We start from the raw sequence: 72,089 nt of genomic DNA, 5'->3' as shown, positions 1-72,089 counted from the left end.
TAAAGCCACAGATCAATAATACGTAATCATCCATCTTTGGTAAGAACATATCCCTCTTGTGTTGTATGAATCATATTAGAAACGTCTACCGACATACCCATAACTTTATTGAGACAGGTTCTCAGAGCGCTAAGTTGGGCTCAGATATGCGCATCCGGCTTAAGGCTGTCTACACTCTTGTAGAACAGCTATATACTAGTGCCCAACGAACCATTGCTGCGACAATGCATAAGAAGACTCCATCAACACTTATCCAAGACACTCTGAATCAATTTTCAGTTCTTCCCAGAAGAATTGAGGACCTTAAACGGGGAGCTGCTAGAGCTGGTGCCTTAACTGCTTTAAGCCGGGCCAAAGCATGGCAAGCCGATCTTGACCCGGAGGATTTGGCCAATGGCTGCCCCACTGTGAAATAGGACGGATCAGACTTCTGTGCTGATGACTTCGTAGAAATTGCAAGAGCTATGCGTCCTTTAGCAAGCAAACTAGCTGATGAAACCAGCTTATCCACATATCTGGCGGCTTATGATGCCGACAACAAGAAGATTGGCGCGCCGGTTCATGAGCCAACGGATCTTATTCCTCCAATTCATAAACACACCTTTGCTCCCGACATTGATCCATCCAATCTTATTGATGATGAGGTTGTGTTTAGAGCGTTGACCGGTATCAACTGGGCTACGCCTGACTTCCAGCCAATGGATAAGCAAGGAGTTAAGGACGAAGAATAGGTGCAACAAGATCCTGAAGCTTCAACCTGCCAACAAGCATAAGATGGTGTACTTATCAGAATACTTTTCTGTACTAATAACTTTGATGAACGCTTTGGGCCATCAGATGCCTTGTAAGGGCTAGCTTAAACTCTTAATCTGCTATGCCATCGTACATATTTTGCTTTGTATGATACTATGGATCTGCCAATTTAAAATCCTCCACTTTGTGCTTATGATATTAGAAATTTGAGTATGTTCCTGCATACAAACAAATTGCAAGTATCATGGTGGTTTACCGCTGGACGGGTCATAACGCCCAATATAAAACCACTGGTGACCAAAACAGTTCATAACCAGGGCCAATTTAACCATGGACACGCAATGTTCTTTCTCAATTGTAATATATTGCCGGCTTATAATGTCATAAGCTGGAAGGGGTAATATCCCAAACCTTAGAGCACAATGCTTCTAAGTAATTTAATACCATTATGTACTGGCAAATTATAGTCCAAAGCCAGGCCGGGTTAATAAACACCGGATATTTTCTTATCATATACTAGCGACTTATAGTCCAAAACCAGGCCGGGTGAATGAACACAGGATTTTTAACATGTCAAAAAAGGTAATCCTCAAAAACTTTCCAATAGAAAAAACACAAGATAACAAGGCGTTTCATAGGCTACCGGGCCAAAAACTCATGTGCTTTCAAGGGCCGCACAACCACTGAGTTAAACCTTCATACAAATCTTATAAGTCGGACCTCAGATAACCAATCGTCGTTTTAACTCTGACAAGTTCAGGGTCTGTATAAGATTGACTTGTCAAAGTACGCTGGGTCATTCTAGGATTACCTGGGCGAAGTGGCAGACTTAAAAAGACGGGATAACCCGGATTTTTAGATGAATACACATGGCTTGCAAGCCTGGCTTTTAAGCCTATTACGAGGGTCATAAAAACTCTTGTCCGTTGAACAAAGAGCCACCAAGTAACATTTTTGAGCTGTGCTCAATGTGCACCTATGTTTGAGTTGTGCTTTACAGCAGACTCTCTTTGGGCCTTTTACCCTGGGTGGCAAGCCCCCAAGTATTTTATAAACATGGAATATAAGCCGGATCAAAGGGTAATCATAGCTTCGCTTAATAAGCCGGAAGCCCCCATGTGACCATATGAAATTTTCATAGACTCATTATTATTAGAGATAAAACGACAGAGGCCCTGCTTTATAAGGGATGCGGACTTTATTATTTTTATCATAACATATACATTGTCAAAATATGTACATCAGAAGAGCCTGTGGCTTAGGTATAGTAAGGCCGAAGATGAGCAATATTCCACGGCCGGCGGGTCTCCTCCTCCGACGTGCGTGAGTCTTTTTGTCTCGAACATCGATAAGGTAGTATGACCCATTGTTCAGATTCTTGCTGAACACAAAGGGTCCTTCCCAAGGCGGGGATAGCTTGTGCATATCAGTTTGATCCTGGATAAGCCGTAACACTAAATCACCTTCCTGAAAGTTTCTGGTTTTAACCTGTGGCTGTGATAGCGGCGCAGATCTTGCTGGTAAATCGCCGAATGAGCCATCACAAGGTCACTCTCCTCATCCAACAGGTCAAGTGCCGCCACGCGAGTTGAGTCGTGACAGATGTCACTGGGGAGAACTGCTTCTGCTCCATAAACCATGAAGAAAGGCATATAACCCATAGATCTGTTGGGGGTAGTATTGATACTCCATATGACTAATGGTAACTCTTCCACCCAACATCCTGGTGTTCTCTGCAAAGGAACCATAAGCCGGGGCTTGATGCCTCTCAAAATTTCTTGATTGGCTCTCTCAGCTTGACCATTAGATTGGGGGTGTGCCACTGATGACACGTCAAGACGGATATGCTCACCTTGACAAAATTCTTTCATAGCACCCTCGGATAGATTAGTGCCATTATCATTTATGATACTGTGGGGAAAACCAAAATAGAAAATCACCTTTTTAATGAATTGAACCGCCATTGCCGCGTCACATTTACTGACCGGCTCTGCCTCAACCCACTTTGTAAATTTGTCAACTGCTACCAAAAGGTGCGTTTTTTATCCTTGGACCTTTTGAAAGGTCCAACCATATCAAGCTCCAGACTACAAACGGCCAAGTAATTGGAATCATCCTCAATTCTTGAGCCAACACGTGGGCTCGTCGTCAAAATTTCTGGCATCCATCACACCTACTGACTAGGTCTTCAGCGTCAGCATGAGCCGTCAGCCAATAAAATCCATGACGAAAAGCCTAAGCTACAAGAGATTTAGAACCAGCATGATGACCACAATCTCCTTCATGAATCTCTCGCAGAATCTCAGGGCCTTCTTCAGGTGAAACACAACATTGAAACGCCCCTGTGACGCTGCAATGATGTAGCTCTCCATTGACAATGGTCATTGATTTGGACCGTCGGGTTATCGGCCTGGCCAAGGTTTCATCCTCAGGTAACTCTCCCCGGGTCATATACGCCAAATATGGAACCGTCCAATCAGGAATTTCAAGAAGAGACGCCACCAATTGCGCTTTTGGATCAGGAATAGCCAGATCTTCCTCTAAAGGCAACTTGACTGAAGGGTTATGTAGAATATCTAAGAAAGTATTAGGTGGCACCGGCTTACGCTGAGAGCCTAGTCGGCTTAAAGCATCAGCCGCCTCGTTCTTCCTTTGATCAATATGCTCAACCTGATAACCCTTGAAGTGACCCACAATAGCATCAACCTCTCGACGATAAGCCACCATGAGTGGATCCTTAGAATCCCAAGTACCGAAAACTTGTTGAGCAACCAAATCTGAGTCGCCAAAGCACCTCACCCAGCTTAAGTTCATTTCCTTAGACGTTCGAAGACTATGGAGTAAGGCCTCATATTTAGCTGCATTATTAGTGCAAGGAAACATCAACCGGAGAACATAACAAAATTTATGACCTCGAGGGGAAGCCACCACAACTCCAGCCCCCAAGCCCTCCAATTGCCTGGACCAGTCAAAGTGAATAGTCCAATATGTGTTATCCGGCTTTTCTTCAGGCATCTGCAACTCTATCCAGTCATTGATGAAATCTACCATTGCTTGAGACTTGATGGTTGTGCGAGGCATATACTTCAAACCATGAAGTCCAAGCTCAATGGCCCACTTGGCTATCCGACCCGTGGCTTCTCTGTTTTGAATAATATCCCCTAAGGGAGCAGAACTAACCAAAGTGATGGGTTGACCCAAAAAATATTTCTTGAGCTTATGGCTAGCCATGAACACCCCATATACAAGCTTCTCCTAGTGCAGATACCTCTGCTTGGACTCAATAAGTACCTCACTGATGTAGTAAACCGGCCTTTGAACCGGATATTCCTTGCCTGCCTCCTTCTGTTCCACTACGACAGCTACGCTAACAGCTCGGGCATTAGCAGCCACATACAATAACAACGGCTCCTTATCAACAGGGGCAACAAGAATGGGCGGCTCAGCCAGCTACTTCTTCAAGTCCTCAAATGCTGCATTAGCAGCATCACTCCAGATAAAGTTATCTATCTTTTTCATCATCGGATATAAAGGGATAGCCTTCTCTTCCAACCAGCTTATGAACTGGCTTAAAGAAGCTATATGACCCGCTAGACGTTGAACATCATTGACACACGCTGGCTTAGCCAAAGAAGTAATGGCTTTGATCTTATCTGGATTAGCTTCAATGCCTCTGTTAGAAACCAGAAAACCCGAGAGCTTGCCTACCAGCACACCAAAAACGCATTTGTCCGGGTTAAGTATCATCTTATAAACCCGGAGGTTATCAAAGGTCTCCTTCAAATCGTCTATCAATGTATCCTTTCTTCTGGATTTCACCACTATATCATCCACATAAGCATGAACATTGCGCCTAATTTCATTATGAAGACAATTCTGCACACATCGCTAGTAAGTCGCCTGGGCACTTTTGAGCCCAAAAGGCATAGACACATAACAGAAGGCTCCAAAGGGAGTGATAAAAGTTATCTTTTCCTGGTCCTTAACTGCCATCTTGATCTGATGATAACTAGAACAAGCATCGAAAAAACTCAAACGCTGACAACCCGCCATAGCATGAATAATTTGATCAATACGAGGGAGAGCAAAAGGATCAACCGGACAAGCCTTGTTTAAATCCGTGTAATCCACACGCATACGCCATGTGCCATTCTTCTTAAGTACCAGCACCGGGTTAGCCAACCATTCAGGATGAAAAACTTCAATAATGAATCTGGCCGCCAAGAGCCGGGTCACTTCTTCACCAATGGCCTTTTGCCTCTCTTCATTAAAACGACGGAGAAATTGCTTCACCGGCTTAAACTTCGGATCAATATTAAGACTGGGCTCAGCGAGTTCCCTCGGTACACCTGGCATGTCAGAAGGCTTCCATGCAAAAATGTCCCTGTTCTCAGGGATGAACTCGATGAGTGCGCTTTCCTATTTCAGATCCAGATTAGCACTGATGCTGAACTACTTAGATCAATTGCTAGGAACGAAGTCAACTAACTTGGTGTCATTCGCCGATTTAAACTTCAACACCGGGTCATGCTCTATAGTTGGCTTTTTTAGAGACGTCATGTCAGCCGGGTCAACATTGTCCTTATAGAACTTCAATTCCTTTGTGGCCCAAACGGACTCAACATAAGCTGCGTCCCCTTCTTAACATTCCAGGGCTATCTTCTGGCGTCCATGCCCTATGATAGTTCCCTTGTCACCCGACATCTTGAGCTGCAGATAAACATAACAAGGCCGTGCCATGAACTTGGCATAAGCCGGCCGTCCAAACAGAGCATGATAGGTGCTTTGAATCTTGACCACCTCAAAGGTTAATGTCCCAGCCCAAGAATTATATTCATCCCCAAAGGAGACCTCCAAAGCAATCTTGCCTACAGGATATGCCCACTTACCAGGCACCACCCCATGGAATACAATACTGGACGGTTTAAGATTTTTATCAGCCAACCCCATCCGACGGAAAGTATCATAATAAAGGATATTGATGCTGCTACCTCCATCCATGAGTACTTTAGTGAACTTGTACCCTCCAACCTGAGGTGCCACAACCAAAGCCAGATGACCCGGATTATCAACCCGGGGTGGGTGATCCTCTCGACTCCACACAATGGGTTGCTCAGACCATCATCGTCTCAATTGCATTCACAGCCCTTTTATGGAGCTTCTAATACTTCTTGCATAAACTTGGGGTGAAGATGTGGTACTGCCCACTATTCAGCTTCTTCGGGTTATTCTGATAACCGAACTGATGTTGCTGTTGGTTGCCCTGATTGCCATGACCAGACTGTTGATGAAAACCGCCCTGATTGCCATTATTTCCTTGATTACCTTGAAATCCAGAGTTAGAACCGCCACCACCATAACCCGGACCATGAGAGCCAGATCCTGAGCCGCCACCTGGCCCATTATTGTCTCGAAAAAGATTTGATTTTTTATACTCCTTCATGATGAAGCAATCCTTCCAAAGGTGAGTGGACGGCCTTTCACGTGTACCATGCCTCGGGGAGGGCTGATTCAGCATCTGCTCAAGATTGAAACCTGATCCCCCAAGCCGTGGGGGCGGCTTACCCTTTCGACATTGGGCATTATTCTGCGCATTGGTATTAGCCACAAAGTCTAAATTGTTATCAGCTTTGCACTTACTATTGCCTCCCTGACTTGCTGGGTTATGCTGCTGCCCTCTGGTGTTGCTGCTCTTCTTTCCCTTTCCCGGCTTTTCATCATCAGACTCGGGGTCCTTGGTACCATCTGAGTTAGCATACTTAACCAGAGCCACCATGAGTGTCCCCATGTCACTGCAATGACGTTTGAGCCACCCTAATTTCTCCTTCAGGGGCGTGAAATGACAATTGTTCTCCAACATTAAGACTGCCGAATCGGCATTGATGCGATCCGACGAGTGCAGTATTGCTGAGACACGGTGCACCCAATGGGTTGTTGACTCACCTTCTTCTTGGACATGGGAAGCTAAATCCACAATTGACATAGGATGCTTGGACGTGTCTTTGAAATTCTGGATAAACCGAGCTTTTAACTTGGCCCATGACACAATGGAGTTGGGCGGCAACCCTTTCAACCAAGTACGAGCTGTTCCTTCCAACATCATGGTGAAGTACTTAGCACATGCAGCATCGTCAACATCCAGTAGTTCCATCGCCATCTCATAACTCTCAACCCATGTTTCAGGGGGTAAGTCGGCTATGTAGTTGGGCAAATGTACGTTACGTAGAGCCGGCACCAAACACAGCACACCCAAAGTCCTAGACGTCACACCTGTCTCCACTGAAGTTGTCGGATGAACCGGGGAATGCTGACAAGACGCATTCTGAGCCACCAGCTCAGCCTCCTGACGTGATCTTCCTTGATCCACTGTGTTCTGGGCATTAGCCCCACCACCTGTCGGGTTATGTCCATGGGGCTGGTTGTGGTTCCGCGCACGGCTTGACACAGCCGGTTCATCAATATGCCTGCTATAACTCTGACTTGGGCGAGGGGTTGAATGGATCCTCTTACGACTGTGAGAATAAGCTGCCTGTTATGCCAAAGCTCTCTGAAGTAGTTCTCCGGCCCGTCGGATCTCCATTGCCGCCGGCGACTCACCCTCAATTGGTAGAGCCGCCAGTCGCATCGGCACAAGTTGAGGTAGAGTCGTATTCAGACGTGGTGGCTCGGTCGTACGCGGCTGAACCGGTGCCCCCATCCCAGGCGCTTCACCCCGGTTTACCTCTGGCGGTTTACTGGGCCCTGCTCCTGGTGTGTTAAAGATATTTCTTGCCTCGTACACCGATGGTAGACGGGTCTAATGCCTCCTCCTCATGACTTCGTTTGAAGCATTCTGGTCCAGCATGAGCCGGAAAGACTCCGACTGAATCCGCTGTGCATGAGCATCTAAAGCGGCCCGCTCCGCAGCCATCCTAGTATTCTCTGCGTTCAGCTCCTCCTTGGCATGTGCTATCTCATCACGTAGTTTCGCAACTTCCACATTATGCTGATCCTGATCTGTTGGGTTAACCACCGCTGCTAACAATGTTGCCAGCTTATCCAGCAGGTCGGTTATGATTTGAGCTGGCAGGCGCACAGGGTCTCCTGCGCCGACAGCTGTTGCTGCCGCTAACCTGGAGATCATTACTGCCAGAGTCGAAGAGTTCTGCACTAGTTGCGTACCGGCCATAAAGATTGCAACTCTGTTCGGCGGCTCATAGGGGTCCAGAATACTGTCGCCATCGGAATAGTCCCCAGGCCGGCCATCTTCTAGTTGGTACAGCGATTCAGTTACACTAGTGGATGACTCGCCATTCGAGTAAATGGCCGTCTCACCTTCAGATATAGATCTATCCTCAGGTTCCGCTCCATGGATGAATACCATGAAGGCATGCTTCACGGTGGGCTGAACTTGTGCGGGTCGCGCACACTGAGCCGTCTCGATGATGTCGGTGTAGGTGTCCAGCTCAAGGCCCATTTCGCCCATCTTGTTGATGAAGACATGGATTCGATCAAAGGGGACCCGGTACCCATACTCGATTGAGCCGGCCTCGGGGCCCCATCCTGCATTGTCGATGTAGAGCTTGCCGCGACAACTCTTCGTCATCCGACCCACAGCATATCCCTTGATCCCTTCAAAGTTGCCCTTCAAGAACTCGAAACCACCGTGCGCTGGCCCCACGGTGGGCGCCAACTGTTGTGGGATTGTCACGGCAGATGTCCTAGTGTGAGGACTAAGTGGTGGAGCCATCTCACTAGGTTATCTTAAAGGGGTTAAACGGGACAAACGACATGGAGGTTTTATACTGGTTCAGCCCCTTGCGGTGAAGGTAAAGGCCTAATCCAGTTGTAGGTGGTATTGCTCGATTTCGATTACCAGGGAGCGAATACAATTGAGCTAGTTCTCGATTTGTTGTCTGTCCCAAACTCGCCGCCGGGTCATCCCCTTATATACACAGGTTGACGCCCAGTGGCTTACAGAGTCTCGGTCGGCTTATAAACGTATCCGGCTCGATGACCTAATTAAAACTGCCTTATAGCATAAGTCACATACATATGGCGGTTTACACCTACGGGCCTTAAGCCGCCTTTGGGCCTTTGGGCTCTTCATAAGTCATCCTCATGAACCGCCGTCTTCAACTCCTTCCTGGGCTTTGTCGTATGAGTCGCCAGGTGTATAGCCCGGCCCCTCCTGTATGGGTTAACTCAGTAGCTATATCCCCAACAGTAACTGTGATGGTCTCTTTTCGACGAGGTTTGGGAAGAGAACGCTGTGGGGTTATGTTTGAAGGTAAGTAGTTGAGGATCGCTTCTAGTTTACGACCATTGCGTAGTTTATCATGTTACTCTTGTACGCATATGTTAGCCACCATATTTGCTTAGTGCTTGTTGTAGCTCCACCTCATAACCACATCCTACCCATAAGCTTAAATAGTCTTGATCTCGTGGGTTTTGAGATTGCCTAGTCCTCATGACTCACAGATACTACCAAAACAGTTGCAAGTGCCGATGATACCATTGCAGGTGATGCAACCAAGCTCAAGTGGGAGTTCAACGAGGACCTTGGTCGTTACTACGTGTATTTTCCGGATGATCAGTAGTGGTGCCCAATTGGGACGATCAAGATTTAGCATTTGGGGTTGTCTTCTTTTCATTTGGATCTATCCGAGTCGGACTATGTGTGTACCCTGAATGATGTATTAATTTATTTTGATAATTGTGTGATGTGGCGATTGTAAGCCAACTACTTATTTATCCTTGTCCTTGTACATGGGATTGTGTGAAGATGACCCTTCTTGCAACAAAACCAAAATGCGGTTATGCCTCTAAGTCGTGCCTCGACACATGGGAGATATAACCGCATCTTGGGCGTTACAAGTTGGTATTAGAGCCATCCCCACTTAGGAGCCCCCTGCTTGATCGAATCGCTGACGTTGTTGACTCTAGAACAAACATGTTTTGAGTCTTAGGATTATATATATCGGAGAGTAGGATTCTTTTTACTCCTCAGCTCCCTCCATCGCTCTGGTGAGGTCTCCTGGCGTGGATGTTTTGACTTTCCTCTTCTCAATTTCACTAAAAAAAATTAGGGTCACACGGGTATCTTGTGATCGTTCCGATATTCTTGTGACAAGAACATTGTTCTTGGTGCCTCCTGACATTTAGGGGTTGTGGCAGTGTCTCGGGGAGTTGAGCTCCGAGGTGTTGTCGTCACAATTCTATCGTTGCAGTTCTGGAATACTTGAGTTCGCTGACATTGAAAATCTCTTTTATCCAGCAAGTGGTGAGATAACCTCGACGCCACCCAGTACTGGGGAGGGAGTTTGGGAGTATTGCCACAACTCATATAACGGATGCTTTTCGAAGGTTGAGGTACACAATTTCCAGAGTTTTCTTTTTGACTATAAACAGTAGGGTAAACACCCCACTCCATGTTTTATACATAGCAAAGAGCAGAAAGGTTCGAAGGAGGTACAAAGTAAGGCAGGGGCTTGAGAGAAGGCCCCTAATAGAAAGAAAAAAGATAAGAAAGATCTAAAAAAACTACAACAGAAAAACTAAGACTAAGAAAGAAAGAAGAGCTAAAAAAACTACAACAGAAAAACTAAGACTAGGAAAGAAAGGAAAAGAAAAAAGCTATCATTGGAGGTCTAGCCAAGAGAGGAATTGATTGGCATGCTTATGCTTATTCTGTGCTTGAGTAACTTCAGCTCCATCAAGTAAATGTGCTTCCAACCATGAAATGTCGGTTCAATATGCTCAAATATCTTATTGTTTCTTGAGATCCAGATAGCCCAAGAGCTGAGAATTATTATGTCCATGAAAAAGTGGAGTCTCAGTTTTTCTTTAATATCCTGGAAGGCCCCTAAGATAGATAAGTTTGGTGTTCTAGTTGGGCAAATGTGATTCCAACATCTCTTAGCAAATGGGCATCCCCAAAACAAATGGTATAGAATTTCCTTCCCTGGGCATCCCCTGAGAGCACAGTTAGAGTCTTGTAGCACAAAAGTTTTCCTTCTCAGCAGATTTCTTGTATTGAGTCTGTCATGTAAGAGCATCCAGAAGAACATTTTATGCTTAGGTTGGCAGGAGGAGTTCCAAATCCAGTTGAAGTGTGGTGGGGTTTGTTGGATACCAATCATGACATTATAGGCCTTTGCTGAAGAAAATTGTTCATTACCCCAAATATAGCTCCATGTGTCTGTGCAATTCTGGTACTGTGATTGTCTCATGATATAGCAAATCTCTTCAAGATGTAAAAATTGCTCATGAGCGTCCATTGGCAAAGGTAGGTGAAATAGATCTTCCAAATATTCTGTTGCAAGAACCTGCTACATTGTTAATCTATGATTAATCACAAAAGAGAAAAGATGAGGGAACTTATGATGCATAAGCCCCTCAGCCCATAAGTCATTCCAAAAATAAGCACTTCTGCCATCACCAAGGTTGCACCTTGCTAAAGCTTCATACTGTTCAATTAGTTGCAAGTTTTCCCTCCACCAGAAAGATCCCACTAACTCATCTCCTGGCAATTTGTTTTCAGAGTAATGAGTTTCCCAAAGCAATTGTACCTAGGGAATTTCATCTCGGTTGTAGAATTTGTGCAAGTTTTTCAAAAGTAGTGCCTTGTTATGTGTGAAAATATCCATAACTCCTAACCCTCCTTGGTTCTTGGGCCTACAAACAGTTGTCCATTTTACTAGTGCTGGTTTGTGATCTTCCATATCTGGACCTCTCCATAAGCAGTGTCGGAAATATTTTAAGATCAACTGCTTAATTGTAACTGGTACATCCATGCAGCTCATGAAGAATATTGTGAGTGATGCCAGAACAGCCTTAACCATTAGAAATCTTCCTACATAGGTCATAAATGTGGCAATACCAGCCAGTCTTTTTGCAACCCTTTCAACCAGTGGGAGACATTGCTCTACTATTGGTTTTTGAAGTCCTAAAGGAAGCCCATGGTATGTGAATGGAAAATGTCCCATCTTACAATTTAAAGTACCTGCAAAAATTTGTGCCCTCTCCTCTTGAATATTAATAGGTACCATAATTGACTTCTGATAATTTACTTTGAGGCTAGTGGCAGATGCAAAGGTGTTCAGTAGGGCCTGAAGACAGATCAGTTGTCTAGAGTCAGCTTGCATTACTAACAAGGTGTCATCTGCATACTGAACAACGGGAAAATCAGGGCAGGAGTGAATTTGCAGGGGTGCATGGAGTGGGCCTACACCCATAGCTTTATTGATAACTGATTGTAGAAGATCTGCAGCTATGACAAACAGTAGAGGAGAAAGTGGATCTCCTTGTGGAACTTCAGAGTTTTCTTGGTTATGTGTTGACGGATGGCTACAGGTGGAGTGTAGGGCCTGTTAGTTGTGTGATATATATTGTGCCTCCCTGTATCCCCAACACCAGATTGCATAACCAGAAAGTTTCGGGAGTTTACAGGTGGGAATTCAAGTAGCTCTTAGTTATTCTTCTGACAGATAATTGGTACAGGATTGGGTAATCCTTACCACTTATTTTTTCCAGTCATACCTTGTTGTTTCTTTCATCAGCCTTTGTCTAAGTGGCTTCTCACCTTAATGGTCGTGTAATGTTAACTTTGGAATTCATTCGTTCAATCTCTGTTCGAATGTTTATTGTGAAGATGTAACACCCACGATGCGGCTATATCTCCCACGTGTCGGAGCACGACTTAGAGGCATAACCGCATAGTAGGCATGTCGCAAGAGGGGTAATCTTTACACATCCCATGTACTGAATAAGAAAGAGATACAGAGTTGGCTTACAATCACCACTTCACACAATACATAAATATAGCATTACACTACTAGGGAAAACCTTATACACAGAAATTTAGCAGTAGCGCATGTCAAAAAAGGGCGCTAGTGCTAAATAGCAGTAGCGCGTGTCTGTAAACCGCACTACAGATACAATAGTAGCAGTAGCGCGTGCACATGAAAATGCGCAACCGCTAATATCCCCTTTGCTAAACCGATAGGCTACGCATAGCAGTAGCGGTCTTGAGGAAAGCGCGCTACCGCTAGCACATAAGTAGCAGCACGTTTCGCGCGGAGAGCGCTACTGCTAATGGAAATAAAATAAAATAAAAAACAAATGGAAAAGTAAATGAAAAAGAAAGAAATAGAAAAAGGAGAAAGGAAAAAATAAAATGTAGAGCAAAATAAATGAGAAAGCGGAAAAAGGAGAAAGACGTAGCAGTAGCGTTTGTTCGTAAGAGGTGCTATAGCTAACGTAGCAGCAGCGCGTTTCCTAGACCCCTGCTGTTGAAACAGAAAAGGAAATAAGAAAGATGAAGGAAATTACATAGCTATAGCAGTAGGCGTTTTGTGAAAATCGCTATAGCTAACTTAGCTATAGCGCGTTTCGCGAAAAGCGCTACTGCTAAGTTTGACTTAATCAAAAAATCGTTTCCCCCCGGCCACCACTTCTCCCCCAAATCCCTCGACCCACCCCGCCATCGTCTTCCCGATTCACCGTCGTCCCACTTCGCCGCCGTCTCCTGCCAACGTCGACTCCCCCGGAGCCACCAGAGCCGCGCGCCATCGACACCACCGGAGCCCCCCAATGCCACCGGAGCCGCGCGGCCTCATCAATGCCACCGGAGCCACAGTCGATGCCACCGGATCCACCCTCGCCACAACTGCCTCCCTCGCCATCAACGGAGATGCCCCCGCCTCCCTCGCCACCACTGCCTCCCGCGCCACCACCGGAGCCATCCTCTGTAAGCCCCCACCCATCCTCTCTCTCTATCACTAAATTAGTTAGGTTAATTTAGTTAGGAAAAGAATTTAGTTAGGTTAATTTAGTTAGGAAAAGAATTTAGTTAGGTTAATTTAGTTAGGTTAATTTCACAGAGATGCCCCTGCCTCCCTCGCCGTAGGAAAAAAATTGTATATGCTTAACTAGGGCAGTAGGGTTAGGGTTGTAGTGTTTAATTACAAATGTTAGGAAAGTAAGGTTTAACTAGATGTTAACTAGGGTGGTAGGATTTAGTTTAGAGAAAAAATTAATATAAAAATATAAATTTCTATTAGTGTTGCAAGTCTAGTAGGTTCTTAATTTTTAGTGAATTTTTATTAGGACAAAAATTTAGGACATAATTTGAGTTCTAGGTTCAGAATTTGAGTTCTAGGGTTCATCCATCTATATTTGGTTTTTGAATTGAGTTTCAGAGAGCATGAGATTTGTGTAGATTTTCTTGAAGTGTCAAACACTAGGAGATGCAAATTTGAAGTGGTCATGATATATGAAACATCCTCAATTGTGTTTGCTCATTGATCATAATCGACATTGAAGTGGTTCGATTGTGCCCAAGTGGCCTTTTGTTGTTTCCAGGGAATGAAGACGAGTGGCCTATGTTTTGCCCGAATGTTGATTCATTTCTGTTCTGGCAAAATTCAGGTTCTCGATTTGTCCACTTTTTAGCAAAGGTCATGCCGAAATTTTCCGTGAATTTCGGCATGACTTGTGCTACAAACTAGGACATATCAAGTGCCCGGGATTTGCCGCACCGGGAAGGAGTCAACGTTCCTACAAAACAATAGGCCTTTTTTATGTCATTATTCATTTTATTAGGTCTAGAATTAATTGACTAGATTTAATCGTTGGAAACATGGCTAGCAACGATGAAGGACAGGGTTCTAGTGATTACGACGACATCTACTGGGCGGCAGACGAATTTTTTAGCCTTGCCGACATCGAGACTAGCGCTGAGACTGAGACCGGCATCGAGACTGAGACTGAGACCGGCGCTGATACTCAGACCGGCATCGAGATCGGCGCTGAGATTGAGACCGGCACTGAGACTCATACCGGCATCGAGACCGGCGCTGAGACTGAGACCGGTGCTGCCTTGGGGAGCGGAGCCAGTGTAGAACCGAAAGCACAGAGGCAATGGCCTCCTAACAAACTCAGGACTACTATACTAGTGATCACGGAGGTGGACGATGGCAATTTTGAGCCAAAGGCGCCCGAGGAAGCGCGTCGATGCTACGGCAATCAGATAGGCTGCATCGTACGGAAAACCGCCACCATCAACGATGAGAAACTACAGAAGATAGAAAATATGAGGAGCTCCCTCCTAAAGAATTTTCACCAGATATTCTTGTTCCCGGGCCGGAATGAGAAGGATTATAAAGATCCAGATGAGGACCCAGCAATGAAGAAGATAAACAAACACGCCATGACCAAGTTTAGCGACGCGTTGGCCGCCTGGAAAAATCGAGTGAAAGCAAAGATCATCGACAAGAAGGAACCCTACTCCGAGATTGTAAAGGATAATCTGACAATCACGGAAGATCATTTTCAAATATACAAGGAGGCTTGCGAGGCCAAAGCTGCCAAAAAAAGTCTAAGTACATGAAGGGGCTTCAAGAGAGGAACATTGGGAGCCACCACCTCGGAAACCGTGGTTACGGCGGAAAGAGGTCCAAATGGGCCAAGGAGGAAGCGGAAGTCGCGAGTCTGGGCATCCCAGACCCCTTGGCGAATTTCACCGTCCCGCAGGAGCGTGACGTCCTCAGGGCCCGGCACCGTTGGGACCCAGTGAAGAAGGTTTACGAGACAAAACCGGTCATTACGGAGTTCATGAGACTGCTGGTAATTTTAGTTTCTGATCAATTCGACTGCACACGTTAGTCATATTTGTAAACGATCCTTGTGCCTTTTGCAGAGAGAGCAGCACTGGATTGCGGCTGAAAGCGACTTGCCGTCTAAGGCATTGGCGAGGCCCAAGTGGGACACTCCATTCAACCGGGCGTTGAACATGTTGAAACGATAACCGGTGGATACTCGACCATCGTATGGACGCGTGCACGGTGTCGGAGACGACGCCACGTGGAAGAAGTATAACTGTGAGACCATGGAGGAGAGAAAGGAAAGACAGAGTTTAACTGAAGAAAACATCAATAAGAAGGTTGAGATTGCGGTTGAGAAGAAATTATCTCAGACAGTCGCAACAGCGGTAGCTGCCGCAAAACAGGTGGTTGCAGATTTGTCTACTTCCTTGGTGATGGGAGTTTTCATTTGGACAAGGCAACATCCAGAAAAAATGCAGAGGACTTTCCCCTTGCTGACTTCTTGGGGAGCATCTCGACTAGCGTTGCACCAGCATCTGCTCCGGCACCGGCTCTCGCACCGGACGTGCTCGGTGGTGCTTCATCTTTGGCTGAGCTCGACGCCCTCATGATATCTGTCACACCGTCCCCCTTCAATATAAATGTATAATCTGCCGTTTTCGTTGCCTTTCGGATGTCTCACGTCGCAGACTTTTCTTTGCAGGCCGACGAAACCCCGTGCACCATATTGTACACCATCGGCGACCAGAAGGTGGACGTGGGGAAGGCGACGATAATGAAGCCCAAGGAACCATTGTTCCACAGCCGGCCGATCCCCCTGAACGTCTTCAAGGTTTCTGTGGCCATTGTCAAACCGGGGCACGAGAATTTGCCTCCTCCAATACTAGCGGGGGATGACGACGAGACATCGCGGCGGCTTGGTGATTGTTGCAATGGGTGGGTCATGTTGTGGCCAAAGAGTCTGCTTCGTCTGGAGGTGGCCGGGAGCACACCCACGAGCACGCAGCCTCAGCAAGGTATGAACATCAATACCCCACCTACCCAATTAGCGTCGAGTGTCGGGTAGGGTGATAGAGGACGGGGTAAGGAGGAGGCTCCATTAGTCGCTGATGATGTCGTCATGGATGAGGATGAGGACGACGATGGCATTGAACAGTATGTCTATACTGGTGCCTCCTCAGTGTTTGAGCGTCATGAGTCGGTGCCTGAATTGCCGTCTCAACATATTATGGACGACCTTCCGGTAGTAAAGAAGTCTAGGAAGAGAGCGAGGAAAGGCAAAAAAGCTGATTCTATGATCCAGCCGCCTCAGCAGCCTCGGCTTCAGGACCGTATAGATATCCACGATGCGGATAAATGGCATATCCCCGATCAACCAATCCTACCTGCAATAGCGCTACGGTCCAGATTCGGCGATCCAAGGAGACTTCATGACGATGTGCTGCGGGTAGAGAAAGGCCTCATCACCTTGAAAGATCCAGGATACCCACTCTATGTGGTTAACATTCTGCGGCAAATGTCATACGTCGACAGCTTCCCCGCGGATAAGTTCTTCCTCCGATTCGATTACATATTCGACATGTTTCACGTGAAGAAGCTAGATTTTAAGTTTGTCCGCCTTTATGCCTTGCACATGAACTACATCATCGGGGTTGAGCAGATATCTCATATCCGTGTTGCTGACCCGTACTACATGCACGAGGGCTTCTTGGGAGTCTGCGCAAAGCACCGTGAATACGCGAGGGATTACATCGTCAGTTTCATGCTCACCAATAAGGACAAGGAGGCGATTCTCGTGCCTTATCATCCCGTGTAAGTCATCCGCGCTGCTATCCTTCCTTCGATTTCAATCATTCATTTGCACGGTGGAGGCTAATTAATTTGAGGTGTACTTATTTTGCGCAGCGGCGGGCGCGCCATCCTCATCATCCTCTACCCCTGATTCTCCCATGCTCCTTACTTGGACTCGTCGAAGAACATTCACAAAAAGGATTACACCCACATCAAGGATGTTCTCGACAGTTCTATGTTTTACTGCCAAGCAGGGGGTGGAGAGGTCAGGGACAAGAAGAGAAGGGGCGGCAGGGTCGCCTTCGGCCATAAGACCGACTTCTGCTGCATCCAGCAACCGAATGATTCTCTTAATGATGGATTCTATGTCCTACACCACATGCTGGAGTACAGACGGGATCACCAGAACCTTCGCATGTCACCTAGATCCGGCGATGCCCATATTCTGCAATGGGCAAAGGACATAGGAGATATCGAGGATCATCTACTTCGAGCTGAGTTCTATAACATCCAGCGCGAACTTGCCCAAATCATCATGAAGGAGGTCGTCGGAAAAACAGGGATGTTCTACGGAGAAGGACAAATGCCGCGGCAAGACGTCCGAACATGGATAGCCTCTCAGTGTCTCGACATGAAGCCTTTCACTAAGCTCGAGGACTATCTCCCTGACTAGGATGGATGGAACGACATGTTGGAGTGATTGTCGATATATGACAATGTGTCTGTTTAGTCCATACTTTCTGTATGACAAAACTTTGACTTATGCATGGTGAAACTTTATTTGTGATGTAATTAAATCGTCCTCCTCCTCGACTAGCGAAAATCACTCCAGTTAGGGCATTTTGGGGTACGATGAACTTCGTTATTTATGCTTATGATATGTTGTTTCTATTTTTGCCAAGTTTGTCTCTTTGTGTTGCTCAACTATATATGTTGCATATCATCGACTCATGTGACGATGCAGGTGCATAGATCATAGATGGCGAAGAAGTGCTATGCCAGGAGTATATATACGACAAGCGGCTGGAGTGTCAGGCCCCGGTGTACCGGTTTCCGGTTTCCGAGCGACAGGCAATAGTTAGTTTAGGTTCATGCTAATGCGAGAGAGGGATACGAACTCATGTACTAAAAGTGATAGCTCTTCTCGCGTATATCATTGTTTAGATGGATGACGATGTATTTGCAAGTAATCGAGACCTGTATCGCTATTTTTGAGATGATGAGGAGAAACCACTTTGTGTTGGACGATGATTATGATGATGACATGATTTGATGAGACTAATTGTATGTATATGCTATGATTACATTTGTATGCGTATGATATGCTAAAGATTATTGTATAAAGCCTATTCAAATACAAAACAAATACAAAACAAATATGCAGGGAAAAACTAATAAAACTAGTAGTAGCGAGGGGGGGGGGAATTTAGCAGTAGCGCCGCCTTACCAGTAGCGCTTCCCAGTAAACAGCGCTGCAGATAATATCAGTAGCGCCCTGTTCTAAAGAGCGCTACAGCTATTCATGTATAGCAGTAGCGTGGGACAACAGGCGCTACTGCTATATGTTAGCTGTAGCGCCTTATTAGTAGCACCGGTCCCCGCGCTACTAATAGGCCCAAAACCCGCACTGCAGCTAGGCTTTTCCCTAGTAGTGTTACATCATCCAGAATACAATCGAGGTCCGACTATGGAACCAAAATAAAGACAACCCAAATGCATAAGATCCCCGATCGCCCCAACTAGGCTCCACTACAGATCGTCTGGAAAGGAAACATAATAACGTCCTGAATCCTCGTCGAACTCCCACTTGATTTCGGTCGCATCCCTTGTACTGGCATCATCGGCACCTGCATCTGGTTTTGGAAGTAATCTGTGAGTCACGGGGACTTAGCAATCTCACACCCTCGCGATCAAGACTATTTTAGCTTATGGGTAGGAAAGGTAGTGAGGTGGAGCTGCAGCAAGCACTAGCATATATGGTGGCTATCTTACGCAAATGAGAGCGAGAAGAGAAAGCAAAGCACGGTCGAGAAGCTACAAAGATCAAGAAGTGATCCTGAAACTACTTACGTTCAAGCATAACACAACACCATGTTCTCTTCCCGGACTCCACCGAAAAGAGACCATCACGGCTACACACGATGTTGATTCATTTTAATTAAGTTAAGTGTCAGGTTCTCTACAACCGGATATTAACAAATTCCCATCTGCCCATAACCGCGGGCACGGCTTTCAAAAGTTCAAATCCCTGCAGGGGTGTCCCAACTTAGCCTATCACAAGCTCTCACGGTCAACGAAGGATATTCCTTCTCCTAGGAAGACCCGATCAGACTCGGAATCCTGGTTACCAGACATCTCGACAATGGTAAAACAAGACAAGCAAAGCCGCCCGATGTGCCGACAAATCCCGATAGGAGTCACACGTATCTCGTTCTCAGGGCACACCGGATGAGACATCCTATGAGTAAAACCAAACCTCAAGTTACCACGAGGTGGCCCCGCTGTCTACTCGTTTCGGACCAACACTCAGAGGAGCACTGGCCTGGGGGGTTTAAAATAAAGATGACCCTTGAGTCTGCAGAACCCAAGGGAAAAAGTCTTAGGTGGCAAATGGTAAGACCAAGGTTGTGCCTTGCTGGGGGAGTTTTATTCAAGGCGAACTGTCAAGGGGTTCCCATTATAACCCAACTACATAAGGAACGCAAAATCAAGGAACATAACCCCGGTATGACGGAAACTAGGGCGACAAGAGTGGAACAAAACACTAGGCATAAGGCCGAGCCTTCCACCCTTTACCAAGTATATAGGTGCATTAAAGTAAACAAGATATAATAATGATATACCAACAATAAACATGTTCCAACAAGGAACAAACTCCAATCTTCACCTGCAACTAGCAACGCTATAAGACAGGCTGAGCAAAGCGGTAACATAGCCAAACAATGGTTTGCTAGGACAAGGTGGTTTGGAGGCTTGACATGGCAATATGGGAGGCATGATAAAGCATGTGGTAGGTATCGCGACATAGCAATAGAGCGAGCAACTAGCAAGCAAAGATAGAAGTGATTTCGAGGGTATGGTCATCTTGCCTGCAAAGTTCTTCGAGTTGACGTAAGCTTGATCCTCGTAAGCGTACTCAACGGGTTCCTCGATCACGAACTCGTCTCCCGGCTCTACCCAAGTCAAGAACACAAGCAAAGGAAATCACAATCAACCACGGTGCAATGCGCAAGCAACATGATGCAAAACATGGCATGATATGCGAGATGTGATATGCAATGCATATGCGTGCTCTGGAAGGAAAATATTTATCAAGGCATCAACTTGGCAAATCAAGTGTGCCACTAGAGATATGAGTTGATTTCGGTCGAAATCGATATAAAGATCACCGGAATCGGATGCACGGTTTGCAAATGGCAAGCAAAACAAGAATGGCACAATTCTGCGATTAACAGCACGATGCCATGTAGAATGCAACAAGAAACTAAGCTACTGCACTGCAGCATAGCAACAAAGCACATGGCAGTGATCTACTCAAGATGCTTGAAAAGATGAACACTGAGCTACGGCTAAATCACATAATAGCATGTTCAAACAAGCATGGAAAAAGTGCAAAAGATATCAGCTTCACAGACTTAGTGAAAATACTAACATGTCAGGAACTAACATCAGGAAGCAAAGTTTAGAGAAAGGTAACAACATGCTACAGGATCGTAACATAGCAATACAAGGCAAGGCATGAATCTACTCAAAGCATGTAACAAAAGTCCCTTACTGACCATAAGCCAAAAAGAATCATAAGATATGATGGCACCCATGTAAACATAGCAAGTTTCGTTAACAGATTCAGACTTACGAAGGCATGTTTGCGAGATCGATGCACTCAACACAAGGCATTGCGTGACAAACTAAGCATACTACCAGAAAGAAGACATGATCAAGAAGCCAGGCAAAGCAAGAACAAGCTCATAGCATGCATGGATCAACTACAACAACCTTGGCAAAATTGATTAACACGTAAACAATCTGCCAGGAACATTTTATAGCAAAAGTAGAGCAAGATTGAGTCATGCTAGGGCACTCCATAAATGCAAACAGGGACATGGATGGATAGAGAATAACCATATTCCCGAATGATCCTTACTGAACATACTCAAAAGAAGCATGGATCTCTCTGAAGCAACAAGAACACATGGCATACAAATAACAACAGAGCAAAGACTTAGTGAAATTCTAAGTCCCTGAAATCAGCAACATCACGAGAGCTAGTTTGCATGCTTGTTCTAGTCACCACAATGATTACAAAAATACATGGCATACACCCTTGTAAAGATGGCATGGCATAGCCCAAAACACATGTAGGGCTCATAGCCATATGCAGCACACAATAATCATGGCAAAAATGATAAAAGCTCAAGATCTGTTAAGAAACAGGAACTAACATTTTATAGCACTCTTGCAACAGTCATTTGGGCATCAAGATGGACTCAAACAAGCATGGTGCAATGGAGCAAATTGAAGAGGACATCCAGATGAACATTTTGATATAAGGCACACACAAAACTGAGCTACGATGACAGAGTTATGGCATGATGAATAGTGCTCTAGGATGTAACAATAAAAGACTTAGAGGAAAAGTTGAAGTCAACCCTAGGTCTTGACCCAATCCAGATCTGGCTCGGACGTCGATGTACACCGGAGTGAGTCGAGGGAGGCCGGAGCGAGCTCGCCGGCGACCGAAGCTGGAGAGGTGGTGCCGGATCCGGAGAGGACGACGGGGCGGCGAGGCCCCGGTAGCCGGTGGCAGTGAGGTCGGTGGTGGGCACCGCCAGAGCGGAGGCGGCCGGCAGGTGGCAGCAGAGACGCATCGGCAACTCTGACGGCGGAGGGAGGAAGGCGCGAGACGGCGGCACCCGATCCGGGCCAGGATGGCCTCCTGCGGGCCCTGCGGGCTTCGATGGTGGCGGCGGTGAAGTGGGGCGCGACCCAGTGACGTGGCACGCAATGATTGGACGAGGGGATGGCGGCAGACGTGTCCGGCGCCGGGCGGATGTGTCCGGCGCGCGGAGGAAGGGGAGACTAGGGTTTAGACCAGGAATTTTGGAGAGGTGCACATATATATAGGTAGAGGGAGCTAGGAGAGTCCAAAGGAGGAGCGGTTTTCGGCCACGCGATCGTGATCAAACGACCAAGAGGATGGAGGGGGTTTGGATGGGTTTTGGGCCACTTTGGAGGGGTGTTGGGCTGCAACACACACGAGGCCTTTACGGTTCCTCGATTAACCGTTGGAGTATCAAACAGACTCTAACTGGCACGAAACTTGACAGGCGATCTACCGGTGGTGTACCAAGGCCGCCTGGCAAATCTCAGTCCCTTCCGAGAATGTTTAACAACCGCTCACGAAAAGAGGCAAAAGGGGGCGCCGGAGGACATAGGAGTCTCGGATCGCAAAACGGACAATGGAAAAAATCCTCGGATGCATGAGACGAACACATATGCAATTGAGATGCACATGATGACATGATGTGCAATGCATGACATGGAGAAAATGCAAAACAAAGAAAAAACCCAACCATGAGGGAATATCATAACTTAGAGCCGAGAATGGAAAGAGTTGGAATACAAATATGGTAAGTTACATCCGGGGTGTTACAACACTCCACCACTACGAAAGGATCTCGTCCTGAGATCTAGGACTGAAAGAACTACGGATATTCGGAACGGAGGTGGTCCTCGCGTTCCCAAGTGGCTTCTCGGTCAGAATGATGTGACCACTTCACTTTCAGGAATTTGATTGACTTGTTGCGAGTCTTGCACTCAGTTTCTTCAAGAATAGCAACGGGATGCTCATGATAAGACAGGTCTTCTTGGAGATCAATCTCTTCGAAGTTGATGGTGCGGTCAGGAGTCTTGAAACACTTGTGAAGCTGAGACACGTGAAACACGTCGTGCATGTTTGCAAAGTTGGACGGAAGCTCAAGTTGATAGGCGCGGTCGCCTCTTTTGCCAATGATCTTGAAAGTACCCACGTATCTAGGGGCAAGCTTCCCTTTGATACCGAAGCGACGAGTACCTTTCATTGGAGAGACGCGGAGGTAGACATGGTCTCGTATCTCGAAAGCCAAGTCACGATGCTTGCTATCATAGTAACTCTTCTGGCGCGATTGCACGGCTTTGAGATTTTCACGAATGACTTTGCACATTTCTTCAGCCTGTGTGATCAAGTCATTGCGAAGAAGTTGGATTTCACCAGTCTCTGACCAGTTAAGAGGAGTACGACACTTTTTGCCATAGAGAATCTCGAATGGGGCCTTTCCCGAACTCGCTTGGAAGCTATTGTTGTAGGAGAACTCGGCATATGGAAGACAATATTCCCACTTCATACCGAAAGAAATGACACAAGCCCTGAGCATATCTTCAAGAATTTGATTTACTCGCTCAACTTGTCCACTAGTTTGAGGATGGAAGGCTGTGCTAAAGCGAATGCTGGTGCCCATGGCCTTCTGCAAGGAATCCCAGAACTTAGAAGTGAAAATGCTTCCACGATCTGAAGATATCAACAGCGGAATGCCGTGTAAGGAGACAATCCTGGAGGTATATAGCTCTGCCAACTGAGCTGATGTGATAGATTCTTTGATAGGAAGAAAATGAGCCACTTTTGTAAGCTTGTCGATGACAACAAAGATAGAATCATTTCCGCGCTTGGACTTGGGAAATCCAGTCACGAAGTCCATCTCAATATGATCAAACTTCCATTTTGGAATGGCAAGAGGTTGGAGGAGACCAGCTGGTCATTGGTGTTCTGCTTTCAGTCTTCTGCAGACATCACATTCATTCACGAACTGAGCAATCTCTCGCTTCATTCGAGTCCACCAATACGACTGCTTGAGGTCATGGTACATCTTTGTACTTCCAGGATGAATAGAAAGGAGTGAATTGGGAGCCTCGTTCATAATGACTTTACGAAGGTCACCCTTAGGAACAACAATTTGATCCTCGAAGAATAGAGTATCTTTGTCATCAAGGCGATAGCACTTGTACTTGGGTTGTCTCTTGGCAATACCAATCTTCACCTTCTTCACCATGGCATCAGGAAGTTGTGCCTCACGAATTTGATCTTCCAAAGTAGGATAGACTTGGAGGTTGGCAAGAAATCCTTGAGGAACAACTTGGAGATTAAGTTTGCGGAAAGCTTCACAAAGATCCGGTTGGAAGGGCTTGAGAATCAAACTGTTGCAGTAAGCCTTCCTGCTCAAAGCGTCAACAATGACATTGGCCTTGCCTGGAGTATATTCAATTCTCGGTTTATACTCTTGAATCATCTCGATCCAACGAGTCTTCCTGAGGTTGAGGTTGGGTTGAGTGAAGATGTACTTGAGACTCTTATGATCAGTGAAGATGTCCACTTTCCTTCCCAACAAGAGATGTCTCCATGTTAAAAGAGCATGGACAACTGCCGCCAACTCGAGGTCGTGAGTGGGGTAGTTCTTTTCGTTGGGATTCAACTGGCGAGAGGTATAGGCCACAACTTTCTTCTCTTGCATTAACACAACACCGAGACCTTGCAGGGAAGCATCACAGAAAACCTCAAATGGTTTGGATTCATCAGGAGGAGTTAGAACTGGAGCTGTGACTAACTTCTCTTTGAGGGTGTTGAAAGCAACGTCACATTCAGGCGTCCAGACATACTTAACATGCTTCTGGAGGAGGTTGGAAAGAGGCTTCGCGATCTAGAGAAATTCTCAATGAATCTTCGACAATAGCTTGTAAGCCCAAGGAAACTGCGGAGCTGCTTCACATTCTGAGGTGGTTCCCAATTCATAATTGCAGACACCTTTTCAGGATTAACAGCTATGCCCTTGGCGGAGATGATATGCCCAAGGTAGAGAACCTCATCGAGCCAAAACTCACACTTTGAAAACTTCCAATAAAACTGATGTTCTCTGAGTTTGTCCAGCACCAATCTCAAATGCTTGGCATGATCCTCTTTGTTCTTGGAAAAGACCAAAATATCATCGAGATACAGCAAGACGAAGTCAATTGTGTAAGGGTTGAAGATGAAGTTCATCATGCGAGAGAATGTTGAAGGAGCATTGACGAGGCCGAAAGACATGACAGTGTATTCATAGGAACCATAGCTTGTTCTGAATGCTGTCTTGGGGATATCTTGTTCACGAATGCAAATCTGATGATAGCCCATACGGAGGTCAAGCTTGGAGAATACTTGAGCACCTTTGAGTTGTTCGAAAAGCTCATTGATGTTGGGAAGTGGGTACTTGTTCTTTATGTTCTTCTTGTTCAATGGGCGGTAGTCCACACAAAGTCGGTCTGTGACATCCTTCTTCTTGACAAAAAGAACACCACAACCCCATGGAGAAGAACTCGGTCGGATCAGACCCATATGCTCTTGTATATCGAGTTGTTTCTTCAGCTCCTTCAACTCTTCTGGTCCAAGCTTGTAAGGATGTTTGCAAACAAGTTCCGTGCCAGGCTCAAGATCGATGACGAATTCAACTGGCCGGTGAGGAGGCATTCCTGGAAGCTCTTCTGGAAAGAAGTCTTGATATTCACAAACGACTGGAATCTGAGAGATGGCATTCAACTCGCCCTTCTCATTGAATCTTCCTGACAGCACAATCAAGCTGAGCCTTGTGCTTAGCATGCCAGTCCATGCCGAGAATTAGATCAATATCCGAGTTACCAAGAACAATTGGAGAGGATAGAAACTTATAGTCTCCAAACTATAAGTCATAAGCTTTCCGGGAGAAACAACTTGCATGACTTTGGATAAAACCTCTGTGTCAACATTGTGCTTCGATGCAAATGGGAATGACATGAAATAATGCGATGCACCAGTATCAAAAAGAACTCTTGCAGGAATATCATTAACAGGAAGATTAGCCATGATCACTTCTGAAGAGTCCTCTGCCTGAGCTGCGTTCATCATGTTAACCTTTGCAAACTAGGGATTATGCTTGACCACTGCATTGCTGGCAGATCTCACAGGAGGAGGAGGCGGAAGGCGCCTCTGGTTGAAGCATTTGTTCGCATAGTGCCCTTTCTGCTGACACTTGTTGCACGTCACCTCTGAGAGCAGACGGTGATAAGGAGCACTTGACCTTGGAGCATGAGACTACGCTTTGTTCTGATAGCCTGGGTTGGATGGGTGGGAAGAACCATTGCCACCTTTACTCTTCTGCTGATATGACTAGAGGAACGGAGGAGGAGGAGGCAACCAGAACTTTTGCTGCCCAACTGCCACTTGAGTTGAAGAAGAAGAAGGAGTTGCATCCCTCACTCTCTTCTTCGTAGCATCGCACTTAAGCTGAGCGGCTTCTTGCTTTAGTGCCATGTTGTAGAACTCATCATACTTGGTCGGCTCAAAAAGCACGAGAGCTAGTTGCATATCTCCTCTGAGGCCACCTATGAATTGATAAATCATGCTCTTCTCGTCAGGGACGTCTTGTTTGGCGAAGTGAGCGAGCCTCTGGAACAGGATGTTGTATTGGTAAACAGACAAGCTACCTTGCGTCAGATTGCGGAACTCCTCACGCTTACTCTCAACAACACTTTGAGGAATGTGGTGAGCTTTGGAGTCTCGACGGAAATCATCCCAGGTAACCACACGACCTCCTCTAGAATCTTTGTATTGTTGATACCACTCAGCAGCTTGGTCTTTGAGTTGGAACGAAGCAAACTTGACAAAGTCCTCAGGCCTGACATTGCTGCACTCAAAATGTTTGCAGATATCCATGAGCCAATCGTCAGCATCTGTGGCCTCGACATAGTTACTCAAAGACTTCGGCTGGTTTGTGAGGAACTGGTTGAGGGTACCAAACTGAGCTTGATTGTTCCCATGGCCTTGATTTCCTTGCTTGCGCTCTTGCAAGAGTTGCATAAGCATCTGTGTGTTGGCGTTGGTGGCAGCCATGATAGCTTGCCATGCCTCTAGAGGTGGACGTGGTGGCGGTGGTTCCGGATTCTGACGCGTTGGAGGAGCCATCCTGAAGAGGTTGACATCCGTTAGCATCTTGAAAGACATATATTCAAGCTGAATCAATGGATCGAAATTGCAACATATAGCCTTAAAATTCGAACAAGAATGAACGAATGAATTCCAAAGTAAATGATCACACTTCCATAAATTTAGAAGCCACTTAGATAGAGGTAGAAGAATAAAACAACAAGGTACGGATATGAACAAATAATTGGTATGGATTACCCAATCACAAACCAAATATCCGCGGAAGAAATACTACAGCTACATGAATTCCCACCTATGAAACTCCCGAAACTTTCTGGTTATGCAATCGGGTGTTGGGGATACAGGGGAATCATAATATCTCACCCAAAAACTAGCAAATCCTACGTCCGGCTGTATTCATCCTTCAACACATAACCAAGAAACCTTCGGAAATCATTTACCTCAACCTTCGAAAAACATCCGTTATACAAGTTATGGCAATACTCCCGAACTCCCGCCCGAGTACTGGGTGGCGTCGAGGTTATCTCACCAATAACTGCTTAAAGGAGATTTTCGATGTCGGTGAAAACTCAGGTATTCCAGAACTGTAACGATAAAATTGTGACGGCAACACCTCAGAGCTCAACTCCCCGGGACACTGCCACAACCCCTAAATGTCAGGAGGCACCAAGAACAATGTTCTCGTCACAAAACCATCAAAACGATTCCAAGATACCCGCGTGATCCTAATTTTTTTTTCATGAAATTTGAGAAGATAAGAGTCAAAACTCTACGTCAGGATGCCTCACCAGAGCGACGAAGGGACCAAGGAGTAAAAAGAATCCTACTCTCTGATATATATATATATATATATAATCCTATAAGACTCAAAAAAAATTTCTAGACTCAACAACGCCAGCGATTCGATCAAGCAGGGGGGCACCTAAGTCGGGGAAGGCTCTGATACCAACTTGTAACACCCACGATGCGGCTATATCTCCCACGTATCGGAGCACGACTTAGAGGCATAACCGCATAGTAGGCATGTCGCAAGAGGGGTAATCTTTACACATCCCATGTACTGAATAAGAAAGAGATACAGAGTTGGCTTACAATCGCCACTTCACACAATACATAAATATAGCATTACATCATCCAGAATACAATCAAGGTCCTACTACGGAACCAAAATAAAGACAACCCCAAATGCATAAGATCCCCGATCGCCCCAACTTGGCTCCACTATAGATCGTTTGGAAAGGAAACATAGTAACGTCCTGAATCCTCGTCGAACTCCCACTTGAGTTCGGTCGCTTCCCCTGTACTGGCATCATCGGCACCTGCATCTGGTTTTGGAAGTAATCTGTGAGTCACGGGGACTCAGCAATCTCACACCCTCGCGATCAAGACTATTTAAGCTTATGTGTAGGAAAGGTAGTGAGGTGGAGCTGCAGCAAGCACTAGCATATATGGTGGCTATCTTACGCAAATGAGAGCGAGAAGAGAAAGCAAAGCACGGTCGAGAAACTACAAAGATCAAGAAGTGATCCTAAAACTACTTACGTTCAAGCATAACACGAGACCGTGTTCTCTTCCCGGACTCCGCCGAAAAGAGACCATCACGGCTACACACGCTATTGATTCATTTTAATTAAGTTAAGTGTCAGGTTCTCTACAACCGAATATTAACAAATTCCCATCTGCCCATAACCGCGGGCACGGCTTTCAAAAGTTCAAATCCCTGCAGGGGTGTCCCAACTTAGCCCATCACAAGCTCTCCCGATCAACGAAGGATATTCTGTCTCCCAGGAAGACCCGATCAGAATCGGAATCCCGATTACAAGACATCTCGATAATGGTAAAACAAGACCAGCAAAGCTGCCCGATGTGCCGACAAATCCCAATAGGAGTCGCACGTATCTTGTTCTCAGGGCACACCGGATGAGACATCCTACGAGTAAAACCAAACCTCAAGTTGCCCCGAGGTGGCCCCGCAGTCTACTCGTTTCGGACCAACACTCAGAGGAGCACTGGCCCTGGGGGGTTTAAAATAAAGATGACCCTTGAGTCCGCGGAACCAAAGGGTAAAAGGCTTAGGTGGCAAATGGTAAAACCAAGGTTGGGCCTTTCTGGAGGAGTTTTATTCAAGGCGAACTGTCAAGGGGTTCCCATTATAACCCAACCGCGTAAGGAACGCAAAATCAAGGAACATAACCCCGGTATGACGGAAACTACGGCGGCAAGAGTGGAACAAAACACCAGGCATAAGGCCGAGCCTTCCACCCTTTACCAAGTATATAGGTGCATTAAAGTAAACAAGATATAATAATGATATCCCAACAATAAACATGTTCCAACACGGAACAAACTCCAATCTTCACCTGCAACTAGCAACGCTATAAGAGGGGCTGAGCAAAGCGGTAACATAGCCAAACAACGGTTTGCTAGGACAAGTTGGGTTAGAGGCTTGACATGGCAATATGGGAGGCATGATAACGCATGTGGTAGGTATCGCGACATGGCAATAGAGCGAGTAACTAGCAAGCAAAGATAGAAGTGATTTCGAGGGTATGGTCATCTTGCTTGTAAAGTTCTCCGAGTTGACGTAAGCTTGATCCTCGTAAGCGTACTCAATGGGTTCCTCGATCACGAACTCATCTCCCGGCTCTACCCAAGGCAAGAACACAAGCAAAGGAAACCACAATCAACCACGGTGCAATGCGCAAGCAACATGATGCAAAACATGGCATGCTATGCGATGTGATATGCAATGCATATGCGTGCTCCGGAAGGAAAAGAGTGATCAAGTCATTAACATGGCAAACCAAGTGAGCCGCTGGAGAGATGAGTTGATTTTGGTCAAAATTGATATAAAGATCACCGGAATCGGATGCACGGTTTGCAAATGGCAAGCAAAACAAGAATGTCACAGTTCTGCGATTAACAGCACGATGCCATCCAGAATGCAACAAGAAATTAAGCTACTGCACTCCAACATAGAAACAAAGCACATGGTAGTGATCTGCTCAAGACTCTTGACAAAAGATGAACAATGAGCTACAGCTAAATCACAAAATAGCAGGTTCAAACAAGCATGGCAATAGTGCAAAAGTTATCAGCTTCACAGACTTGGTGAAAATACTAACATGTCAGGATTTAACATCAGGAAGCAATGTTTAGAGCAAGATAACAACATGATACGGGATCATAACATAGAAATACAAGGCATGGAATCAATCTAATCAAAGCATATAACAAAAGTCCCTTACTAACCATAAGCCAAAAAGGATCATAAGATAGGATGGCACCCATGTAAACATAGCAAGTTTGTTAGCAGATTCAGACTTAGCAGAAAACTGGACATGGCAAAAACAGAGTTACGAAGGCATGTTTGCGAGCTCTATGCACTCAACACAAGGCATTGCATGACAAACTAAGCATACTACCAGCAAGAATACATGATCAAGAAGCCAAGCAAAGTAAGAACAAGCTCATAGTATGCATGGATCAACTACAACAACCTTGGCAAAATTGATTAACACGTAAACAATCTGCCAGGAACATTTTATAGCAAAAGTAGAGCAAGATTGAGTCATGCTAGGGTACTCCATAAATGCAAACAGGGACATGGACGGATAGATAATAACCATATGCCCAAATCTTCCTTACTGAACATACTCAAAAGAAGCATGGATCTCTCTGAAGCAACAAGAACACATGGCATAAAATTAATAGCAGAGCAAAGACTTAGTGAAATTCTAAGTCTCTGAATTTAGCAACATCATGAGAGCTACTTTGCATGCTTGTGCTAGTCACCACATTGATCACAAAAATACATGGCATACACCCCTGTAAAGATGGCATGGCATAGCCTAAAACACTTGTAGGGCTCATAGGCATATGCAGCACACAATAATCATGGCAAAAATGACAAAATCTCAAGATCTGTTAAGAAACAGGAACTAACATTTTATAGCACTCTTGCAACAGTCATTTGGGCATCAAGATATACTCAAAAAAGCATGGTGCAATGGGATAAAATGAAGAGGACATCTAGGTGAACATTTTGATATAAGGCACGCACAAAACGGAGCTACGATGACAGAGCTATGGCATGATCAATAGTGCTCCAGGATGTAACAATAAAAGACTTGGAGGAAAAGTTGAAGTCAACCCTAGGTCTTGACCCGATCCAGATCTGGCTCGAACGTTGATGTACGCCAGAGTAAGCTCGCCAAACTTGTAGGGGACGGCTGCCGGAGTCGAGGGAGGCCGGAGCAAGCTCACCGGTGACCGGAGCTGGAGAGGTGGCGCCGGATCCGGAGAGGACGACGGGGCAGCGAGGCGCCGGTAGCCGGTGGTGGTGAGGTCGGTGGTGGGCATCGGCAGAGCGGAGGCGGCCAGCGGGTGGCGGCGGAGACGCGCCGGCGACTCGGGCGGCGGAGGGAGGAAGGCGCGAGGCGGCGGGGTCCCGCGCGGGGCGGCAGCGCCCGATCTGGCACGCAATGATTGGAAGAGGGGAAGGCGGCGGACGTGTCCGGCGCCGGCCGGACGTGTCCGGCGCGCGGAGGAAGGGGGAGACTAGGGTTTAGACCGTGAATTTTGGAGAGGTGCACATATATATAGGTAGAGGGAGCTAGGAGATTCCAAATGAGGAGCGGTTTTTGGCCACGCGATCGTGATCGAACGACCGAGAGGATGGAGGGGGTTTGGATGGGTTTTGGGCCACTTTGGAGGGGTGTTAGGCTGCAACACACACAAGGCCTTTACGGTTCCTCGGTTAACCGTTGGAGTGTCAAACGGACTCCAAATGGCACGAAACTTGACAGGCGTTCTACCGGTGGTGTACCAAGGCCGCCTGGAAAATCTCGGTCCCTTCCGAGAATGTTTAACACCCGCTCATGAAAAGAGGCAAAAGGGGGCGCCGGAGGACATAGGATTGTCGGATCGCAAAACGGACAATGGGAAAAATGCTCGGATGCATGAGACGAACACGTATGCAAATGAGATGCACATGATGACATGATATGCAATGCATGACATGGACAAAATGAAAAACAAAGACAAAACCCAACCATGAGGGAATATCATAACTTAGAGCCGAGAATGGCAAGAGTTGGAATAAAATATGGTAAGTTACATCCGGGGTGTTACAGAAGACTATATGTTGCAATTCTTATCCATTGATTCAGGTTGCCTATCTATCTATCATGGTTCTAACGGATGTCACCCTCTTCAGGATGGCTCCTACAATGCGTCTGAATCCGTACCGCAATGATGGGGATCAGGCGAACCCTCCGCCTCCGCCACCTCCTCCGCCTCCGGATGCATGGCAAGTTGTCATGGCAGCCACCAACGTGAACACCCAGATGCTTTTGCAACTCTTGCAAGAGCGCAACCAAGGTCAAAGCAACCAAGGGAATCAAGGTCAAGGGCAATTCAACAATCAGCCTCAGTTTGCTACCCTCAAATAGTTTCTTGCAAATCAGCCAAAGTCTTTCAGTAATTGTGCCGAGGCCATGGACGCCGATGATTGGCTCATGGAAATCAGCAAGCATTTTGAATATAGCAATGTCAGGCATGAGGACTACGTCAAGTTCACTTGTTTTCATCTCAAGGACCAAGCAGATGATTGGTATCAGCAATACAAAGATTCCAGAGGGGCTCAACCGATTACCTGGACTAACTTCTTCCGAGAATTTTGAGCTCATCACATTCCAACAAGTGTTGTTGAGAGCAAGCGTGAGGAATTCCGCAATCTCAATTAAGGAAGCATGTCCATGTATCAATACAACATCCAGTTTCACAAGCTTGCTTGCTTGGAAAAGAAAGACATTCCTAATGAAAAGAGCATGATCTATCACTTCTGGGGTGGCCTCAGAGAGGATCTGCAGTTAGCTCTCATTCTTATTGAGTCTACTCAGTTCGATCAGTTCTATAACATGGACCTCAAGCAAGAAGTTGTTCAGCTCAAGTGTGAGGCTTCAAAGAAGAGAATCAGGGATGTAGTTCACTCGTCTTCTTCCTCACAAGTGGTAGCTAAGCAACAGAAGTTCTGGCTTCCTCTGCCTCCTCCTTTTCGTCAGCCCTACTAGCAGAAGAACTCATGTGGCCGTGGATCTTCCGACTCACCCATCCCAGGCTATTAGAACAAGTCTTAGACTCAGGCTCCAAGGGTAGCTGGTCCTCCTCCTCCACCTTTCCGTCCGCTTTCAGAGGTCACTTGTCACAGGTGTGGCTTGAAAGGTCATTACTCAAACAAGTGCACCCAGAAGCGCCTTCCGCCTCCTCCTCCTGTGAGGACTTCAAGCAATGCAGTTGTCAAGCAGAATCCAAAGTCTGCAAAGGTGAACATGATGAATGCAGCTCAAGCAGAGATTTCTTCAGAAGTGATCATGGGTAATCTCCCAGTTAATGATATTCCTGCAATAGTTTTATTTGATTCTGGTGCATCGCATTCTTTCATTTCAAGACCTTTCGTTTGGAAGCATGACTTGTTTTCATGAGTACTATTGAAGCCGTTGCATGTCGTTTCTCCAGGTGTTTTTATGAGCTCTAATGCATTCATTCCGAATGTGACCATCAAGATGGGAAATTATAAATTCCTGCCTTCCGCAATTGTTCTCGGCGACTCTGATATTGATCTAATTCTTGGTATTAATTGGCTTTCTCAACACAAGGCTGCTCTAGATTGTGTAGCTAGGGAGATTAAATTGACGCACCCTTCTGAGGATGTGATCATCTATGCCGCTCGTGATGAAACCATTCGATTGTTCTCTCTCAATGAGAAGAGCGAGTTAGATGCAATTTCTCAGATTCCATTTGTTTGTGAGTACCAAGATGTCTTTCCAGAAGAGCTTCTGGGTACGCCTCCTCACTGACCAGTTGAGTTCGTTATCGATCTTGAGCCCGGTACTGAACCCGTTTGCAAGCGTCCATATAAGCTTGGACCAAAGGAGCTGAAGGAATTGAAGAAACAACTCAATGAACAAGAGCATCTGGGTATGATCAGACCAAGATCATCTCCGTGGGGTTGTGGTGTTCTTTCTGTCCATAAGAAGGATGGCACGGACCGACTTTGCGTCGATTACCGTCCATTGAACAAGAAGACAATAAAGAACAAGTACCCACTTCCCAACATCAATGAGCTATTCGAGCAACTCAAAGGTGCAAAGGTGTTTTCCAAGCTTGACCTCCGTATGGGTTATCATCAGATTCGCATTCGTGAAGAAGATATCCCTAAGACAACATTCAGAACAAACTTTGGTTCTTATGAATATATTGTCATGTCTTTCGGCCTTGTCAATGCACCTTCAAAATTCTCTCGAACGATGAACTTCATTTTCAACCCCTACACCAATGAACTCGTCCTGGTGTATCTTGATTATATCTTGGTGTTCTCCAAGAATAAGAAGGATCATGCCAAGCATTGCGATTGGTAATCGACAAGACCGGAGAGTATCAGTTCTATGCTAAGTTTTCCGAATGTGAGATTTGGCTTGATGAAGTTCGTTACCTTGGCCACATCATCTCCGCCAAAGGCATTGCTATTAATCCGGAGAAGGTTTCTACAATTGTCAACTGGGAACCTCCTCACAATGTCAAGCAGCTCCGTAGTTTCCTTGGTCTTGCAAGCTATTGCCGAAGATTCGTTGAGAATTTCTCAAAGATTTCAAAGCCTCTTTCCAACCTCCTTCAGAAGCATGTCAAGTATTCCTGGACTCCTTAGTGTGACGTTGCTTTCAACACTCTCAAAGATAAGGTTGTCTCAGCTCCTGTCCTAACTCCTCCTGATGAGTCCAAGCCATTCGAAGTTTTCTGTGATGCCTCATTGCAAGGTCTCGGTGCAGTGTTAATGCAAGACAAGAAAGTTGTGGCCTATACTTCTCGTTAGTTGAAGCCCAATGAAAGTAACTACCCCAATCACGATCTTGAGTTGGCGGCAGTTGTCCATGCATTAATAACATGGAGACATCACTTGTCGGGAAGGCAAGTGGACATTTTCACCGATCACAAGAGCCTCAAATATATCTTCACTCAACCCAACCTCAACCTCCGGCAAACTCGTTGGGTCAAAATTATTCAAGAGTACAACCCAAGTATTGAATATACTCCAGGCAAGGCGAATGTGATTGCAGATGCTTTGAGCAGAAAGGCTTATTACAACAGCTTAATTCTCAAGCCATTCCAACCGGATCTTTGTGAAGCTTTCTGCAAGCTCAACCTCCAAGTTGTTCCTCATGGTTTTCTTGCCAACCTTCAAGTCACTCCAACTTTGGAAGACCAAATTTGTGAGGCACAACTCCTTGATACCATGGTGAAGAAGGTGAAACATGCTACCGCCAAGGGCTTACCCAAATACAAGTGCTATCGCATTGATGACAAGGACACCTTATTCTTCATGGACCGGATTGTGGTTCCTAAAGGTGATCTAAGGAAGGTCATAATGAACGAATCGCACAATTCTCTTCTTTCCATCCATCTGGGAAGTTCGAAGATGTACCATGACCTCAAACAATCGTATTGGTGGACTCGAATGAAGCGAGAGATTGCTCAATTCATGAATGAATGCGATGTCTGTCGAAGGGTGAAAGCAGAACATCAACGACCAGCCGGTCTCCTCCAACCTCTTACTATTCAAGAATGGAAGTTTTATCATATCGAAATGGACTTTTTCACTGGCTTACCAAAGTCCAAGCGTGGGAATGATGTTATCTTCGTTGTCATTGACAAGCTTACAAAAGTGGGTCATTTCCTTCCAATCAAAGAATCTATCATGGCAGCTCAGTTGGCAGAGCTATACACCTCCACAATTGTCTCGTTGCACGGAATCCCGCAATTGATCTCTTTAGAGGGCGGAAGCATTTTCACTTCTAAGTTATTGGACTCCTTCCCGAAGGCCATGGGCACCAACATTCGCTTTAGCATGGCTTTCCATCGTCAAACAAGTGTCCAAGTCGAGCGAGTCAATCAAATCCTCGAAGACATGCTCAGAGCTTGTGTCATCTCTTTCGGTATGAAGTGGGAAGATTGCTTCCCATATGCCGAGTTCTTATACAACAACAACTTCCAAGCATGTTCGGGCAAAGCCCCATTTGAAATCCTATATGGCAGAAAGTGTCGTACTCCTCTCAATTAGTCCGAGACTGGTGAACGACAACTTCTTGGCAATGACTTCATCACAGAAGCTGAAGAAATGTGTAAAGTCATCCGTGAAAATCTCAAAGCCGTGCAATCGCGTCAGAAGTGTTACTATGATAGCAAGCACCGTGACTTGGCTTTCGAGATCGGAGACCATGTCTATCTCCACATCTCTCCAATGAAAGGCACTCAACACTTAGGTATCAAAGGTAAGCTTGCCCCGAGATACGTGGGTCCTTTCAAGATCATTGGCAAAAGAGGCAACCTTGCCTATCAACTTGAGCTCCCGTCCAACTTCGCAAATGTGCACTATGTGTTTCACGTGTCACAGCTTCGCAAGTGCTTCAAGACGCCCAAGCACACTATCAACTTCGAAGATATTAATATCTAAGAAGACTTGTCTTATCACGAGCATCATGTTGCCATTCTTGAAGAAACCGAGCGCAAAACTCGCAACAAGTCGATCAAATTCCTGAAAGTTAAGTGGTCTCACCATTCCAACCGAGGAGCCACCTGGGAGTGCGAGGATCACATTCGTTCCGAATATCCGAAGTTCTTTCAGTCCTAGATCTCGAGTCGAGATCCTCTTGTAGTGGTGGAGAGTTGTAACGCCCCGGATGTAACATTCCATAATTGTAACTCCAACTCTTGCCTTTTCCGGCTAAGTTATATGTTATATCCTCCGTGGTTGGGTTTTGTCTTTCGTTTTGCATTTTTTTCATGTCATGCATTTCATCGCATGTCATCATGTGCATCTCATTTGCAATCATGTTCATCTCATGTATCCGGTCTTTTTCCCTGTTGTCTGTTTTGGAATCCGACACTCACACATGCACCGTTGCACCCTTCAGATCTCGTTTTGTGAGCGGGAGAAAAACGTTCTCGGAATGGGCAGAGATTTGTCGACTGGCCTTGGTACATCACCGGTAGGCCGCCTGTCAAATTTCATTCCATTTGGAGGTTGTTTTATGCCCCAACGGTTAACCGGGTAACCGCAAAACCCCTCTCTCTTTGCAGCCTAGCACCCCTCCACAACAGCCCACTAGCCCATCTAAACCCCCTCCATGCTATCCGTCGTTGGATCACGATCATGTGGGCGAAAAACTCACCTCATTTGGACTCTTCTAGCTCCCACCATCTATAAAACACCTGCCCCCATCCAAAATTCGGAGAGAAACCTTAATCCCCTCCTCCTTCCTCCGTTTCCGCACCCACCAAACCCGCCACCGCCACTTGTTGCCGCCAGAGGTGCCCCGCCGCCATCGCCAGGCTATCGCGTGGGCCAACCCGGGGGCGCCACGCGTCCCTCCCCGGGTCAATTGCCATCGCCAGCCCTCCATGGCCCGTAGCTGGCCCGCCCCGGGCCAGATCTGGGCCCAGAGGAAGCCCGGGCCCCGCCGCCCATCGTCATGCCCGACGCCGCCGTCCGTCATCCGCTCGCTGTTCGCCGCGCCGCCGCACGCCGATCCGCCTCACCGCCTCCCGCTTGTCACCGGTGACCCCGCTCTCTGCCCCGCCCGCGTCGTGCCGCCCGCACCTCCGCCGCCCCACGCAGCCACGCCCCGCCTACCGGATCCGGCCATCTCCGCTGTCGCCACCCCGCTGCTACCTCGCCGGCGACCTCCTCCTCGCCGCACGGGCCTCCTCCTCGCTGGAGTCCGAGTCAACCACGCGTCCGGGCACGTCCGACCCACCCCCGACACGTCTGGCCTAAACCCCCCTCTGCAAGGTTTATTTTCTCCAAGTCCCTAAACTTTCTATCTCATGTGCCCATCTTTGCCATGTTATATCTCCATGCTCGTAGCTCCGATTTGCGCATATGATATATAGAAATGTTCGTCTCGTGATACTCTTCATGTTAGTGTCATTTGCATACATGTTACTGTCCATATTGATGCCTTAATCGTTGTTGCAAAAGTTCTATCTGATGTTGTCTGCTGGAATTCATCATAACTTGCTAATTTGTCATTTTCATAGCATTTTGTGTGTGCATCCTTTGAGCATCATGTCTACATGTTTTAGGAGAATCTTCATGCCATCTTTACAGTGGTGCAAGCCTTGTAGTTTTATGAGCTCTGTGGTGACTAGCATAAACATGCAAAGTAGGCCGCATGATGCTGTTGATTTCAGACACTTAGTATTTCTGCTAAGTCTTTTCCTGTTACATTATGTTGCTATTTTGACTTGTTCCCACAAGTAGATCCATGCATATTTTGATGAAGTTAAGTAAGAGTGTTTTGAAGATATGGTTATGCTCTATCCAGCCTCTGGTTGTAATTATGGAGTAGTGTAGCTTGTCATTACCATGCTCTACTTTTCCTAAATATTTTTGCTGGCAGATTGTGAACATGAAGTGCATTTTTTCCATGTGTTCTACTAGTGATCCATGCACCCTATGAACTTGATCTTGCCATGTTTAGCTTAAGAAATTTGTCTTCTTACTGTTGGTTACATTGTGATGCCATGAAATGCTTTGTTGTGAGTGGCATGATCTTGCAAAGTTGCTATCATGAATTTGTTTCTGCCATGCTATGTTTTTCTACTAAGTCTGAAACTGTTGATATCACTTGCCATGTTTGCATTGATGCTACCATCTTTTCTGTGCATCTTTGGCTATAGTTCGGTAAGGGATTTTTGTGCATTGCCTTTAGTACTAGCATGCCATGCCTTTGTTTGCCATGATACGTTCCTGTAGCATGTTGTTTGCTATCTGTAAACATTGCTATCTGATGCTTTTTATGCCATGTTTAGTATTTTCATCAAGTCTGAAACCTGATTGTCATTTGCATTTTTGCCATGCTGTTTAGGATTGTTCTAGTGAGTTCTAGAAGGATCTCAGTAGAGCTTCACTTGTACTTCACTGCCATGTGCTTTGTTGCTATGTTCGAGTGTCGTAGCATAGTTTCATGATGCATTTTAAGTGCTACGATGCTGTTAAGCACAGTGTTGCATTGTTCTTGTGTTGCTCGTCATTTGCAAACCGTGCATCCGTTTCCGGTGATCTTTATATCTATGTCGACCAAAATCTCCTAACCTTTCCAGTGGCGTGCTTGGTTTGCCAAGTTGATGCCATGATCATCCTTCTCTTCCGGAGTACCCATATGCATTGCACAACATATCTTGTGTTCCCTGCCATGTCTTGCATCATGTTGCCTGTGCATTGCACCATGATTGATTGTTGTTCCGTTGCCTTTGTTCTTGCTTTGGGTAGAGCCAGGATACAAGTTCGTGAACGAGGAGCAACCTTTCGACAACCCTGGCAACTTTGTAGGCAAGATGATCATTACCCCCGATATCACTTCTATCTTTGCTTGCTAGTTGTTAGCTCTATCGCTATGTCGCGCTACCTATCACTTGTTTATCATGCCTCCCATAATGCCATGTCAAGCCTCTAACCCACCTTCCTAGCAAACCGTTGTTTGGCTATGTTACCGCTTTTGCTCAGCCCCTCTTATAGTGTTGCTAGTTGCAGGTGCCTTGCAGGTTGTTCCATGTTGGAACATGGATATGTTGGGATATCACAATATCTCTTATTTAATTAATGCATCTATATACTTGGTAAAGGGTGGAAGGCTTGTCCTTTTGCTCGGTGTTTTGTTCCACTCTTGCGGCCCTAGTTTCTGTCATACTGGTGTTATGTTCCTAGATTTTTGCGCCCCTAACATGGTGAGGGTTTATGGGCCCCTCTTAATAGTTCACTTTGAATAAAACTCCTCCAGCAAGGCCCAACTTTGGTTTTACCTTTTGTCTAATAACTACTAAAACTTGCATAGGGACTTTCCGGACACCGTGGACTTAATCAACCCCCCGGGCCAGTGCTCCTCATGAGTGTTGGTCCAAACTAGAGCACTTTGCGGGGCCGCCCCAAGGAAACTTGGGTTATTTTGGCACCTATATGCTTCGCTCATCCAGTGTACCCTGAGAATGAGATCGCGCTACTCCTAGCAGGCTAGGTCGGTGCATTGGGAGGTCTCGCTGGACTAGTTTTACCATTGTCAAAATATCTTGTGCACCATGATTCCGAGTTTGATCGGAGGGTGCCGCGATGGAGAATTGTCTCCACGGATCGTGAGCTTGTCATGGGCTAAGTTGGGACACCCCTGCAGGGTTTAAACTTTCCAGATTCGTGCCCACTGTTATGTGGCAGATGGGAGTTTGTTAATATCCGGATGTAGAGAACTTGACACTTGACTTAATTAGAAGACAACAACCGCGTGTGTAACCGTGATGGTCTCTTTTTGACGAGGTTCGGGAAGAGAACATGGTGGGGTTATGTTTGAATGTAAGTAGTTCCGGGTCACTTCTTGATAACTTCTAGTTTACGACTGTTGCATAGTTTCTCATCTTACTCTTGTACTCGTATGTTAGCCACCATATTTGCTTAGCGCTTGCTGCACCTCCACCTCATAACCACATCCTACCCATAAGCTTAAATAGCCTTGATCTCGTGGTTTTGAGATTGCTGAGTCCTCGTGACTCACAGATACTACCAAAACAGTTGCAGGTGCCAGTGATACTAGTGTAGGTGATGAAACCAAGCTCAAGTGGGAGTTTGACGAGGACCTTGGTCATTAGTACGTGACTTTTCTGGATGATCAGTAGTGGTGCCCAGTTGGGACAATCAGGATTTAGCATTTGGGGTTGTCTTCATTTCTTTTGGATCTGTCCGTAGTCGGACTATGTTTGTACTCTGAATGATGTATGAATTTATTTGATAATTGTGTGATGTGGCGATTGTAAGCCAACTATTTATTTATCCTTGTCTTGTACATGGGATTGTGTGAAGATGACCCTTCTTACGACAAAACCAAATGTGGTTATGCCTCTAACTCGTGCCTCGGCACGTGGGATATATAGCCGCATCTTGGGCGTTACATATGACTTATTTATTTTTAGAGTTGTGTTTTGATATCTTCCCATGAGTCCCCGATCTTGATCGTACACGTTTGCGTGTATGATTAGTGTACAATTGAATCGGGGGCATCACAATAATATACCCCTCTTCTTCGGAGTGGGATTTGTCGGTGGTTCAGGAATAGTCCAGTCATCATAATTTTTCAATATGTTATTCTGTAATTCTTTAGCTTGTCCAACAGTTTGTTCCCTGAAAACACAACCAACACAACTATCTAGTAAGTCCCAAGAAGCATCGGTTAGTCCATTATAGAAGATATCATGTATTTCATATTTCTTAAGAGGATGATCGGGCAAAGCATTATGTAATTGGCAAAGCCTCCCCCAAGCTTGTGGGAGACTCTCTTCTTTAATTTGCACAAAGTTAAATATTTCCTATAAGGCAACTTGTTTCTTATGAGCAGGAAAATATTTTTCAAAGAAGTAATAAATCATATCCTAGGGACTACGCACACAACCAGGAGCAAGAGTATTGTACCAAGCTTTAGCATCACCCTTTAATGAGAAAGGAAATAACTTGAGAATAAAGAAATAGCGAGTTTTCTCATCATGAGTAAAAAGGGTGGCTATGTCATTCAACTTAGTAAGATGTGCCACAACAGTTTCAGTTTCATAACCATGGAAAGGATCAGATTCAACCAAAGTAATCAACTCTAGATCGACAAAGAATTCATAATCCTTATCATCAATAAAGATAGGTGAAATAGCAAACTTAGGATCACATTTCATTCTAGCATTCAGAGATTTTTCTTTATACTTGTATAATAATTTCTCTACATCATCTCTATCTCTACAAGCAAGAATATCTCTAGTTGTCTCCTCATTCATAACGTAACCTTCTGGTACCTTAGGCAATTCATATCTTGGAAGGATAGTTCTAGCAAGTGTTTCATGAGATCCAGTATCAAGCTCATCATCAGATCCAACAACATCATGTTGTATTACTCTACCAATTTGTTTATCAAGAAATTCTCCAAGTGGCACATCATCATTATCAAGCAAGGTACTAACATCATCATAAGCATTATCCATATCAGAAGTAGCATCATCAATAACTTGCAACATATCAGAAATAATAGCATGTGGTGGTGTTGCAAGTTTACTTATAACAGAAGGTGAATCTAAAGCAGTACTGCATGACAGTTCCTTACCTCCCCTAGTCTTTGAGGGAAAATCTTAGTTTTAGCATCCTTCAGATTCTTCATAGTGATAAATTGATAATAATCCCAAGGGACTCAACAAATATAGCTATGCTCCCGGGCAATGGTGCCAGAAAAAGGTCCTGATAACCCACAAGTATAGGGGATCACAACAGTTTTCGAGGGTAGAGTATTCAACCCAAATTTATAGATTCGACACAAGGGGATCCAAATAATATTTTAAGGTATTAGTAGCTGAGTTTTCAATTCAACCACACTTGGAGATTAACTCTCTGCAGCAAAGTGATCAGTAGCAAAGTAGTATGATAGTTTTGATAATAGTAGCAGAAGCAACGGTAACGGTAACAGTGATAGCAGTAGGTTTATAACAAGTGCAACAGTAACGATAGCAGTAGTAACTTAGCAAGAAGAATATAAGATAAATTTGTAGGCATTGGATCGGTGCCTTGTTGGATGATATTCATCCTGAGATATGTGACGCCCTCGATTCAATCGTACACTAATCATACACGCAAATGTGTACGATCAAGATCAAGGACTCACGGGAAGATATCACAACACAACTCTAGACACAAATTAAAATAATACAAGCTTTATATTACAAGCTAGGGGCCTCGAGGGCTCGAATACATAAGCTCGAATACGCAAGAGTTAGTGGAAGCATCCATATCTGAGTACAGACATGAGTTAAACAAGATTGCCTTAAGAAGGCTAGCACAAAAGCAACAACGATCGAAAAGGCAAGGCCTCCTGCCTGGGAGCCTCCTAACTACTCCAAGTCGTCAGCGGCCGTCACGTAGTAGTAGGCATCCTACGGGTAGTAGTAGTCATCAGTGGCGTCGTCTGGCTCCTGGGCTCCGTCATCTGGTCGCAACAATCGGGTATGGGGGAAAAGAAGTAGCAAAGTGTAACATCCCAAATTTTCAATTTGGAATGTTATACATTAGATCATCATTGCATATCATATTTTATTTTGCATTTTGGTTGATCCTAGAAATTCTACGCAACTCAATGACCCACGGAGAGAGTTGGGGATTTCGTTATTTTCATATTTGAGTTTTCTCAAATTTTGAGAATAGGATCATTTGATTTTATTTATTTTATCATCAATTATTTCTATTAGAAAAATATGAGAGAGGGAATAAAATGAATTTCCCAAAATAAAGAAATATTGAGGATTTAATAATAAAATCAAATAAGATTTTATTTCGGAGTTTTTCGGTGTTTTATTTGAATTTAGGAAAAATGTGCGTTTTTCAAAATTGCATTTAGGTCCCAAGTAAATGTTCACCTTGTGCGGCTTGCTTTTAGAAGCCCGTGAAAATTTATTTCGGAATTTTTGGAGTCCGTTTAGTATTTCTTTTTATTTTTCTTCTGCGCATAATTTAAAAAAAACGCGCACCGACTTACGGGCCGTGTCCGACCGGGACACCGGCCCGGGCAGGCTTTATAAGCCAGGGCAGCCCACCCGAGCAAACCCTAGCCACCCCAGCCCCAAACCGCCACCGCCGCCCGCCGCCGCCTCGCCGCCGCACGCCGCCCGAGGTTCACCGCCGCCTTGAAATCCGCGCCATTTTTTTTATTTTTTTTCGAAAAACCGTTCGGTTTTTCCGTCGGTTTTTTTAGATTTGTTTTTTAAATAGATCGGTTTTTCCGGTTTATTTAAATAGTGAGCGTTCGCCCGTTCGTTCGTTCTAGCGAACGTTCGTTGTTTTTCTTTTTCTCGGATTAAATTCGCGATTTTTCTGATCGCGATTCCTGATCCGATTTTCGTTTTAGTATAACTTTTCGCTCGTTTATCGGAATCAGGCGATTCGAGCGCCTAGAGTTTCGTCTCGAAACCCTCTATCCGTTTAACCAACTTAAACAAGATTTTGCTATTGTAAAATTTGCCCTAGATCCAGATTAGTAGAACGAAGTTGTTTTCTTTCGCCGTTTGACTTTCGTTGCTTCGTTCGATTTGATTCTTTTTGCCAACCGGAGTTCTTAAGTTGAACCTTCTGGTTAGATCTCTTCTTTGAGTATTACCCGTGCATTAGATCAGTACTTATTGTATGCTTGTTTGTTTGTCCGCGATAGAATACCCGAAGTGCGCCGCCTGTTACTTTGAATCTCTAGGTTTCGCGGATCATCAGCAAGGCAAGTAACACTTTGATCATACCTTTCCTACTACCTAGTTTTATTGCATTAGATCAATCCTCACACATTGCATGATTAGGATCTAATTAAATTGTGGATGGGAAGTAGTTGAGGTAGTATCTATTACCTGTTTATTATCAAACCTTTGGGAGTTACTTCTACGTTTGCTTAATATGCCATGCTATGCTAGTAGACGTGGATTGGGTGAGTGATATCCATGAAAGATGTGAGTTTTGTTAATTAATGGTTTATCTAAGGTGGCAACTTAAACACACATCTGGGTGGATTGAGGCACCTGGGTAATCCAGGACTTGCCTGTTTTCTTAGTTTAGATCTGATGGTATCAGAGCACACGCTGACTGTAGGACACGACCACTAAGCTAAAAGACCTAGATCACTATCCACTCTCTTCTCTTCTGACTTCTCATCTTTTCTACTCTTTTAGGATGGCGGATGCAAGGAACAAGTTCACACAACCGGATGAAGATACACCCTTTGGATGTCACTTGAAGGAAGTCACTAGATACCTGAACATAGGAGTACCAAGCTTCACAGGAACCTATAACGCCACTTTACCTGAAGAAGAGCGCTGGATGATTCAAGTTCAAGTTCCAGGAAGGACGTTCATGCCAGTCACTGAGCCCATAGAGTTTTATTTTGATGCACCAACTTGGAGTCTAGGAAAGAGCATGGCAGCTCACATCGCCATGGGACGCATTGGAGAAGTCTACCGCAAGGATCTCAAGGATACTATCTACCAGATTTGTGGGCGCCGACATGAACACTGGGAGATAATCAGCACCAGGAAGGATAGATCAATTGCACCTTTTATCCAGGAGCTAAACCAGCACATTCGATGACAGGAGAACCAGATGTGCGCCGACATGATAGATCTGAAGAAGGCTAAGACTAGAATCAAGGAGCTGGAGGAAGAACTCAAGGCTACACGTGAAGATTATGAAGAGGAAATTGAAGTATTGGTGGAGAAGAATGACGACCTGATCAAGAAGATTGGAATATTTATGGGAAGCCCTACGCCAGTAGAGGAAGACGAAGAACCCAAGGAGATTAGCCCGGAAGAATACATCATCATCGACGGCACCGATTCAGATCCAGATAGTAGCGATGATGACTATGTTGATGAAGCTGGAGCAGATATCATGGAGTCTGCAACCGAAGAATATTTCTAGTAGACCACCTCATCAGTAGTAGTAGTCCACCATGTAAATATAGTAGTCCGAGCACTTTTGCGATAGTTAGATCGATTGTATGCCCTTATTTGATTGAATGAACTGAATTGTTTGCTTTTGCCTCATGTGCATATGGGTAGTGTTTTCTCTTTAGACCCCCCTCTATTCTTACATCTCATCTTTTCTAAAACCCCTGAGATGCCTCCGAGACGTGACCCAGGATTTGCCTTTCCACTGGAGCTCACCCAGTTGATCCAGCAGCAGAACACATTGATGCAGTTGCTAGTCCAGAATCAAAACCAGGGGAACAACAACAACAACCCACCACCACCACCACCTATTGATCACTTAGCCCGTTTTCTTAGGCTGAATCCGCTGGTGTTTTCCAGTAGCACCGAGCCGATAGTAGCAGATGATTGGCTCCGCAAGACAGCTAGGGAGTTGACCATAGCAGGATGCACAGATGCGGAGAAGGTGAAGTTTGTCGCACATCAGCTAGAAGGACCCGCAGCATCATGGTGGGAGAATTTCACAGCCACTTTCCCTGTCGACACTGTCACATGGGACCAGTTTCAGCAGGCTTTTCGTACTGCACATGTTTCAGCAGGAGCTATGGCCATGAAGAAGCGTGAGTTTCGCAACTTGCGCCAAGGAGGACGGACAGTTGGCCTGTATGTGGAAGATTTTAGTAAGTTAGCACGTTATGCACCAGATGACGTTGCTATGGATGCAGCTAAGCAGGAGAAGTTTTTGGAAGGACTGAATGATGAGTTGAGCATGCAGTTGATGGTAGCAACCTTCAACAACTACCAGGAGTTGGTATATCATGCTCTTATGATTGAAGGGAAGCAGTAGCAAATTGAGAATCGCAAGAGGAAGTATGGACAAGGGAAGTACACTTCAGGAGCTCAGCAGAAGCCACATTTTACCCCTAGACCGAGAGGACATTTTCAGCATACCCATGGAGGAGGTAGCTCGCACAATCACAATGGCACCAAGAATGGTTATGGCAACGGAGGAAGCAACGGCCAGAATCGCACCAACCCATCAACCCCAGCCAAGAAGGACCTGAGTCAAGTCACTTGCTTTAAGTGTCAGAAGACCGGACATTATGCCAATGAATTTACTGAAGGCCAAAATGGCAATGGAAGTTCTGGGAAGAAGCCGAACCCTTTCAACAGGGGACATGTGAACCACGTTAGCGTGGAGGAGATTGAAGCTCAGCCCGATCCAGTAATAGGTAAGTTTTTGGTTAAGTCATTTACTGCACTCGTTCTTTTTGATACTGGTGCATCGCATTCATACATCTCAAGGGGATTTGTGGATAAGTATAACCTATCAACCCAAGCCCTTATGTCACCCATGTTAGTAACCTCGCCTGGAGCAGAGTATGTGGCTAGTCTATGGTGTGATCGGTTACCATTAAGGATTGGTAACTATGTTTTTCCCTCAGACCTAATAGTATTGGAATCCCAAGGATTGGATGTGATATTAGGCATGGATTGGTTATCAAAGTATGAAGGGAATATTGAATGTGCTAGTAAGTCAATTTTGCTTACCACCCCAGGAGGGAGAAGGATCAAGTATGTATCCCGGCATGTGCCAAAGAGGACTCAAGTAAATTGCCTAACAGGAGTTGTGCAGGAGGAAGTACCAGTAGTAAGGGATTTCCCTAAAGTATTTCCAGAGGAGTTGCCAGGCATGCCACTGGATAGAGATATTGAGTTTTTGATTGAGCTATTGCTAGGTACAGGGCCAATATCAAAGAGACCATATAGGATGCCAGCAAAGGATTTGGTGGAAATTAAGAAGCAGATTAAGGAGTTACTGGATAAGGGATATATCCGCCCAAGTTCTTCACCTTGGGGATCGCCAGTACTTCTAGTGGAGAAGAAGGATGGATCGTTAAGGATGGTTGTTGATTATCGAGGATTGAATGAAGTAACGATCAAGAACAAGTACCCACTACCAATGATCAATGATCCGTTTGATCGATTACAAGGAGCTAAGGTATTTTCCAAGATCGATCTGCGATCAGGATACCACCAGTTGAAGATTCGAGAATAGGATATACCTAAGACAGCTTTTACCACCAGGTATGGGCTGTACGAGTATGCCGTTATGTCATTTGGTCTGACTAACGCACCTGCCTATTTTATGAACATGATGAACAAAGTATTTATGGAGTTTTTGGATAAGTTCGTCGTAGTGTTCATTGATGATATCCTGGTTTACTCGAAGAATGAAGAGGAGCATAAGGAACATTTGCGACTAGTACTTGGAAAGCTCAGAGAACATCAATTATATGCCAAGTTCAGCAAATGTGAGTTTTGGTTGAAGGAAGTAGGATTCCTAGAACACGTTATATCTGGATAAGGTATAGCCGTTGATCGCACTAAAGTTGATACCGTAACCAAGTGGGAAGCCCCAACAACAGTTGGAGAGATCCGGAGTTTTCTTGGACTCGCAGGATACTACCGGAGATTTATTAAGAATTTCTCAAAGATTGTGAAGCCTATGACTGAGTTGTTGAAGAAAGATACCAAGTTCATATGGACGGAGGAATGTGAGGCTAGTTTCTAGTAGTTGAAGAAACGTTTGGTGACCTCACCAGTGTTGATTTTGCCAGACCAGACCAAAGATTATGAGGTGTATTGCGACGCTTCACGTCGAGGACTTGGAGCAGTGCTTATGCAGAAAGGGAGAGTTGTTTCATATGCCTCAAGACAACTGAAACCTCATGAGTTGAATTATGCCACGCATGATTTGGAGTTAGCAGCCGTAGTGCATGCATTGAAAACATGGAGACATTTTCTGATTGGAAATCATTGTGAGGTGTACACGGATCATAAGAGTTTGAAATACATCTTCACACAGAAGGAGTTAAACCTCAGACAAAGGAGATGGTTGGAGCTCATCAAGGATTATGATATGAGATTGCATTACCATCCCGGAAAGGCTAATGTAGTAGCTGACGCATTAAGCCGTAAGAGCCATGTCAATACATTAATGACAGGAGAAATACCAAGGGAGTTAGCAGAAAATCTTCGTGAACTATGTTTGGAAATAGTTCCGAGAGGCTATGTAGAAGCATTGGAAAATTAGTCAACTTTGATGGATAGAATCAGAGCAGCTCAGAAGACTGACAAAGAGATTGCCTCCATTAAGGAGAAACTTTGGTTTGAAGAACGCGTTTACGTGCCCAATGACCCGGAGATCAGGAAGTTGATACTGCAAGAGGCACACGACTCACTGTATTCAATTCACCCAGGAAATACCAAGATGTACTTGGATCTGAAGGATATTTTCTGGTGGACTGGAATGAAGAAGGATATTGCGGAGTATGTAGCAGTTTGTGATGTATGTCAAAGAGTAAAGGGAGAGCATCAGAAGCCAGCAGGATTGTTACAACCATTGCCGATACCTGAATGGAAGTGGGATAAGCTAGGCATGGATTTTATCACAGGATTACCCAGGACTTGTTCAGGCTATGACTTGATTTGGGTTGTAGTCGATCGATTGACGAAAGTAGCTCATTTTATCCCAGTAAAGACCACTTACACCAGTGCTAAGTTGGCAAAGATATACATGACCAGGATCGTATGTTTGCATGGAGTTCCAAGGAGTATTGTATCAGATAGAGGAACCCAGTTTACCTCAAAGTTCTGGAAGTAGTTGCACGAAACCTTGGGAACCAGGCTAGAATTCAGTACAGCTTTTCATCCACAGACAGATGGACAGACCGAGAGAGTCAATCAGATTTTGGAGGATATGCTGAGAGCTTGTGCGCTAGATTATGGATCTAGTTGGGACGATAATATTCCATATGCAGAGTTCTCTTACAACAACAGTTACCAAACGAGTTTGAAGATGGCCCCTTTCGAAGCTTTGTACGGAAGGAGGTGCAGGACACCATTATCGTGGGACGAAGTTGGAGACCGCCAGTTGTTTGGACCTGACTTGATTAAAGAGTCTGAACAGAAGGTGAAATTGATTCGTGAAAGGCTCAAGATATCCCAGTACGGGCGGAAAAGTTATGCAGATTCTAAACGCAAGGAGATAGTTTACGAAGTCGGAGGTAGAGCTTATCTTCGAGTATCTTCACTTCGGGGAACAAAGTGTTTTGGAGTTAAAGGGAAGTTAGCACCACGATTTGTAGGACCATATCGAGTTTTGGATCGTATGGGAGAAGTGGCCTACAAGTTGGAATTACCCGAAGGATTGTCAGGAGTTCATGATGTGTTCCACGTTTCCCAGTTGAAGAAGTGTCACGCGAAGATGGCTGACATACCATTGAGAGACACAATGCCATTGGAAACTATTCAGTTGGATAACGATTTGACCAACGAGGAGAAACCAGTTAAGATCCTCGAGTTTGCCAGCCGAGTTACCCACAGCAAGGTTATCAAGTTTTGCAAGGTTCAATGGAGCCACCACACAGAGGATGAAGCCACCTGGGAACGAGAGGAAGATTTGTTCAAGGACCACCCTCACCTATTTTCTAGCCAACCCGAATCTCGAGGGCGAGATTCATCTTAAGGGGGTAGGTTTGTAACATCCCAAATTTTCAATTTGGAATGTTATACATTAGATCATCATTGCATATCATATTTTATTTTGCATTTTGGTTGATCCTAGAAATTCTACGCAACTCAATGACCCACGGAGAGAGTTGGGGATTTCGTTATTTTCATATTTGAGTTTTGTCAAATTTTGAGAATAGGATCATTTGATTTTATTTATTTTATCATCATTTATTTCTATTACAAAAATATGAGAGAGGGAATAAAATGACTTTCCCAAAATTAACAAATATTGAGGATTTAATAATAAAATCAAATAAGATTTTATTTCGTATTTTTTCGGTGTTTTATTTGAATTTAGGAAAAATGTGCGTTTTACAAAATTGCATTTAGGTCCCAAATAAATGTTCACCTTGTGCGGCTTGATTTTAGAAGCCCGTGAAAATTTATTTCGGAATTTTTGGAGTCCGTTTAGTATTTCGTTTTATTTTTCTTCTGTGCGTAATTTAAAAAAAAACGCGCACCGACCTACGGGCCGTGTCCGACCGGGACACCGGCCTGAGCAGGCTTTATAAGCCGGGGCAGCCCACCCGGGCAAACCCTAGCCGCCGCCGCCGCCGCCGACGCCCCGCCGCGCCGCCGCACGCCGCCCGAGGTTCGCCGCCGCCTCAAAATCCGCGCTGGTTTTTTTTCAAAAACCGTTTGGTTTTTCCGTCGGTTTTTTTAGATTCGGTTTTTTTAAATAGATCGGTTTTTCCGGTTTATTTAAATAGTGAGCATTCGCCCGTTCGTTCTAGCGAACGTTCGTTGTTTTTCTTTTTCTCGGATTAAATCCTTGATTTTTCTGATCGCGATTCCTGATTCAATTTTCGTTTTAGTATAACTTTTCGCTCGTTTATCAGAATCAGGCGATTCAAGCGCCTAGAGTTTCGTCTCGAAACCCTCTATCCATTTAACCAACTTAAACAAGATTTTGCTACTGTAAAATTTGCCCTAGATCCAGATTAGTAGAACGAAGTTGTTTTCTTTCGCCGTTTAACTTTCGTTGCTTCGTTCGGTTTGATTCTTTTTGCCAACCGGAGTTCTTAAGTTGAACCTTCTGGTTAGATCTCTTCTTTGAGTTTTACCCGTGCATTAGATGAGTACTTATTGTATGCTTGTTTGTTTGTCTGCGATTGAATACCCGGAGTGCGCCGCCTATTACTTCGAATCTCTAGGTTTCGCGGATCATCAGCAAGGCAAGTAACACTTTGATCATACCTTTCCTACTACCCAGTTTTATTGCATTAGATCAATCCTCACACATTGCATGATTAGGATCTAATTAAATTGTGGGATGGGAAGTAGTTGAGGTAGTACCTATTACCTGTTTATTATCAAACCTTTGGGAGTTACTTCTACGTTTGCTTAATATGCCATGCTATCCTAGTAGACGTGGATTGGGTGAGTGATATCCATGACAGATGTGAGTTTTGTTAATTAATGGTTTATCTAAGGTGGCAACTTAAACACACATCTAGGTGGATTGAGGCACCTGGGTATTCCAGGACTTGCCTGTTTTCTTTTGAACCGCCACCCAGGCTCAAAGGGATCATGAGACTATTCATACTAGAAACTTCCGTATGAAGCCACAAGCTATTATGGGCTCTAGCATAGTTGACTAAGTTATGCGAACTCTTACAGTGGTAGACTAGCAGATGTAGGGGATGTAGGTGGTACGGTCTACCCGATCGTAAGGTGCTAGCGCTTCTGAAACACTATGTCTCGGTCATCCGTCTTCTCAAACACCATGTAGTGCGAGAAACCAAACGGAGGCGATCGAGTCTTGTGGGGAAAAGTGCGCAAACCTCTGTAGAGTGTAATAAACTAATCATGGTTAGCCGTGTCCCCGGTTATGGACATCTTGAGTATCTAGTACCTGGATTATCATGTGAATCTCAACATGTTACTCTAAATTAATTTTGTTGGGTTATGTTTAATGATGATGCTTAATTGGGATTGAGAATTCTGTCAACCATTCTCAATGTTTAACAACTACCATGATAGTTAAATAAATCTATTTCTTTGAAGTAGGGAAAAATTGGCTTTACGCAAAACTGTAACCATAGAGCTTTCCACCAGCCAAATATGCATATAGTATAGTTGTTTCATTCCACTACTCTCTATGTGTTACATTGCCAGCATATTCCATGTGCTGACCCGTTTCGGGCTGCAATGTTAATGTTGCAGACTTTTCAGACAACGATTAAGGAGTTCTTAGGTCGTGGTTCTATACTCAGTGATGCCGTTGGAGTTGATGGACTCACTTATCTTCCAAGCCTTCCGCTGTTATCATTATTAGATGGCCTTAAGCCATATTTATTGTAATAAGTTCTCTATGGAGACACTTGATGTAATCAGTGTGTGATTGCTACTCTGCTATAAATCCTCCGAGTACCGTGTGGTATCAGCATTACTGATCCAGGGATGACACCGGAGCACAGAGATCAGACTGTCTGAGGTCTGGTCGCTACACAAAGCTACCGTGAGTACTCATCCGAAGTACTCGCAAGACTTACATCAGATCTAAACTAAGTATGCATCTGTATCAAAGGAATGGGTTGTATCTATGGACTAAACTGCAGAATGCCAGAAGGGAAGGGGAAAGCCTAGCCTATCGAAGACTAGCATCTTCTGGAAACCACCATCTTGCAGCAACAGGAGGGAGTAGAGTAGCATAAAGTAAAGTAGCAGTAATGTTATCAACCTCGGCCAGAGATCCTTTCTCGACTCCCTGCGAGAAAGCAATCCCAGAGCCATACTATCCATTCATCATATCCATTTCTCATATCCATCCATTTCTCATCATAAGTATCCAGTTCTAGTTGTATCGATCGGGATACAACTCCAAGTGTCCATTACTGTAGGACAGGCTATCGATAGATGTTTTCTTCCCTGCAGGGGTGCACCAACTTACCCACCACGCTCGATTAACTCCGGCCGGACACACTTTCCTAGGTCATGCCTGGCCTCGGCCAAATAATACGCCGCAACCCGACCTAGGCTTAATAGAGAGGCCAGCACGCCGGACTAAACCTATGCCCCCAGGGGTCATGGGCCATCTCCCTGGGGACTCCTGCATGTTGCATGGGCGGCCGGTGAGCGGACCTAGCTACCTCCTTAAAAAGGAAGGTGCTTACCAGTCCAACCCGGCGCGCACCGCTCAGTCGCTGACGTCTATTAAGCTTTGGCTGATATATATGACGCAGAACGCCCATACAATGCCCACGTGATGGCTAGTGCTATCAGGCCAGAGGCCCCTCGGATCAAATATCCAAACCGTAGTGGATTAGGAGCACGTGGTAACGAGCAGAGACTCCGTCGCCCCGTCTCGAGTACTTGCGGCAAGGGCTAAGAATGCCCGCCACACCTCGTAAGTATCTCGCGGGCACCCTCCAGGTCAACCCGACTCCACATGACTCGTAATTAAGCTTGTGCGGGTACCCCTCAGGGCCGACCCGTCTTTAGTAACATGGCTCAATGCAAAGTTATAGTAACCATAGTAACTGTGTGTCTAACACCAAGGGGAAAACCCAAGGAATCACCCCCGGTGAATTCCACTCGATGTTGTCATCAAGGTGAACGTAAGAGGATCCACCCTTGAGGTTCACATTTGATGGGTTGCACGACAGAGCCATAACGGAAGTGGTTAAGGAGGAAATCACCCTCGATGACCTCGACCGTATAGCTACACTAGGGGGGTGATGTCAAGTGTCAGGGCCTAGACGTCGATCACGTTGATCGAGTCATCGAACATAAAGCGAGGCAACTGGGACAAGGTGGGGTCACTAATAGTTCTCTAACCAACCTATACTAAGCAGCTTAGGATAAGCAGGTAAGGTATAAAAGCAGGTAACAACAACAGGCTATGCACCAGAGTAGGATCAAACCGAAAGCAGTAGCAGGTCTAATGCAAGCATGAGAAGTAAAGAAATGGGCGATATCGGAATGCTCAAGGGGGTTTGCTTGCCTGGTTGCTCAGACAAGAAGGAGGGGTCGTCGGTGACGTAGTCGATCACATCGGCATCATCAGTCTCGGGGTCTACCGGAGAGAAGAGGGGGAAGAAACAGTAAATACAGAGCAATCAATGCGTCACAAGGCATAACATGACGACGGGCAGAGCTAGGGTTGCCCTAATGTAGTACTACACGTTGCAGACGGAGGGGATAAACATCCGAGGATGAATTCCCGGTGTTAGGCGGATTCCGGACAAAGGGAAAGAGGGGGAAAAGTTCTAAGTTCAGCATGCTAGGGGCATGTGACAGATGAGCGGGCAGCGTATTCGGATTCATTGGATTTTTCTGAGAAACTTTCATATAGAAAACATTTTCATCCGAGCTACGGTTTAAATGTTACGGATTTTCGAAGTTTAAACCAATTTCTGAATTATTTTAAAAGCAGAAAAGGTTTATTGAGTCAGCAGTAACGTCAGCACTGCGTCGGCTCTGTTGACCAGTCAAACTGACAGGTGGGACCCACCTGTCAGCCTCTCTGTCTAACAGAGGCTTAACTAAACTAATAGGGTTAGTTAGGGGGCGTGGGCACCAGCAGTCAGTGACTAGTTAGTACTAATTAACTAACTAATTTAACTAACGTTTTAATTAATCGTTTTATTTATTTTGAAAAACGTTTTACTCGCGGGACCCACATGTCAGCGAGCCAGAGCTGCCACGTGGGCAGTTGACTTGGTCAACTGGGCCCGCGGGGCCCAGCGGTCAGCGGCCCAGTGTGTGGGGCCCACGGCCACGCTGGCGCCACGTCGCATGTGTCGCGAGAGCTGCTCCGGCGACCCAAAGCACGGCGGCGCGGAGCGGAGCAGCCCGGAAAGGCGCCAGAGGGCACCATTTGCCGCGCGGTTGGCTGCGTTCGGACGAGTCCTCGCCCGCGAGTCGAATGGTGGTGCTGGCTTCGCCGTAGTTGGCCGGGATCGGCGCCGGCGACGAGTGGACGCGGTGGTGCCATTCGGGAGCGCGTCAGGAAAAGCCTACAGGTGATTAAAATGAGCGCGGTGACGCGCGTTCGAACGAGGGGAGCCGCACGCATCCAACGCCGGCGGTCCCGCGTGCTGGGATGGCCTAGAGCCACGACAGCGCTGACCGGAGCGGCGCCGGAGTTCGGGCGTCGATGGAGTCGAGCGTGCAGGGCACGCCAAGGGTGGCGGAGGGGCGCGTTGAGCAGCTAGGAGCTCCGGGAGCTCGGTGGTGGCGTTAGCGCGGCGCGAGGGGCATCAGGTCGACGGCAATGAGCTTAACGCCGGAGCTCGGCTCGGCCATGGCGGGTCTAGCTGCTCCGGGCACGTACGGGAGCAAAAGAGAGGGGGAGGAGCGTAGCTCACAGTGAGCCTGCAGATGTGCATTGGTGGGCTCGGGGAAGGCGCGAGGTGGCCGAATTCGACGCTGGCGTTCGCCGGAGCGGAGGAGGATGAAGAGGTAGCCGCGCTTGTTGTGGGGGCTCCTGGCTTGGTCCGGTGGTCGAGGGAGATGCCGCGGGGCACGACGGCGCTCGGGGACTTGTCGGAGACGGACGGGGATAGTGGTGGCCGCGGTGACGGTGGAGGACGGCGATGGGCACGTTCGGGCGTGGATGGGGAACCGGGGGAGAGGAAGCGAGCGGGGGCTCTGGTGGGGAGAGGGAGAGGTAGAGGGAGCAAGTGGGCGAGTGGGGAGGGAGCCCGAGGCGTCGGGGGGTCTTATCCCTCTCTCGCCGGCGACGGCGAGTGGGTTCGGCTAGGCTACGCCCCTGTTCCGACCCTGGTCGGGGAAATAGGGAAGGGGACAGGCAGGGGGGATCTAGGCTGGCTCGGGTGGGCAATGGTGGGCCGGCCCAGGTGGGCTTGGCCCTAGTGGGACAGGGGCACTTCCCTCTCTCCCCTTTCCTTTTCCCTTTTCCTTTTTCTTTTTTAGCTTTTCTATTTTAGCTATTTTAGGACACCTTCACATTTTGCAAAAATGTTGGTTCACCACCAATATTACCAGAAGAATACTTCCCACATGATGAAAATTTTAGTTTTCACGTTTGAGCATGTTGAATTCCACACAAAATTTGAATTTGATTTCAACTCGAATTTGAAAGAGAGAGGAGACAAAGATGATCAAGCACTTGTTTAGCAAAATAATTAACTGAACTCCAGGGGTTACTGTAGCATCATTACACCGGGGTGTTACAACTCTCCTCCTCTAAAGGAAATTCTCATCCCGAGAATTAAGAGGTAGAAGGGAACAGGTCGGGGTACTCAGCACGGAGGTTATCCTCGCGTTCCCAAGTGGCTTCATCTTTAGAATGATTTGACCATTGCACCTTGAGGAACTTGGTAACCTTTTGGCGTGTTCGACATTCAGCTTCTTCAAGAATGCAGATCGGATGCTCTTTGTATTTGAGATCATCTTGCACTTCAATCAATTCTGGATCCACTTCACATTCCGGATCCTTGAAGCAACGACGAAGTTGCGACACGTGAAAGACATCATGGACGTGAGAGAACTGAGGTGGCAACTCCAATTGATAAGCCACCAGTCCACGACGGGCGAGAATACGGAAGGGACCAATGTAGCGAGGGGCTAGCTTGCCCTTTACTCCGAACCGATGAGTGCCTCTCAAAGGAGTGACACGCAGATAAGCTTGTTCACCAGGTTGATAAGTTGAACCCCAGTGTTTCCGGTCATAGTTTCTCTTCTGACGGGACTGGGCCGCCTTGAAATTATCCCGGACAATGCGAACCTGCTCTTCAGCTTGTTGAATAATTTCTGGACCGATGAGCATCCGTTCCCCAGTTTTTGACCAATTCAGAGGGGTTCGACACTTACGTCCATAAAGCACTTCGAAGGGTGCCATCTTCAAGCTGGCTTGATAACTGTTGTTATAAGAGAATTCCGCATAAGGGAGAGATTCTTCCCACTTCTTGCCAAAAGAAATAACACAAGCTTGAAACATGTCTTCAAGAATTTGATTGACTCGCTCGACTTGGCCTTGGGATTAGGGATGATAAGCAGTGCTCCAGGTAATACGAGTTCCCATTGCCTCTTGGAAACTATCCCAGAACATAGAAGTGAAAATACTTCCGCGGTCAGAACTGATCTCCTTCAGAATGCCGTGGAGCGACACAATTCTGGAGATATACAAGTTTGCTAATTGACTAGCAGTGATAGTCTCCTTGACTGGCAGAAATTGAGCAACCTTTGAGAATTGGTCAATGACGACAAAGATAGCACCATTACCTTTCTGAGACTTGGGAAGGCCAGTGACGAAGTCCATCTGAATCTTATCCTACTTCCATTCAGGAATCGGAAGCGGTTGTAGAAGTCCAACCGGTTTCTGAAGTTCTGCTTTGACGCGATGACAAACGTCACATTCTTCAATATATCGAGCAATGTCTTGCTTCATGTTAGACCACCAGTACTTTTGACGGATGTCTAGGTACATCATGGTACTTCCCGGATAAATAGAGAGAGAGGGGTATCATGCGCTTCTTTCATCACCTTCTCTGTCATAAGCTCGAACCGGGGTACGACAGTGCGATCTCTGAAGTATAAGGTTCCATCTTCACCAAGTGAGAAATCTCTGGATTTCTCTAAGGCAATATCCTTTTTCATCAAATCCACGTGAGCATCTTTGGCTTGAGCAGACTTAATTTCTTTCAGTAGAGTTGGTTCCAGGACAAGGTTATTCAGAGAACCTTGTGGAACTAGTTGAAGGTTCAGCTTGCATAGCTCTTCATAAAGGCGGGGTTGAGCTTTGAAGACCATGTGATTGTTGCAATAAGACTTACGGCTCAGGACATCTGCCATTACATTAGCCTTGCCAGGTGTATAAGATATACCGCAGTTGTAGTCAGCAATAGCTTCCATCAATCGCTGCTGACAGAGGATCAGATCTGGCTGAGTAAACAAATACTTCAGACTCTGATGATCAGTGAAGATCTGGCAATGATTACCGAGAAGGCACTGCTGCCATAGCTTCAGTGCATAGATAACCACAGCAAGCTCAAGGTCATGAACTGGGTAGCTCTCTACATGAGGACACACATGACGAGAGGCATATGCAATCACTCTGCGCTCTTGCATTAGGACACAACCTAATCCTTGACGTGAAGCGTCGCAATAGATGACAAAGTCCTTGCGAGAATCAGGGGGAGCATGCACTGGGGCAGATGTCAGCTTGTCTTTGAGTGCCTGGAAACTTTCCTGACATTTGTCTGTCCAATCGAACTTAACGCCTTTGTGAAGCAGATTGGTCAGTGGCTTGGCAATCTTGGAGAAGTTCTCGACAAAGCGGCGATAATAGCTGGCAAGACCGAGAAAGCTTCTGACTTGCTTGATAGTCTTCGGAGGGGTCCAGTCAAGAATAGCCTGAATGCGCTCTGGGTTGACGGCAATACCATCCTTAGAGATGACATGCCCAAGGTTCGCACTTGGAATACTTGTCATAAAGTTGATGTTCTCGAAGCTTCTCTAGAACAAGTGGGAGATGTTCAGCATGTTCTTCTTTGTTCTTCGAATATACCAGGATATCATCCAGACAGACTATGACGAACTTGTCGAGGTAATCCATGAATATGTAGTTCATCAAACGAGAGAATGTGGCTGGAGCATTGGTCAAGCCAAAAGACATGACGGTGTACTCGTAAGAACCTTAATGAGTGACGAATGCGGTCTTTGGAATATCCTCTTCACGAACACGGATCTGGTGGTAACCCAGCCTCAAGTTGATTTTAGAGAATATCGATGAACCAGCCAGTTGATCATACAGATAATTGATCCGAGGAAGGGGATATTTGTTCTGAATTGTAGCTTGGTTGATAGGACGATAGTCTTGGACCAAACGGTTCATTCCATCCTCCTTCTTCACAAAGAGAGAAGGTGCTCCCCAAGCTGAGGAACTTGGATGAATGAAACCACTGCGAAGAGATTTGTCGATTTCCTCCTTAAGTTCAAGGAGTTTGTGAGGAGGCATCTTTTAGGGTCGTTTGGCAATAGGAACGGTGCCTGGTTTCAAGTCGATGACAAACTCGACAGCCCGAGTACGAGGTATTCCTGGAAGTTCTGCTAGAAAGACGTCTAGGAAGTCACGAACAACTGGGATCTTTTTAATTCCCTCAAGAGGTGCCGCGCTCAACGCATTCAAAGCATAAAGTCGTGCTTCAGCGTTTTGAACAATCTGAGCATGGTAGCTTACTATCTCCTCGGAAGGATGTAGGAGATGAACGACTTTGGTGGCACAAACGATGGAGGCAGTATGTGCTTGCAACCATTCCATTCCCAGAATGAGGTCAATATTGGAAGACTCCAGAATAATGGGAGAAACATGAAATTCCCACCCTTCAATTTCAACGGGGACGTCGCGACCAATCATGGTAGTTCGACACTGACCCGCAGGGGTGCGTACCACTATCAGTGTGTTCATGGGCTCGCATCGAATGTCGTGTGCATATGCAAAATTTTCTGAGATGAATGAATGTGATTCCCTTGAATCAAATAAAACAGATGCTGGTACTGAATTAACAAGGAGAGTACCCATCACAATAGCAGGCTTGTCTTGAGCTTCATTCAGATCAACATGATTAGCCTGACCACGACCATAAGGTCTGGCATTGTTCTTGTGGGGCTGGTTGTTACGGCCAGTTGAAGGCAAAGCCAGCTGGTTCCTTTTTTGATTGCACTCTTTGGTAAGGTGACCTGAGTGGCCACATCTGAAGCACAGACCATCATTGGGATCGGGAGCAGAAGCTTGGGGTGGTACAACCCGATGGGGCTGCCTCTACGGTGGAGGAGGCAGACGAGGTGCGGCATAGGTATGACTTGGTGCAGGTGCAGCTGGACGATACATGCTGTGGGGAATCCAGATCCGATGCTTCTGTGTTGACAGGCCCGAAGATGAGCCAGCGTCACGGCTACGCCTAAGGGATCCTTGGTGTTCCTGAAGACCAGTCTCAACTTGAATAGCCTTGTTCACCAAGGTGGCGAAGTCAGCAAAGTCATGAGCGAGCAGTGCCAGCTTAATATCAGGGTAAAGTCCATCACGGAACTTTTCTTGCCTACGAGCATCAGTTGCAATGTCTTCTTCAGCATAACAAGACATGTCCAGAAATTCCCGCTGATAAGCATCTACAGTATTGTTGCCTTGGGTGAGGTTGCGGAAATCTCGCTTCTTCCTGTCCATTATTCCCTGAGGAATGAAGCGGGCACGGAAGGCATCTTGGAAAATCGGCCAAGTGATGACCGTTCCAGTAGGCAGGGTATGCCTGTGGCTATCCCACCATTGAGCAGCGGGACCCTTCAGAAAGAAAGATGCAAAGGTGACATAGCTAGCAGGGGCCACACTAGCAGACTCCATTTCATATGTGATGTCGCGGAGCCAGTCATCAGCATCAAGGGGTTGAGTTGAGCTGCGGTAAATAGTTGGGTTGAGATGCATGAAGTCCTGCAGAGTTCCTGGGGTTGGCTGTTGATCCATGTTCGGACGAGGAAACTGAGCCATCATTCCCTCCATGAACTGGCGGTTCAGCTCAAATTTTTGCATCATTCCAGCAAAGAATTCGGGCGGGGGTGGATCTTTGGCACCACGGCCATGAACAGCGGTCTAACCATCCTACTAACAAGTAACAGCGGGTAGTTCAGCATTGAGCATTTGAAAAAACAAGGATCATTCCTGATGAAACATGCATAATGAAAGAGGTACGATGGATACCACTTCGTTGTCATCACGATGGTGTGTGTACTATCCAGAACACTATTCTAAGGAAAACTTTGGCTTATCCAGCTTTGGGTGGATGTGGTCACGGGATCCTATTGTTAGAGTTAGTAAAACCATTTAAACCCGAATAGGAGAGAGATCAGAGTCCAGAGTATAGACGAGGAATAAAAGATCCTAATACCACCCATATGGCGACGTGGGCCCATAAGACACACAGCCAATGTTAGTAAAAGTTTTTGTAGTGACTAGACACGACTTCGGCCAAGGAGTTGGAAAGGGGGCTACCTACAGGCAGTCGGCTCTGATACCAACTTGTGACGCCCTCGATTCAATCGTACACTAATCATACATGCAAATGTGTACGATCAAGATCAAGGACTCACGGGAAGATATCACAACACAACTCTAGACACAAATTAAAACAATACAAGCTTTATATTACAAGCTAGGGGCCTCGAGGGCTCGAATACATAAGCTCGAATACACAAGAATCAGTGGAAGCATCAATATCTGAGTACAGACATGAGTTAAACAAGATTGCCTTAAGAAGGCTAGCACAAAAGCAACAATGATCGAAAAGGTAAGGCCTCCTGCCTGGGAGCCTCCTAACTAGTCCAAGTTGTCAGCGGCCGTCTGAAAGTGCAACTATCCCTGGGTGGTTTTGGTAATTCCTAACAACATATAGCTCATTGAGCTAACATTATTCCAAGATTAATATTTCAGGAAAAGCTCAATGAATGGCATGGCATGCATGAGGAAAGTGGATCCCTCAAAATTCTAAGGACAAAAAGTTTGGCTCAAGCTTGAAGCTCAAGACTCTACATTTTATATTTTAGTGATCCAAGATCACATTGAGTCCATAGGAAAAGCCAATACTATCAGGGAGGGATGAGGTGTTGCTTAATGGCTTGCTTGCTCAAAATGCTCAGTGCTATGCTCCAAAATCCTCAACTACCTTCCCACATCCACATATGACCTAAACCAAAAGTCAAACTCGGCACCACCGATTCTTTCTATCCGGCGCCACGGAGTTTCAAATGTCATAGCCACTGCCACAAACCCTAGGCAAATCGGTCTCACCGATAGGGATCTCGGTCTCACCAAGATGGGATTGTAATCTCTCTATTTCCCTTCGTAACATTTTGGTCTTACCGAGATGAGCGATCGGTCCCACCGAGATTGCAATGTAAACTCTCTGTTTCCCTTTTGTAACACTTCACTCTCACCGAGATGAGCGAATCGGTCCCACCGAGTTTACCTGACCAACTCTCTAGTTAGCTTATTACGAAAATCGGTCCAATCGAGTTTGTGTAATCGGTCACACTGAGATTACATTATGCCCTAACCCTAACCATATCGGTCCTACCGAGTTGCATCTTAGTCCCACCGAAAATCCTAACGGTTACTAGGTTTGCTGAATCGGTCCGACCGAGTTTAACCATTTGGTCCCACCGAGTTTGGCAAATTGTGTGTAACGGTTAGATTTTGTGTGGAGGCTATATATACCCCTCCACCCACTATTCATTCGAAGAGAGAGCCATCAGAACATACCTACACTTCCAATACACATTTTCTAAGAGAGAACCACCTACACTTGTGTTGAGGTCAAGATATTCCATTCCAACCATATGAATCTTGATCTCTAGCCTTCCCCAAGTTGCTTTCCACTCAAATCTTCTTTCCACCAAATCCAAATCCTGTGAGAGAGAGTTGAGTGTTGGGGAGACTATCATTTGAAGCACAAGAGCAAGGAGTTCATCATCGACACACCATTTGTTACTTCTTGGAGAGTGGTGTCTCCTAGATTGGCTAGGTGTCACTTGGGAGCCTCCGACAAGATTGTGGAGTTGAACCAAGGAGTTTGTAAGGGAAAGGAGATCGCCTACTTCGTGAACATCTACCGCTAGTGAGGCAAGTCCTTCGTGGGGGACGGCCGTGATGGAATAGACAAGGTTTCTTCTTCGTGGACCCTTCGTGGGTGGAGCCCTCCGTGGACTCGCGCAACCGTTACCCTCCGTGGGTTGAAGTCTCCATCAACATGGATGTACGATAGCACCACCTATCGGAACCACGACAAAAACATCCGTGTCTCCAATTGAGTTTGATTCCTCCAAACCCTTCCCGTTACATTCTTGCAAGTTGCATGCTTTACTTTCTGCTGCTCATATACTCTTTTGCATGGTTGCTTGAATTGTGTGGAGATTGCTTGACTTGTGCTAAGATAGCTAAAATCTGCCAAGAACTAAAATTGGGAAAAGGCTAGATTTTTATTTGGTCAAGTAGTCTAATCACCCCCCCTCTAGACATACTTTCGATCCTACAAGTGGTATCAGAGCTCCAGCCTCCATTTGCTTTGATTTCCATAGCTTTTGGTGGTCATAGCCTTGGTTTCACAACCTAGGAGAGTATGGCGTCTAGCGAGGGAAATTATCACCATAGAGGTCCTTACTTTGACGGCACTAATTTTGCTAGTTGGAAGCATAAGATGAAAATGCATATTCTTGGACATAACCACAAGGTGAATTCTTTGACGGGAAAGAACCGAACCGTGAAGCCACCGCGGAAGAGTTGAAAATGCTGCAATACAACGCTCAAGCTTGTGATATCCTCTTCAACGGATTGTGCCCCAAAGAATTCAACAAAATCAGACGCCTTAAGAATGCAAAGGAAATTTGGGATACTTTGATTGATATGCACGAAGGTACCGACGCCGTCAAGGAATCCAAATTGGATGTGCTTCAAAGTCAACTTGACAAGTTCAAAATGAAGGATGGTGCAGGTGTCGCTGAAATGTACTCTAGGCTTGCTCTTATCACAAATGAGATTGCCAGCTTAGGGAGTGAAGAGATGACCGATAGATTCATCATCAAGAAGATCCTAAGAGCCTTGGATGGAAAATATGATAGCGTGTGCACATTGATCCAAATGATGCCCAATTACAAAGATCTCAAGCGAACGGAAGTCATCGGAAGAATTGTTGCTCATGAGATGTCACTCAAGGATAAAGAGGAACTTCACAACAAATCAAGTGGTGCTTACAAAGCCTCATGTGAAGCCCCCACATCATCGAGTGAGAAACAAACCTTCCATGAAGAATTGAGCTTAATGGTGAAGAACTTCAACAAGTTCTACAAGAGTAGAAGCAAAGAGGGAAGCTCCAAGTCAAGGTCCTACAATGACAAAAGATCTTCTAGTCGAGAGCGAAACTACTACAATTGTGGAAGGACCGGACACTATTCCAATGAGTGTACGGCCCCCTACAAGAGAAGAGAAGATTCTCCCAAGAGAAGAAGTAGAAGAGAAGAATCACCATCTAGAGAAAGAAGGAGTAGAGATGATCGTTATGAATGAAGACCCTCATGGAGAAGCAAGGTCGGAAAGAAAGGACAAGTCATCAAGGAGCTACACAAAACGAAGACATCAAGCTCATGTTGGTGAATGGGTATCCGGCTCCGACTCCTACAACCACTCCGAGAGAAGCTATCACTCCGACTCCGAATATACTCAAGATGAAGGTGTTGCCGGTCTAGCACTTGTGACAACCAACTCCTACGACATATTTGACTCACCAAATGAAGGAGTTGGAACATGCTTCATGGCTAAAGGCCCAAAGGTATCACACCCCGAGTACGTTGATTTCAATAGTGATGAAGATGACTTGTTAGGTGATGATGATTTACTTGTTGACAACTCTAGTGATGAATACTGTGATGAAACTTCAATTAATCATGCTAATCAAGATAAAATGAATGACAATGATAAGGAGAAGATTGAGTGTCTAACTAAAGAACTAAACACTCTTAAGTTAGCTCATGAAACTATCTTAGGAGATCATCGAGAACTTTTAAGGACTCATGAGAAATTACGCTTTGAAAAGCTCAACCTTGAGCAAGAGCATGAGTTCTTAAAAGCAATCAATGATGATCTTCGTAAGAAAAGTTCTTCTTACATTGCCAAGCGTTTACTCTTATCCACTTACATGCCTCAAGTCAAGTCTAGTAACAAGAACAAGAAAGATTCTTCCTCTAGTAGTAACAATAATCATGCTAAGTCCAATATTGTTGCTTCTAGTAGTTCTCTTGATTCCACTAATGATTCTCTTAGCCAAGTTACACTTGAGTAAGAAAATAGCTTATTGAAGGGAAATATAGAGATAGGTGTTTACAAGAGCCTTGCCGGAAGTAAGCAATTCGAGGAAATTGTACGCAAGCAAGGAAGGCACCAAAAGAATCAAGGTGTTGGTTTTGAACGAAAGTTCAATGCCAATGGAGTTGAGCAGGAAGAAGATCAATACCCCAAGACGAAGTTTGTTCCTCAACAAGAGAATATGTAACACCCTGGATGTAATTTACCTTATATGTATCCCAACTCTTGCCGTTTCTGGCGCTAAGTTATTTCATTTTCCTCGGGTTCGGGTTTTTGTCTCCGTGTGTTGTTTCCTTTTTCATGCATCTCATATCATGTCATCATGTGCATTGCATTTGCATACGTGTTCGTCTCATGCATCCGAGCATTTTCCCCGTTGTCCGTTTTGCATTCCGGCGCTCCTATCTCCTCCGGTGGTCCTTTCTACCTCCTTTCGTGTGTGGGGGTTAAACATTTCCAGATTGGACCGAGACTTGTCAAGCGTCCTTGGTTTACTACCGGTAGACCGCCTGTAAAGTTTCGTGCCATTTGGACTTCGTTTGATACTCCAACGGTTAACCGAGGGACCGAGAAGGCCTCGTGTGTGTTGCCGCCCAAGACCTCTCCAAAATGGCCCAAAACCCACCTAAACCCCTTCTATCATCTAGAGCGTTCGATCACGATCGCGTGGCCGCAAACCGCACCTCATTTGGAGCTTCCTAGCTCCCTCTACCTATATAATAGCATCTCCCTTAAAAATTCCGGATCCAAATCAAACCTAACCTAGCTCCTCTTCCATCGCGCCGCGCCGGACACGTCCGTGTCGGCCAGACAAGTCGCCGCCGCCAACCGGGGCGCGCCATGTGGCAGCGCACACCCCACTTTGCCGCCGATCCCGCGCAGGCCCGCTCGGCCCGTGGCCGGCCCCCGCGGCCCGGGTCTCCTCCGCCGCCGCCCGGGGCTTCTTCCTCCTCTCACTCCGCCCGCCTTCACCTCGCCGCACCCGCCGGTTGCCGCCTCGCCGCCCGACTCCGGCGACCTCGCCGGCTACCTCCACCGCCCGCTCCGACAGCTGCCTTCGCCGGTGGCCGCTGCCCGTCGCCGCCCGGTGACGCCCACCGTCCTCCGCCGCCTCGGCCACGGCCCCCTCGCCGGCGACCGGCCTCCTCCTCCACCGAAACTCCAAGTCCGACGACTCTCCGGCGAGTTGCGTCGTTGAACCTCAAACTGCGTGCTCGCGGGATCTAGATCCGGTGCTACAGTAACCCTAGGGGTTGACCTCGTTTTTTTCCTAAGTCTGCATTATTTTTAGCTTTGTGCATCGCATCGTAACTTCGATCCGTAGCTCCGATTTGCGCGTGTAGCATATCAAAATGTTTGTCTCAGAGGGTACATCATTTCATATCATTGAACCATTTTCATTTGAGCTCATCGTGATGCCCGAAATGCTGTTGGAAGAGGGCTATGTGATATAATTGTCAGATCTGTTTCATCAAATAGCTATTTGTCATTTTTTCCATGATTAATGTGTGCATGATATGCTCCTGAGCTCTACATGAGTTTTGTTATATGCCTGCCATATTAACAGAGGTGCTTACCATGTATTTTTGTGACATGTGTGGTGACTAGCACAAGCTTGCAAAGTAGTGCATTCGTTAATGCTGATTTTAGGGACTTAGAATTTCACTAAGTCCTTGATCCGATTTTGTCAATATGCCATATGTTCATGTTGTTTCCTAGTGATAAGTGCCTCTTTTGAGGATGATTAGTAAGGATGTTTTGTTAACATTGTGGTGCTATATCCATCCATGTCTTTGTTTGCATTTATGGAGCACCCTAGATTGAGTCAATCAAGCTCTACTTTTGCTATTTCGTGAATCCTGGCAGATAGTTGACTTGTTAGCGATTTTGCCGAGAATGTTGTTGTTGATCCGTGCATGCTATGTTGTTGTTCTTGCCATGTCTAGATTCTATGATATGTATTATTGATGGGTGTATGATTAGTTTGGCATGCCATGCTCTGTAGTGAGTGCATCGAGCTCGTGAACATGCCTACTCGCTACCTGATTTGCATGCTCCAGTTTTTCACTAAGTCTGTAATCTATTTATGTTTTTGCCATGTTCACATGCTTGCAATTGTATTTTCTGATCCCTTTTGGCTCAAGGTCACTAAGGGACTTTTGTTAAGTGCTTTTAGTAGCTTCATTTCATGCCTTTATTTGACATGTTAAGTTCCTGTAGGATATAGTTTTCATGCTCCAAAGTGTGCTACCTGATGTTAAATTCCAGACTTGTGTTAATTTCACTAAGTCTGAAACCTGTTTATCATTTGCACTTTTGCCATGCTTGTTTGAACCAGTTATTGGCTGAATTGGCCGTAGCTTAGTGTTCATATTTTGTCAAGAATCATGAATGGATCCCTGACATGTATTTTGTTGTCATGTTTGAGTACTGTAGTATAATTATCTTGATGCATTTGGATGGCTACTTGCTAATTATCGCAGACCGGTGCCATATTTGTTTTGCTTGCCATTTCCAAACCGTGCATCCGATTCCGGTGATCTTTATATCGATTTCAACCGAAATCACCTCACCTTTCCAGTGGAACTCTTGGATTTCCATGTTGAGGCCAGGTTCAATCATTCCTTGTCAAATCTTGCATATGCATCACATATCGCATCCCGCATAGCATACCATGTTTGCATCATGTTGTTCGAGCTTTGCACGGGGTTGATTGTGTTCCTTTTGCTTGTTTGTCTTGTTTGGGTAGATCCGGGAGATGAGTTCGCTAACGAGGAGCCCGTTGAGTTTTCTTACGAGGATCAAGTCAACTCTCACAACTTTGTAGGCAAGATGATCATACCCTCGAAATCACTTCTATCTTTGCTTGCTAGATGCTCGCTCTTTTGCTATGCCTATGCTACGATACCTACCACTTCCTTTTCATGCCTCCCAAATTTGCCATGTTAAACCTCTAACCCACCATGTCCTAGCAAACCGTTGATTGGCTATGTTACCGCTTTGCTCAGCCCCTCTTATAGCGTTGCTAGTTGCAGGTGAAGATTGGAGATCGTTCCTTGTTGGGATATCACCATATTATCTTGTTATCTTAATGCATATATATACTTGGTAAAGGGTGGAAGGCTTGGCCTTTTGCCTAGTGTTTTGTTCCACTCTTGCCGCCCTAGTTTTCCGTCATATCGGTGTTATGTTCCCGGATTTGCGTTCGCCTTCAATGGGAACCCCTTGACAGTTCGCCTTGAATAAGACTCCTCCAACAATGCCCAACCTTGGTTTTACCATTTGCCACCTAGCCTCTTTTTCCCTTGGGTTTCCAAAGCCCAAGGGTCATCGTTATTTAAACCCCCCTGGGCCAGTGCTCCTTTGAGTGTTGGTCCGACCGAGTAGACTGCGGGGCCACCTCGGGGCAACTTGAGGGTTGGTTTTACTCGTAGGATGTCTCATTTGAGTGTGCCCTGAGAACAAGATATGTGCAGCTCCTATCGGGATTTGTCGGCACATTCGGGCGGTGTTGATGGACTTGTTTTACCATTGTCGAAGATGCCTTGTAGAACCGGTATACCGAGTCTGATCGGAATGTCTCGGGAGAAGGATTATCCTTCGTTGACCGTGAGAGCTTGTGATGGGCTAAGTTGGGACTCCCCTGCAGGGATTTGAACTTTTGAAAGCTGTGCCTGCGGTTATGGGCAGATGGGAATTTGTTAATGTCCGGTTGTAGATAACATGTAACTTAACTTAATTAAAATGAATCAACCGCGTGTGTAACCGTGATGGTCTCTTCTCGGCGGAGTCCGGGAAGTGAACACGGTGTTGGAGTAATGCTTGACGTAGGTTGTTCTAGGATCACTTCTTGATCATAGTTCTTTGTTTGTGCTTTGCCTTTCTCTTCTCGCTCTCTTTTGAGAACAGGATAGCCACCATATATGCTAGTCGCCTGCTGCAGCTCCACATATTACCTTGCCTTACCTATAAGCTTAAATAGTCTTGATCGCGAGGGTGCGAGATTGCTGAGTCCCCGTGACTCACAGATTACTTCCAAACCAGATGCAGGGACCGATGATTCCGTTCCAGATGATGCGCATAAGCTCAAGTGGGAGTTAGACGAAGACTCACGCCGTTACTATGTGTCTTTCCCAGATGATCAGTAGTCGTGCCCAGTTGGGGCGATCGGGGACCATGTCGCAATGTTGGGGTTGATCTTTTATTTTGGTACCGTAGTCGGACCATGAGTGTATTGGATGATTGTAATGTTATTCATGTATTTATGTGACGTGGCGAGTGTAAGCCAACTATGTACCTTTTCCCCCTATTATCTATTTACATGGGTTGTTGTGAAGATTACCTTACTTGCGACATTGCTTCCAATGCGGTTATGCCTCTAAGTCGTGCTTCGACACATAGGAGATATAGCCGCATCGAGGGCGTTACAAGTTGGTAATCAGAGCCTTCCCCGACCTTAGGAGCCCCCCTGCTTGATAAAATTAGCTGGCGTTGTTGAGTCTAGAAAAATGTTTTGAGTCATTTAGGAATTATATATCGGAGAGTTTAGGAATTCTTTTTACTCCCCAGTCCCTTCATCGCTCTAGTAAGGCATCCTGACGTAGAGTTTTGACTCTTCTCTTCTCCAATTTCACTAAAAAAAATTAGGATCACGCGGGTATCTTGGAATCGTTCCAATCGATTTGTGACGAGAACATTGTTCTTGGCGCCTCCTGTCATTTAGGGGTTGTGGCAGTGTCCCGGGGAGTTGAGCTTCGAGGTGTTGTCGTCACAATTTTATCGTTGCATTTCTAGAATACCTGAGTTTAGGTTCGTCGACATCGAAAATCTCTTTTATGCAGTTGTTGGTGAGATAACCTCGACGCCACCCAATACTGGGGCGGGAGTTCGGGAGTATTGCCATAACTTGTATAACAGATGTTTTTCGAAGGTTGAGGTAGACGATTTCCGAAGTTTTTCTCGGTTATGTGTTGAAGGATGGATACATCTGGATGTAGGATTTGCTAGATTTGGGTGAGATATTTTGCTTCCCCTGTATCCCCAGCACCTGCTTGGATAACCGGAAAGGTTTGGGAGTTTCATAGGTGGGAATTCTTGTAGCTCTAGCTCTTCTTCCATGGATATTTGGTTTGAGATTGGGTGATCCTTACCGAGTATTCGTTCTTGTTCCGTACCTTGTTGTTTTTCTTCTACCTCAATTCTAAGTGGCTTCTCAATTTATGGATATGTGACCATTTCAATTGGAATGCATTCGTTCATTTTGTTTGGATGTGAAGACTTTATGTTGCAATTTCAACCCATTTGATTCAGCTTCAATATTTGTCTATCTATGTGCTAATGGATGTCAACCTCTTCAGGATGGCTCCTCCAACACGCACGACTCTGAATCCTGATCCGTCACCACCACCTCCACCTCCGGAGGCATGGCAAGTTGTGATGGCCGCTACCAATGCAAACACGCAGCTGATCATGCAACTTCTTCAAGAGCGCAACCAAGGGAACCAGGGCAACAATCAGAATCACTTTGCTACACTCAACCAGTTCCTTGCTAACCAGCCAAAGACCTTCAGCAATTGTGTTGAGGCAACAGATGCTGATGATTGGCTCGTGGACATAGGCAAGCATTTCGAGTGCAGTAACGTCAGGCCTGTGGACTTTGTCAAGTTCGCTTCCTTCCAAGTCAAAGACCAAGCTGCAGAATGGTTTCAGCAGTACAAAGATTCCAGAGGAGGCCGTGTGATTACCTGGGACGAATTCCGTCAAGACTTCAAATCTCATCATATTCCTCAGGGCGTGGTTGAAAGCAAGCATGAGGAATTCCATAACCTTAAAAAAGGCTCTATGTCTGTCTAAGAGTACAACAAGATGTTTCAGAAGCTCGCCCATTTTGCTAGGCAGGACGTCCCTGACGAGAAGAGCATGATATACTAGTTCAGGGGTGTTCTCAGAGAAGAAATCCAGCTAGCTCTTGTCCTCTTTGAGCCCATGAGGTACGATGAGTTTTACAACATGGCATTGAAGCAAGAGACTGCTCAACTAAAGTGCGATGCTTCCAAGAAGCGAGTCAGAGATGCTACTCCTTCTTCCTCAACTCAAGTGGTTAAGCAGCAGAAGTTTTGGCTTCCTGCTCCTCCGTTCCGTCAGCCTTATCAATAGAAGAGCAAAGGTGGCAGTGGATCTTCCCACCCACCCAACCCTGGCTTTCAGAACAAGACTTCGTCTCAAGCTCCAAGATCAAGTGCTCCGTATCACCGTCCGCTTTCAGAGGTCACGTGCAACAAGTGCCAACAAATGCTTCAATTAGAGACGTCTCCCTCCTCCTCTTCCTGTGAGATCGGCAAGTATAGCTGTGGTCAAGCATAACCCCAAGCACGCCAAGGTCAACTTGCTGAATGCAGCTCAGGCAGAGGACTCGTCAGATGTCATCATGGGTAACCTTCCTGTTAACGATGTTCCTGCAAAAGTACTTTTTGACACTGGTGCATCGCATTCTTTCTTGTCATTCCCATTTGCATAGAAGCACAATGTTGATACTGAGGTTATGCCCAAAGTCATGCAAGATGTTTCTCCCGGCAAGCTTTTGACTTCTAGTTTGGTTGCTCCCGATGTCTCTATCACGTTGGGCGACTACAAGTTTCTGTCCTCTTCGGTGGTTCTTGGAAACTCGGATATTGATCTTATTCTCGGAATGGATTGGCTTTCTAACCACAAGGTGCATCTTGATTGTGCTGCCAGGCAGATTCAATTCACTCATTCGTCTGAGGATGTAATTGTCTTTGCCGCTCGTGATGATACAATCCGTCTATTTTCTCTCAATGAGAAGGGTGAACTGGATGCCATCTCTCAAATTCCAGTCGTTTGCGAATATCAAGACGTCTTTCCAGAAGAGCTTCCAGGAATGCCTCCGCACCGGCCAGTTGAATTCGTCATCAATCTTGAGCCTGGCACGGAACCTGTTTGCAAACGTCCTTACAAGCTTGGACCTGAAGAGTTGAAGGAGCTGAAGAAGCAACTCGGTATTCAAGAGCGTATGGGTCTCATCCGACCTAGTTCT

Source organism: Triticum urartu, chromosome 4A (assembly GCF_056163025.1).
Source record: "Triticum urartu cultivar PI428250 chromosome 4A, HENAU_Tu73, whole genome shotgun sequence".
Lineage (NCBI taxonomy): Eukaryota > Viridiplantae > Streptophyta > Magnoliopsida > Poales > Poaceae > Triticum > Triticum urartu.
Note: the sequence above shows the minus strand (reverse complement) of the source record.